The following is a 69,664-nucleotide window of genomic DNA, read 5'->3' on the forward strand; positions in this document are numbered from 1 at the left end:
CTGTGCCTCCTTCTGTATCCAACAAAGGATAGGCAGGTTACCTAGACCTCCTCTTACTGTTAATGTATTTATAGAAACTTTTCTTGTTATTCTTCACCACAGTGGCCATGTTTAGCTCTAGGTGGGCTTTTCCCGCTTTAATTTTCTCCCTGCACAGCTTCACTTGTTGTTTATAACCCTCATAATTTGCCTGTCCCCACTTCCATAGACCATAAACTCTCCTTTTGTTCCGAAGTTCCTGCCAAAGCTCTCTGTTCAGCCAGGCTGGTCTCCTCCCCTTGTCTTCCGTGACTTGGGTATAGTCAGTTCCTGCACCCTTAAAATTAATTCCTTAAAGTATGCCCAGCCTTCCTGGGCTCCCATGCCCTCCAGAACAGCCTCCCAAGGAACTCTCTTAACCACGGACTGGAAGAGACCAAAGTCAGCCCTCCAGAAGTCCAAGGTGGGAATTCTGCTGACTCCCCTCCTTACTTCACCAGAAATGGAGAACTCTAGCATTACATGATCACTTTGTCCAAGACAGCCTCCAACAATTACATCCCCCACAAGACCTTCTCTATTAACAAGCAGCAAGTCCAGGAGTGCACTTCCCCTCATTGGTTCCCTCACCTTTTGTGTCAGGAAGTTATCTCCCACACACTTCAGATATTTGAGAACAACAGAGGAGGCACAAAAAATCAAGAAGAAATGGCAAGTATGCTATCTCTGCTCTGCATTTTGATTTCCCTAACGTTTTTTTTCTGATCAAATGATGAAATTCTTGGAGCTTAACTGCCAAGCAGGAGTTACGGGAGACCTCCAAGAAAACTCACAGAATCTTTTTGCTGGACTCAGGTGAAAGGTCATTTCACTTCAAAGTGCGCACTGTTGCCAAGATCCATCATGATGTAAAGTCACAGCTACTGATCTAGCTGTGGCCTCCACAGAAGCATGGCAGAATAGTTTTTATCCAAATAAGTGTGCAGAAGTATTATAGAAGATGAGCATGTTGCTGCTGTAATCCTTGGAGACAGGCATCCTTGCCTCTTCCCGTAGTTTTTCTATTTCTCCTTCTTCCTTCAGGTCAGTATACTGGGGCTTTCAATGTCACTCTGCCCATTGACCTCATTCCACCCATGGCTACCCTCTTTGTTTACACTACCTTCCCTGAGGGACAAGTGGCAGCTGACACCTTCAGTCTGAAAGTCTCCAAGTGCTTCAAAAACCAAGTAAGTAGTGCACAAAACATAAAAAGGCAGGTAGGCTGAGAAGTATCTAATTAACGTCAAACTGGCAATAGAAGTCCAGCAGAATACCATAGCCACAGCCTCCCCTTTTCTTACTCTGTCAATGTCTTCAGTTCCTCTTTCTTCTGCTGTTTCAGGTGAAACTCGGCTTCTCAGAAGCAGTGGCTCTCCCAGGATCGGCTGTCCGCCTCCATTTGCAGGCTGCACCAGGCTCCCTATGTAGCATCCGTGCTGTAGACCAGAGCATCCTTCTCCTGAGGCCAGAAGCTGAGCTATCCAGGGATAGCGTGAGTCACCTTAGTGCTGAGCCTTGCTAATATTGGAGAGATGCCTTTTGAGTATCTGGCTGCAGGCCCTGGTTAATAAGGCACAGTGGATACATCAGTAAATATTTGAATGGAGACAGAGCATGGCTTAATGATTAAAAATGAGGGTCGGCATCAAACAGCAGTCAAAATTTCCAGTTTCTATAGAGGGATCTAATAGAATAACCCACTGTCATCCCCAAGTACAGCCCCAAGTGACATACTTGATAAACTTAGGGTGCTTTGACAACCAGACAGCAGAGATTTCCATGTCCTGAACAAATTTATTACAGTGAAGAAGAGTTACGTTAAAAAAGTGCCCAAAGTGTGATAGGCTTCATGTCTTTGTTACAGCTCACATGAACCAGGCAGTCCCTCCATCACAGACTGGACTGTAAGTGGTGCATTGGCAGTGAAATGGTCTTATTTCTCCTCTAGACTTGGGATTCATTGGATCTAAGCACCCTTGAATTGCCTCTTGACATTGATTTGGTGGATCCAGGATGTGCCTTCAGTCTGACAGGAAGCCATGTAATGACTTTTACAGGGAAGATGTCCTCACTGTATACACTCAGCTCACAAATACTACCTATGAGCTGGAAGTAGCCACAGCTATGCAGCTGTACCCCAGAAGGGTTTATGTTCACCTCTGGTGCTATGCATTTAAACTTGTGGAGGCTCACTATGAAGCTTAGAAATACTCGGGGCTGGGCTTTTGTGGCAGGCAGGAATCGAACTCTGCGTTTGCAGTCACAGAAAATATCTGGATAGAAATTAAAGCTTCCCACTTCTCACACTGACCTGCACTATTTTCATTCTCTGTCTACAGGTGTACAATAGGTTCAGCTACTCTCAGGAGCACCCCAGCACCCTCACAGACTATTATAGTGACTACTGCTCTGTCCACAAGAGCCTAGGAACCACCCTTCCACCAGGAACAATGTCACCATTCATGTACAACGGATACTCTTACGCAGTGTCCCAACCAGATGTTTACGAACTGCTGAAGGTAAATCTAATTTCCAGGACCTGAAATATCAGAGCTGAGCCCTTTTGTCCCATGTCAGCCCTAGGTAGCTTCACAGATTTTCTTTTCTGTAAATGCTGGCAAGTTCAGGTTCTGAATTCAGCAAGCTTCTAAACTAAAAGATCTCTGACACTCCATGCTCCCAGCTTGATTAACTCCCACTGATCAGGCAAATCCCTAGAACCCAGCTAATCATTTAACCTAAGCTCAATACCCTCAGACCTTATAAGGGTTGGAAGGAGAGAGGAGTATCAGCCTGAGTCAGAGAAAATTGGAGGTTGGATAAGCAAAACACATGAGAGAAAAGGGGGACTGGGGAAAGGAGGAAAAGAAGAGTAGAAAGGAATAGCAGGTGAAAGATGAGAATAAGCAGGTGAAAGAGGAGAACAAGTTTGAGTTAGGGTGGGAGCAAACTGTGGTGCCAACAAAATGACTTTGTTTGTGGGCATGTACATGACAGTGGTCAGCCCCACAGTCCTGACTGGAGAGGGGCTCTTTTGGTGCAAGGGCCCAGGACCAGGCTTTGAGAGCAGGGTGGTTCTGCATTCTCTCCCTATATAAATTCACAGGTCAGGCTGAGGTGCAACAACATAGGGTGGTGGATATGCTGGGAGGCAGGGGCAGAGACAGACTCTCAGGCACACCACTCCTTCCACTGAAATCTACCTTCTTTCCTTTCCCTTCTTTCCCCCAGAATGCAGGTCTAACGTTTTTAACCAGCCTTAAAATCAAGTCTCCAATTGAGTGCCACACCCAGACTGAATTCTACTACGAGTACATGTGTACATCTTTATCCTGTTTCTTTGGAAATCATGGGTAACATATAGGCTGCACAAGGGCAGCTGAACATGCAGTGTGCTGAGGAACTGGGGATGGCTTCCAGAGATGAGTGAGAGGCTGCACAGGAGATGTGCACCCCAGGAAGAAGGGATGGGTGCTGATGGATATGTGCGTCCAATGCACTGGAGGGGCAGAGGGGTGGCTGCATGGGAAGAGCTTACTTGGAAGCACCTCCTGGCAGGCAGGAAGATAATTCGGTCAAGGGAGGAAGTAAGGCAGCTGTGTCAGGAAGGAACATCTGTTTGTAAGACTAGCAAAAGTCTTGCTGGAAACCTGAGAATGAACCAAGATTGGTAGTGGGTAGTGTCTGGGATTTTCCGCAGGGGCTGAGGGCAAAAGCATGAGAAGGCAGAGTTCCTCAGGGGGGAGCTCATACATACTGGAATCCACTTGGTCTCCTGGGTTGTCTACTGGAAGATAATAGCAAAATAGGTTGAGGGCATCTTGGAGAGGACAAGGGGGATTGGAGTGGGAGTGGGAGGGATGGAGAATTGAGCTTTTTCCAGCTGAACTGTATCCTGATTTCACAGTTGCTCTGCCTTTGAATGAATGCTTGTATTCCCAATAGCTTATGATGAGCTGGCAGACTTGGACTACTTGAACCCGGAAGCTGCTGTTGAACGTGCTGAGTCAGAGCACGTTGATATGGGTAGCAAGGCAGAGCCAGTACGTACCTGGTTTCCAGAGACATTCATCTGGACTCTAGTTCCCATCAAGTGAGTAATCATGGGCTGTGGCCCCACATGGATCCAGACCTCCTATCAGTCAGAGCAGAGAGGGGATTGGCAGGAGCAGAGCCAGGGCGTTATTGCCTTCTGTGCCCACAGAAAAAAAAAAAAAAAGAAAAGGAAGTGTGAAGAAGTAGATAAGGACAATGGAGGAAGAAATTCTTCAGTACAAGGGCGGCAAGACTTTGGAATAAATTGCCCAGAGATGTTGCGGCTGGCCCCTCCCTGGAGGTGTTCAAGGCCAAGTTGGATGGAGCCTTGAGCAGCCTGATCTAGTTGAGAGGCGTCCCTGCCCATGACAAGGAGATTGGACTAGATAATCTCTAAGGTCCCTTCCAGCCTAGGCCATTCTGTGTGATTCTATGTGATTGGTTCGGTTCCTTGTTCTGCTTGAGATTTTCCAAATGATCCTGGGGAACTTAAAATCACAGGCTACTAGAGGATGGAAGGGGCCTCTTTAGGGTCTGTAGCTCAATGTCCTGCACAAGGCAGGTCCAGTTAGATAAGGTTGTAGTCCAGTTCTCTCTCTCTTCAAGAATGGAAATCCGCAAACTATCCAGGCATCGGTTCCAGCATTTGACCATTCTCATGGTGTTTCTTTTTCTTACTTCAAGTCAGAATTTTCCATGTTCCAACCTGTGTCTTTTACCTTTCATCCTACTATTATGCACCTCGGAAGAGACTTTTGCATTATCTCTACATGTTCCCAATAGGTAGCTTTAGAAAGCTGAAATATGTTCCCTTAGTCTTTACCTCTTGTTTGGAAAACCCTAGTTCTTTCTCTCGTTCCTTGCACATCAGATGTCCCAGCCCTCTGATCATCTTGGTAGTCCTCCCCTGCATGCATTCAAGTATGTCAGTATCTTATATTGGAAGGCAAAAAGTACTCCAGATGTGGTCCCACAATGGAGGAATACAGGGGAAAAATAGCTTTTCTCAACGCAGTGGCTGGAGCTTCTTAACACAGTCCAGAAGTAGACAGCTTTCACTCCTGTAAGAGGCACATGAGATGTCTCATGCTCAACTTGTTATCCAGCAGGATCTCCAGCCCTCTTTTCTGCAAAGTTGCTTACTAGCCAGTTACTGCCTAGCCGTACTGTGATATGGTATTATTCCATCCCAGATACAGAATTTGCCCACTCTTAAGCCCGTTTTTCCAGCTTATCAAGGTTCCTCTTAATAGCAACCTTTCCCTTCAGCATATCAGGGACCCCTCCCCAACAAGACATAGTCTGTAATATATAGCAAGATTAGTCTGATAATCTTGCTGAGGATGTCCTCTCTCCTATTATCCAGGTCATTAATAAAGCCATTAAGTATTATTGTCCCAGATATCAGCCACCAGTGTCACCATCCTTTGCCTCAAGAGATCCAGAAAATTTTCTGCTCACCTTACCCACTTGTCCAGTCCACACTAATGTGGCTACAAAGATGTTATGGGAGACTGTGTCAAAGACCTTGCTGAAGTTACATAGCATCCACTTTTCTCCCCTTATTTACATATCTCAGCTTCCTTAGTTCTCCCATGTGCCAATGTTCTCAAACTGTAAAATCTCTACCTCTCTATCTCATTTAGCTGGATTATGCCCATTTCAGTGCAGGGACCATCTTCCATTTTGCCTATGTAGATCCATAAGTGACACTAATAGTGATGACTGCTGAGCTTGGGTGGGAGTGTGGTGGAAGTGTCATCTGGTACTCCCTGACACAGGCTGGTGTATAACATGGACCCTTGCAAGCCCTGTATGCCCACAAAACCCAATAATTTGAGATGCAACACTGTCCAGAAGCAAATGTTGCTTGCATTTGCCTCTCAGTCCTTCCCCACACCTTCACACACACTTCCAGTTTGTAGTCCTTCTGCATTTGTCTTCCCTCAAGGAATCTTTACAGGGATGGGGACAACCCCTTCCACTCTGTTTTCTCCCCAGTGACTCAGGGACTGCTGAGCTAGCTGTCACAGTACCAGACAGTATCACAGACTGGAGAGCTATGACCTTCTGCACCTCAGAGAGCCATGGGCTGGGAATCTCAGAGACCACCGGCCTGCGGAGCTTCAAGCCCTTCTTTGTGGAACCCATAGTGCCCTACTCTGTCTTCCGGGGAGAGTCATTTCCCCTGAGAGTCAAAGTCTTCAGCTACCTGAAGCAGTGCATGGCGGTGAGTGGCTCTCTCCAGGACTGTTTTGGGGCAGGGGGGTGTGTGGTAACAGTACTTCACTGATAGAGACCCAAACAAGGCACTGCCTCCTCAGGCACTGGGCAAAAGACACCAAGGAAGTTCTTCACAAAGGTCCGTGCAGAGCCATCCCTTGTCTGGGTTATCCCTCCCCATAAGCTCAACCCTACAGGACTGCAATGTCCGTGGCCTGTTGGCATCTCACAGATATTGCAACAGGGCCATCATCAGACTCACCCTGGGCTTCTCATCTTGACTGACAGATCAAGGTGCTGAAAGGAAAAACACAGCAGCAGCTCTGTAACCCAAACTGCCTTTTGTTTCACCTCTAGCTCCAGCTTAGCCTAACGGACTCCAGGGATTTTGAATTTGTGCATGCAAATGTCAAGTTCACTGCTTGTCTGTGTCCTGATACAGCAAAAACATTTTTCTGGGATGTGAAGGCTACAAAATTAGGTAAGGGGACAAGGGAGGGGAAGGAGTAGGAGGCACTGGCAGAGCTGCTTGAGGAAACCGAGCTGGGCTGCAGAATGGCCTATTATGTGAAGCATGAGTGAGCAGCCTTAGGCTGAGCAAACTAAATTGTAGGCATGGATGTACCAACTGGCCTCTTGATGTTTTCTTCTTTAGGGAAGGTGAATTTCACTGTCACTGCTGAGGTGATGGAGCAGGAAGACATTTGCACTGAGAGTGCAGCTGTTGTGCCAGAGTCTGGAGGGAGAGACATGGTGGTTAAACACCTGCTGGTGAAGGTCAGAGTATGCTTCAGTGTCTTGGTGAAGTTGGAACTGGGTCAGGCTCAAAAGAGCCCTGTGGGTGGCTCTGGGAAGGGAGTCGGATGGACAGGTAGGCACATTTCTCAGAGAAACTTGCCAAGGAGTGATTCTAAGGGCAGGTTGGGTTGAGGCATGAACTGAGCACCTCCACTCAGTGGGACAGAGATGTCAGAACTGCCTGCTGGCAGGGCAGCGGGGACAAAGGCCATGGAGCAGCTTAGAAACCTGCTTCCCAGTGAAACTTCACTGTTGACACACATATCCCTGCTGCCCTTTGCATGGCCCATGAGGATGGAAGAGGTGCTTGCAGGAAGGTGAGTTGCTGCACAGCTGCTATCTCATTTTACTGATCCGCTCCCTAAGCTGACCAGCGTTTTTCCCACCAGGCAGAGGGACTGCTGGAGGAAAAGACCCACACCTCACTCCTGTGTCCTAAAGGTAGGTGCAGGTACCCTGGAGATAGGAACTGTCTTACCACTGGAGCTGAACATGCACACACGGCAAGGAGACCAAACAGAAGCAGTCTTGTGTGTGTGCAGCTCTAGGACTGTCTGGAGGTGCACAAGGAGAGGAAAGTCAGGGGTGTTGGAGCTTTTTGGGGAGGCAAAGACATTCAGCTCTAACCAGTACTACAAGCTCCTGGCAGCACGAAGCCACTGCCTAACCACAACACAGGGACTCAGTAGTGGGTACTCTGATCACTGTATCATCCTCTGTTTTGAATGTTGACTTCACCAGCTGATAAGGTGATCTCAGACTTGTTTACACTATCTCCTGGGCATGTCTGTGGGTCTGCCATCTCACTCCTGCCTGTTGTTTTTCTAATGCTTTTGCCATTTGCAGGAACTTCAGCTTCAGAGACAATCACTTTCATTATGCCAGACAACAGGGTCCTTGGGTCGGAGAGAGCCCACATCTCTTTCTTAGGTGAGATTTAGGGGCGTCTTCAAAAGTAAAATTTTTCTTCTGGTTCCACCATGTTTGCTTTAGCAAACAGAGTGACAAGAGGGAATGTGTACAGTGAAATGTGATACTGAGTCCTTATGTCTTCCAGAGAAGCATCCCATCTCTCTTACCCAAGTTATGCTGGGCCAGAGGGATGTATAATTTCATTTCCGCTAGTCAAAGGAAAGATAGACAAGTACTATACCACTCTTTCTATAGGGCTCTTTAGACATTAAAGTCACTCCAGTGAGAGCAGAGGTGAACTGAGACCACTCTTAGTGAGTTATCTGGAGAATCAGTGAGACCGGAAATATTTTACATGCAAGAATATGTAAAGCTCCCAAAGCCGTGGTCCTGTCCTACAGGTGACATTTTGGGGACAGCACTAGAGAACATAGATGAGCTCCTCCAGATGTCCAGTGGCTGTGGTGAGCAGAATATGGTTCATTTTGCCCCCAATGTCTTCATCACACGATACCTTGAAGAAACAGGACAACTGACTCCAGAAATCAAACAGAAGGCAATTGGCTATCTGGAAAGCGGTGAGTGGATTTCTGCTCCTGTTGGAACATTAAGCTGGTGACATAGGTCAGTAGGTTGTGTGGTGGGGATCTCATCAGAGGCTTGGTGCTGAGCAGGATTTGTGCAGCATCACTTGCCTGGCACCATGATAATTACAGCAGTAAAAATCAGGCTGCTGTGTCTCAGCTGAACAAGGGGTATACAACACCCCTCTGAAAGCCCTTTGCTGAATTCCTCAGAGACCACGCTCTCTATAATGATCATCAGGATTGGCAGGACAGGTTGTCAACTTTGAGAACATGGTAGACAGAGAGCATCTTCACTACCCGCAGCCTCTTCCCACAGGATATCAGCAGCAACTCCTGTACAAGCACAGAGATGGCTCATACAGTGCCTTTGGGGAAGGAAGTGACCCAGGGAACACCTGGTAAGCAGAGATATCCAGACATAGGTGAAGAAAAACAGTTTGACCCAATCAGGTGCAGTCTGGCTTGGATTTTGGTCTGGGGATACTGAGGGAGCCTGGAGATGTGAAGTTTTGAACTGATACTACTGCTGAGATTTTTGGAAGAGACCTGTGGCAATGAATTGACTTGAGGTACCTCTGTTTGATTTTTTTGTGCTTGGGCATCCCAACTGAGGCTGATTCTGAAAACTTGGTTGCAAAGACACATTCTTTCCAGGTTTTCCAGAGTGCTCTGTGCCCAAATAGAATTGGGAGAGGAGATGAGTGAGCTCATTAAATACACCTCTCCTGGTTTTAAATCACTTAAGTGCATCCTGTTGGAATTGGTAGAGCTCTGGGGTAGCACTGAAATGTCAGTGAATATTTTCTCTCTTGCTGCAAATGAATCTGAGCTCAAGCTTCAAGAGCATCTAACTCATTGCTTCCAATTCTCTACCTGCCCAGAAGCTCTGGCCTGCTGGTGTTTTTCCAGGGATGACACAGAGACCCTGTCTCCGATAGGAAATGGGGATCAGTGACTGGGTCAATTCAATTTTTCTTCTTCCTTTTTTTTTTGCATCTAGGCTTACTGCCCTTGTTCTCAAGACTTTCAGCCAAGCCCGGGACTTCATCCACATAGATGAGCAGAATATAAAGGATGCTACTGATGCCCTGATTAAAAGTCAGACTCCATCTGGCTGCTTCAAGAGTATGGGGAAGCTTTTCAACAATGGTCTGATGGTATGACATGTCCTGGCTGTTCATTAGGCACCTTGGAGCTCCTTCACTTTCTGGCTCTGATGTACCCAAGATCACCCTTGGGTGATGCTCAGGGTTGTGCTTAGACACAGAATCACAGAATCATAGAATGGTCTAGGCTGGAAGGGACTTAGAGATCATTTAATCCAACCTCCCTGTCATGGGCAGGGACACCACCTCTTGACTAGACCAGGCAACACATGGGGACTGAGTGGGAATTGAACCTGTGACCTCAGTGTTGTCGTTGTTGTCAGCACTGCACTCGACATAGTGGCACTTTTTAAAGTTATGTATGGCGGAGATTTGCATTTAATGATATGTGAATAGGAACTGAAGAGATGCTCTGATATAGCCCTATCTCAAAAGCTAACATTTGCCTCAAAAAAAAAAAAAGGTTTTAAAGCTCTGTGTTATTCCTTTGGTAAACTGTTATAGCTTTCTTTCCCATTATTGAGATGCCATTTTTTCCTTCAGAGTTTCTTCCTGTATAGAGAGAGTCAGAAATGGAGTCAATAGAGATTGATGACATCCACTTATCTGAGGTTCACCTTGCCAGGAACGTGCCCTATACACTCAGAAACACTGCACTTGTGCATGCTTCCAGAGAGTATCACCAAACTGGAGGCAGCAGCAGTTCAGTGGACAAGACCTCAGATAATTAATCCTCTAAGTGAAGAGAATGGTACCTTTTACTTCCCCTTGCAAAAGACATCTTTTATTTAATGCCCCCACCATAAGAGAGACATAGATCTGTTGGAGCGTGTTCAGAGGAGGGCCACAAGGATGATCCAGAGGCTGGAGCACCTCTGCTACGAGGACAGGCTGCGGGAGCTGGGATTGTTCAGTCTGGAAAAGAGAAGACTTTGGAGGGACCTAATAGCTGCCTTCCATTACGTGAAGAGAACCTACAGGAAGGCTGGGGAGGGACTTTTTACAGGAGTGTCCACTGATAGGACAAGGGGAAATGGATTTAAGTTGAAGGAGAATAGATTTAGATTGGACCTTAGGCAGAAATTCTTCAGTACGAGGGCGGCAAGACTTTGGAATAAATTGCCCAGAGATGTTGTGGCTGCCCCCTCCCTGGAGGTGTTCAAGGCCAAGTTGGATGGAGCCTTGAGTATCATGATCTAGTTGAGAGGCGTCCCTGCCCATGACAGGGAGGTTGGACTAGATGATCTCTAAGGTCCCTTCCAGCCTAGGCCATTCTATGATTCTATGATTCATACCCTTGCCATTGTCCTGGCCCTCAAGTGAGGTGCCACCTTGTTGTGGCAACATCACTTTCCAATGGCACTGAAACCTGTTACTGAAAATCTTTTGTAGGGGGTGGGAAAGGGGAGTGTGTTCAGAAAAGGGAGGTGATCAGCTTCCCAGAGGAGCTTGAGTTGGTGAGAAGTGCTCTCGTAAGCAGGAGCTGCAAGAGTAGCTACCAGCCCTGACACTTCCTTAGCAGAAGGTATAGGACTAGCAGTGTTGCTTGCGCTGGGTTTTGCTCAGGGAGCAGAAGGCACAGGAAAACTTCTCTCTCACCTTTCTCACGGCAGCTGTCCTCTTCTCTGTTCTGTGGTGGCTGCAGGGTGCAGTGGAGGAAGGGCTGGGGCTGAGCTCGGCGATCATCACAGCGCTCATACAGTCGGGGATGCCACGCTCTGTGAGTATCAGTAGCAGGGACGGGCTGTGTGTGCAGCCTCTCAGCAGACAGTGCACTGGCACTCTGCCTTTGTGCACACAGGGGTACGTTGCCAATTTCCTCCCCGTGTGTCCTGTCCCTTTTTCCACCCTCCTCTGCATGCATCAAAGCTGTGTTCCCTCCCTACACACCCTGTCAGCTTTCAATTGTATCCTAGGACCCAGTTGTGCGGAAAGCTCTGAAATGTATAAAGGACCTGGTCAATGCTGACACTGACACTTCCAATCTCTATGGCCTGGCACTAGCTGCAAATGCCTTTGCAGCAGCAGGTGATAAGGCCCTCAGGGAGAAAATCCTCAAGAGACTGGATAAGGCTGCCATAATATCAGGTACCAAAGACTGTGGGGTGGAAGGGCCATTGGCAGAATTGTGTGAAGATCCCAGGACTGAATGACCAAGGGAATGGAAGGCAGGAGTGGGGGGCACTAGCAGAGCTCTGTGGGGTGTTCAAGGTTTGGATAGCCTCTGTTTACCAAGCTGTCACAGGCTATATACATCTCCATGGATGACCTCACAGTCCTGGCCTTCCATTCATTCAAACTAGGAGAGCTTCATGGATGCTGTGAAGCTCCTTCACATGCTGTAGGCCTTGGCTTTTTACTGGGAAAAACAGGGTTTGGGGGGCAAATAGGGAGATACGCACCCATACCTTGTCCCAATGTACCTAGGCACAGGGCCTAAGTAGGACTCCAAGATACAGCTACACACTCCATAAGTGTTCCCACTCCACCTCTAGATGGCCAACTGTTCTGGAGTCAACAGTCTAAACAGGAAGAAGGCTCCCTATATTGGTCTCGGGCTCCATCTGTTGATGTGGAATTGACATCTAGTATCCTCATGGCTCACCTTTCAAAGTCAAGTTTGTCTTCAGATGAAATCAGGAAGGCATCCCAGATTGTGTCTTGGCTCATCAAGCAGCAAAACCCTTATGGAGGCTTTGCTTCAACCCAGGTAATCCCCTTGAGCCATCATCAGCATAGAACCTGCCGTCAGTTACAGTTTGTGAGAGCAATGGGTTCTAGCACAGCCCATATATATAAAAAAATAATAAGAAAAATATGTATGCATTTATAGCTCCTGGAAATTGGGAAACAGTGAATATTTATATTTCTCTGAGCTAATCCCATGCTAAAAGTCCAAGTTCAACACTTACTGTGCTGCAGCTGCACTGTGAGGGAGGGAAAGGCTAATGACTCAGCACAGGAAGCAGGGATCCTATTTTGCCCAAAGTGTGTCTCTTTCCTCAGGACACGGTGGTTGCTCTGGAAGCTCTAGCCCTGTATGCAACTAAGACCTTCAGCAAGGATGGCCCTGATCTTCAGGCTTCTCTCTCCTCTGAGGGTTTCTACCAAAACATCAGAGTAGACAAAACCAATCGCCTCCTGCTGCAGACAGTGGAGCTGCCAGTCATTCCCCGAGATTACACTGTCCGTGTGCAGGGCCATGGATGCCTCTTCCTGCAGGTAAGCTCCTTCTCCAGGGAGAAAAGGTCTGTCTGGGGAAAAGGACTGAAAGCCAGGGGACCTCTCACCTTGCTACTTAGTCAACGCTGAAAACAGACAGTGACTTGCAAGGATCTGGGCTTCAAGGCTAGTAGGAGTGTAGCTGGGATCCAACAGAAAGGGAACAGCAATTCCCCAAACGAAAACTGGTTCATCTCCAGCCAGTGAGAGCTGCATCTCTCCTCCAAGAAGTCCAGTGACCACCACCAGGAGCAGAGCACTAGCAGACCCTCCGCTTCTGCCACATAGTTCTCTCCTACACGAGTGCAAGACAGCGAACAGCAGCCAAACAATAGACAAGGATACTCTCCAGTAAAGAAAAAACAACTGCTATTCTCTGCCAACTATCTTCTTTCTGTCATGACAGGCTGTTCTCCGGTACCACATTCCTCCACTGAGGAGCGACATCACCTTTGCCATGTCTGTGCAGACAGAGTGCACCACACCACATGCCACCCAGTTCCCTGTCACCATCCATGCTCGGTAGGAGACACTCAGTTGCCCCTTGACTCCCCTGTGCTAAGAGACTTCTGGCACCACACTGGTCTCTTGATGGCCAGGATTCCCCTTCACTCATGAGGCCCAAGTGCTAAGATGTTCCTATTCACTTAACTATGCTCTCCTCAGCTGAGTGAAAGGTAAAAGGGACCAGAGCTACAGTCCTATTCTGTTCTAATGCCAGTCACCACAAGTCCTCCCAAGGTCTGTGGGTCTCATCCCATTCCAGGATTAAGTCTCAAAACACAAGTGATGTGAAGGTCCTGTGGGACAGGCTGCTAACTTCCTAAGTCTTTGCTTCTCTGCTCCTGGCTGGCTGTCACATCACTCTCCTCTGTTGTATCCCTACATCACTTGGGACAGAACTACCAAGAGAGCAGGGGGAGGTTGTGATATTCCCTGCCATACCTACAGAAGGTAACTCCAGAAGCCTTCCAAGGAATTTATTTTCCTTGGCTCAGCACAACTGAAAGAGGGATCGGGGGAAGCATAAAGATTTATTACAGTACAGGAACAGCTATGCTTACAGGAGAAACACTGGAAGGAAAGGCAGATCTCTCCACCTAAATACCAAAGCTGGGCTGGAGTATCTGGAGATTATGGCTCAGAAAGTAACATTAGTGCTGTCCCCTGCATTCCTTCTGCAGCTACACAGGGAATCGTGTGTCCACCAACATGGTCCTGATCCAAGTGGAGCTGCCGTCTGGATATAGCCCCGTGGCAGGTTCATTGGAAGAGGTGAGACTGCAAGTGTGTGTCCAGCTGGGATGGGAACAGTGATGGACGTCCATCATGCAGGATTGTATGCAGAACTGTGACCATTCCTGTGGGAAGAGAAACACAGTTCTTTGCTTCCCAAGAAATCTTTTTACCCAAAGTCTCTTCAAAGCCACACCTTTCCTTCCCCTACCCCAAGATCTTCCTTAGCCATGGGAATTTGCCCATGCTCTCACAAAGACAAATATCCCTGAATATTTCTGCTTTCTGACAGAGTCTTTCTTACATTTTTCACCTATTTGCAGCTAAAGAAAATGCCTTTAGTGAAGAAAGTTGAAAGTGAAGCTGACCGAGTAATTCTCTACCTGGAGGAAGTGAGTGGAATTTAGGCTATTATCATCATTTAAAGGGCTGTGGACTGGCAGATAGCTTTTAGCTTACTCTTGTATCTTGGTTCAAGTATTCAGAGCTGTTGTTCCCACATATCAGTCACATTTGCTGACCCATAGATGTGTGTTGTGTCAGCCTGCAGTAATTCAGTGTAGTGCCTGTATACAGGACTGCTTAACTTGAGTGAAATGAGGCTAATTCTCTTGTTAGCACTGTTCAGAGACTGTTGAAAGTCTATACAGTGTCTGATCAGGACTAAGAGTAGTAGTAGGATCCATCTAGTAAAGTCAAACATGCCTGAATTCTTAGAAAGCCTGAATGCAGCCTGGATGCAGTAGGGAGCATCCAGGATTGTTCACGGAGTTTGCCAAGACCACTCAATATTAAACCAGATGGTTGTGTGAGCAGAAGTGCTCTCTACACAGCCTCATTTATCAGCAGATTAGCAACAACTCCAACCTTTTTCTAGCTACATGCATACCTAAGCAGCCCCAAAACCAAGACCTGGCACGAATTTAAAAACTTTAGAATTTCCAAGGAACGCTTCTACATTTCTCTGGTTCTTCAGCGCCAGCTGTCAATAAGCTGAGCTAAGCTAGCCTCATATAGTAAGCAGGTTATGTCATGTGAACTCATTAGACTTGCAGAGATGCTGCTTTTGTTACATCTACAGCACAGAGAAGAAAGGCAGCACAGAGAAAGATTTCAGCTCAGGCTGACAGGTAGCACAAGGTGGAACACAGGTCATGTAATTACCACCATCCAGCAGATGTTCACCCACACCTTACTTTGATCTGCTTGATGATGAAGGTTGCGTGAGACTGGAGCATAAGAGATGATGTCACAGGACTGTGTATAAGGATGAGGCAAGATGTATCAAGGAGCTCAGAGCAGAGCTGGATGGGAACACGGGGTTGGTTGGGAACACTAGTGCTACATTTAGATACCTAATGAACATTGACTTTGTGAATTTGGTGTCTCTCATAAGCTGAGTTATATTTGGTGATGAAAAATGGAAGATGGCCACAGCATGTAAAGTAAAAGATAATTCTGAGATGGACTGAAAAGCAGAAAACATCTGTCATAGCGGTGAGGTCTCCATGGAGCCTCAGTGAGAGTAGGTGGAAGGGATTGTCTTACAGGACTTTGGTTCTAGCTCTAATCCTTCCATCTCCCGGTCTTAGCTGACTAGACAGCCTCACACCTACACTTTGCTGGTGCAGCAGGACATGCAAGTGAAGGATCGTAAGCCAGCCAATATCAAGATCTATGATTACTACATGCCAGGTGAGCTCAGATGCTGTACTGACAAAATCACCCAAATGTACCACTGGAAAGATATTTTCGGAAACTATTAGATCTAACATGATACCATCCCTGACATGTTTATCTAACTACCCCTTAGAAGCTCCCTAGTGATGGACTTATCCTCTTGAGTATCAAAATGGTAGATATTTTTTTCTCTGGACCCAGAACTTGCAAGCTTGAAGTTGGCTTGTAGATCCATTTAGGGTCTACCTCTCCTAACAAGAGGGGATCAAGGAGTTCTGCTTTTGCACACTCATTTTGTGGGAAGAAGAAAAAGCAGTGGGAACATAGTGAGGGGATGACTTGGAAGAGGGAGGGCCCCCTTAGAAGAATGACACTGAGAACAACTTGTTGTCTGTTCTCTGGGATTTTTAGTGGATGGAAATGCTGGAAATGTGTCAGGGATTGCTACTGCTTCAGAAACTGAGGAATCCATAACTGTAGCAGAGCTGTTTGGGACTTATGGCTTCCAAAGACCATAAGCCCCATGACTTGGGTGAATGCAGATTAGCTGCACACACCAGTGGCTTCCCGTGTTATAGCAGAGGGGAGTCATGGCCTGTAAACTGAGGGAACACCCCTCCTAGGAGCAGAGGCACAATGCTGGGTTGTTTTAGTGATATTTTGGCATGTGTATCTTAACAGCACTTTTTTTCTCATCTTCTAGAAGAAACTACAGTGATGAGCTACAGTGCCCCATGCGAGTGAGGTGAGAGCCCAACATCTCTACTATCATCGCAGGCATGGTCCTGAAGAGTATAGCCCTGGGTCAAGAAGCTTGCCAGACTGCAGGTTCAGGGTAGGAAGTGGTTAGCAATGCTAAGTAAGGGTGAGTTCCTATATCCCAGTGGTTAAACTGAGGGAGAGGGAGAACTGAAGTGGAAGGTTTGAGGTGCCTGGCTCATGACAGAGTTGGAGCTATATTACAGAAAATAAGTGCTGTCTGTCTCGAGTCCTGCCACCAGTCCTGGCATTTTGCATTAGATATACTTTCCTCAAGTCAACTAAATTCCTTTTCCTGGCACTTCCTCTGCAGCCTTCTAGCCCTGTGCACACAACACGTGCTGTGTTCACCTTTGCTGCAGGGCCTGAGTCCTTTTCGGTGCCAAGAATTTCACAGTCTCAGACTGGCTTCTGATTCATGCTAGGGAACTGGCACCTGCCCATCCTCTTTCCAGGCTGGGCAAAGGCAAAGCTTGAATTTGACCCATGCCTGCTCCTGGTCTAAACTTTGCTTGCATCTACATGCTTGCTTGCCCAAGGCCCATGAGATGGAGAAAAACACCTGCTTCATAAATCACCCGTGGGAGACACACAGCCCTGCACTGGGATGCCCGCCACAAGTGCCACACTTGCTTAGTGGAGATTCTGCCATAGGCTTTGTATGAGTAGAGTCAGAGAGAGCCCTGTCCTTGATGGCTTGGCAGTTCTGAGTGGTCACAAGGTGCAATAAAAACCCCTGAGTTCCCAGTGGTTAAATACTTTTGTCCTTTGTTGTCTTCACAGGAACAGGGACAGATGCATTCTTTGCCATCACCCCTGCCAACAGCCACCACATGGAGATAAGAAGCAAAGAGAAAATACGTGAAACTTCCTGTTGAGCAGTTAGTTTCTGAAAGGCTCAGACTGTGCCTAGCATCTTATTAAAAGTCAGGAGACTAGAACTGTCTGAATGAGCGATCATTCAGGTTTACTATTTTTCTCCCAAAAACCTGCATTCAAGAGTACCTGGGAAAAATAACTTCTTTACCTCTGCTCTGTGTGTCCATTTACATGCACACTTGCAAAACTCTACCACTCCAGTAGCAGATTTGCTCAGGAGGAGGTAGAACATGCACCAAGGCAGAACTGGTACCTGGGAGGTGACCGTCACACAAGCTGGAGATGAAGGCAAGTGAGGGCTGGGATGTGTTCAACAGTTCCTTTGGCCAACAGCTGCATTTAGAGACCTTTATCTATAGCAATTGGCAATGCTGTAGTGCTGAGGGGGGAGGGGGTGGTGGAGGGCTAGAGTCTCAATGCACTGCATTACTATCTGGAAACTGCTTCAGAGAAGAGCTGATGGCACAGGAGCTTGTGGGAAGGGCAGAGGAGATAGGGCTGTCACAGCACATTCAGTTGCATCTCCTGCTCGGAAGCTGCCTGAGTCCCACCAGAGGAAGTCTTAGGAGAAACCGTAGGGAGCACGAGGAGAGAGCAATAGAGGAATTAGGAGGTTTGTATATTGGCAATGGAAAAATGGTATCTTCACAGGCTAAGCCTGTTCACCAACAACTGGCACAATAGTGGCAAGGTCAGGGGTCATGCTTACTTTAATTCTTCTTCCCACGTGTGTATCAGACATGTGACACCCCCTTGCCCCAACCCAGGCCCTCATGGTGCAGGCACAACTGCTGGACTGTTGTGATCCCTCAGTCTCTCTTCTCAAGCGCACGACCACAGGAGTTCAACTTTAACATGGGCTGCGTCCCAGCTGGGGCACTTCCTTCCATTCAGAGCCCAGTCTGAAACATTGGGCAAACACAGGAGTCATGGTGTGGCAGTTCCTCTCCTTTCATTTACCACAAATCTGGGAGCTGCTTCACCCCTTTTTGAGGAACCATGTGTGATTGTGGGGACAGAAGGTAAGACAAACAAGAAGGACATAATCCAGTCCCTCCATGGCTATCAGCAGGCTGTGGAAGGTGGCTTGTCTTGGCTAGTAGTGGCAGTGGCTTTCTAGGCAGGTCCCTAGGCAGCATCCTCTCTGTGGGATGGTGTCAGAATGCAGCACATACCAGGTCAAGATTCTGTCTTGTCCTTCCAGAAGGAACTTCTTCAAACCTGTCCCGGCCTCAGGCTACTACTTCTAAGCCATTCACCTTCTGGCAGCTGGCTTTGTCACCCCACAAGATAAAATATTACATCTTCTCAGATTCAAATTGCTTCTTTGGTTTCCTGAAGCCCCCCTTCCTAAACTGCAATGAATGTTGTGGGAAGTGGGAGGAATGGAGCCATGTCCGGGCCTGAGGGCCCTTGTTAGCACAGGCTGCTGTAGCTCTGCCTTCTCCCTCCACCTCATGCTCAGTCCTTCCTTCCTCATTCTCATTTTGAGAGACGTTGTCACTGTCTCTGCCTTCCACCAGAGTCTTCCAGTTGCCTTCCTGGCTGCAAAAGAACCCCTACCTAGCTCCACGCACCTAGCCACAGGTAACTGCCACTTCTTTCCAGCTGTATATATGGTCCTTGATGATTACCATGATCCTTCCTGTCTTTAATTGCTTGAACTCCCTCTCTCCCACCCAAGACACATCATTTCCTGATGCCACTGTTTGTGTCACTCAGGGACTCGTTGCCTACCTCATCTACAGACAGCACTGTAGTCAGCCAAGGCTCTCTCCTCTGAAAAAAAGAAATGAGGAAGTCGATTATACACACATGCATGCATGTAGAAGAGAGTGCACAACACGTTTTCCCAGCCAGAGAACTAGGAACCCAGAGTAGGAGGGAACTTGTAACTCACCTGGCTGGTAGTAATCATAGACTTTGATGCTGGCTGGTTTCACATTCTTCATCTGAATTACTTGTTCCAGTTGCAGAATGAAAGTCTGAGATTCATCGTTGAGCTTGTGGAGATGGAAAGAAATTAGCAAGGAAGGAGAGAAAGAAGTCATTGCATCTTCATTTTGCCTAGTTTTAATGTTTTCCTGGACTAGATCTCTCTAATTCATCAGAGATTCTGGATTTTAGAAATGGAATATGTGTGACAAATAGCAAATGCTAACCCGATGACAATGAAAATGGGCAAGCTTCCCCGGCCTTCAGTTCTGCCAGTGCTCTTTCACCATACCTAGACTAGCCTTGGGCTTCTCACAATGTTCCTTGTCCTATGGCCTCTTGCTCTTGCTGTGCCAAACCAAATGCTTTTGTTCCCACTTACCTTCTCCAGGTAAATGTAGACCACATCAGCTTTCGTTTCTATTTTCTTAATTATGGTTCTGCTCTCCAGCTAGGATAGGAAATAATAACACACGGAAATTTGTGAGCACTTTTCTTGGGGCTTCCTGACCTGAGGGACCCACCGTTGTATTGAAAGAGCTTCATGATCTGTGAACTTCAGGATTCTGTGTGGAACTGTGTGTTTCTCATGCCTAAGGCTTTAGTGGTGATATCTTTGGTAGTGCCTCCTGCACATTTCTTGTGAGCATCTCGGGGATGAGCTGTGCTGTCCCTTATCAGTTAGAGGAATCTCCCACTCTGGGGACAAAAGGCTCTGTGGATAGTTTTGATGTGTTGGTCAGCAAACAGGTGCAGGGGTCAGTAAAGATTCTTGTTATGTCACTTACTGCTAGACTGCTCTTAAAGACCTGCCTTAGGACTGTTCAACAAATTTATATTTCAGTTTTATGCATTAATTGGGAAAAAATAATCTTTCTGGCTATAACCAGAGCCTTCCTAAGAAATCTTGTCTTAGAATTTCTGGCAAACAAATGTTGGTGTTTAGCACACCCAGGAGCACATTTTAGTCCTGGCCCAAGGCACAATAGTGTCAGTGGGAAAAGCTGAACGACCTCTGATCTCCCATAGCCAACCCTTGTGGGCCCTGTGTGGAAATTACAAGTTTTAGTTCAATTACAATAGCGAAGGGCCCCTGCTAATTTAGTTAACTCACAGCCTGAAATGAATAATTCCCAACAGGAGCAAGCAGGTGGGACCCATTCACTACAGCCACTTTTTCTATTTATTCCAAAGTTCTTACCAACATCCTGGATCTGGGAGCCAAGACGAACCCAGACAGCAGGGAGACCTCCAGGATCACCATATTGGATGTAACCCTGCTCCCGATGTAGCTAAAGAAGAAACAGTCAACGGGTCTGACTCTGTGAGAATAGTGCCCTCCCAGCAACACTTCCATCTGCGGGACTCTGAGCCAGGTAGCCCATGTGGGACTTGGGACATGGTAACCACTGTTCCCTCTTGCAGGAGACAGAGAGACCTTCTTTCCACACCCTTTCCGCCTACCAAATTCACCCTCTGTCCTGTCTGCCCCAAGTGCTGGGTCCATCCATTGCAGCCCTGAGGCTTTTGCAGCTGCTGTCCCCAAGCACAAGCAAGACTTGCTGGAGGAAGAAACAACCCTTGGGGTCACCTGGCAAGGATGTGGATGGTGAGGACACGTGCACTGGCCTGGCTACAGTTGGTCAGCTCTGTGTTGACACGCAGGGTGAATGTTACAGCAGCCCGTGGGGGAGGCTCGTGGTACCTCAGCACTGTCTGCAGGGCAAAGGCCAGGAGGGGAAGACATCTTGTGAAGGGAGAAGAGAAAGATTCCATCTCTCCTCTCTGCCACGCTTGTCCTACCACCTCACCTGGGTGAAGATGCAGCTGCTGCCCCGGACCTGCACCAGGAACTGCCCCGGGACCTCTGTCAGTGCTGTCTGCTGCATCAGCAGCCTCTTCTGGTGGTTGACTTGGAAAGTCTTCTCAAAGCCCCTCTGTGACTTCACCCTCACAATTGCCTGGCCTGATGTGCTGAACGTCCTTGCTGCATATTTTGCTAAGGCTTGCAAGGCAACAACTGTGTCCTAGAGAAGGAAAGACAGTCACCCCTCTGAATGCATCATCTCTACTGAAGCCGACTTGGAGCAGGAAGGCCTCAAGAGGACTCGCCCTGCCAACCTGGGGTGCAGGTGAAGAGCACATCAATCCACAGGGAGCTATGTGTTACCTGAGTGGAGGCAAAGCCCCCATAGGGATTCTGCTGCTGAGTCAGCCATGCCACAATACCAGCTGCAGTTGTCATGTCACCTGCGTGCACCCGTGGCTTGGAGAGGCACGCGAGGAGGACGGAGGCTGTCAACTCTATGTCCACCGACTGAGTACCAGGCCAGAAGTCTGTGGAAGCTGGAGAGCTTGGCTTGGGGCTCCAGTGGATTTGTCCTCCTACAGAAGAAAAAGGAACATGCAGTCCCCAGTCCTGGAGAGGACATAATTGGGGGTTCACAGAAAGCAAAACCCAAAGTGCTTTTAGAACTCCTTCACTTCATTCCCTGTACTCAGGTTAGGATTACTCTCTTCAGTTTATTCTCCAGGGCTTCATCTGGTTTAAGATCATACATTCTTACCTCCTCCCTCAAAAGCATCTTGAAATCCTCCAGGATGAGGAAACCCTTTCTAATAAGTCACCCTCACAGCCTGTGAAATAACTTACTGTGTTTTCCGTCACATGGTGCAGCTACTGCACTGATAAAAGGAATGCATACAAATACATACGTGATTTTTAACCACTCTAGCTGGGCATACATTACTCCAGATCCCAGCAGATGAACGAGAAGTATTACCCCAATCAGCTGTCAGCACCTGATTTGATGGCCTGTTCCTCCAGTTTGTACAGCAGCTCTTGGGTTGTCTCATAGTCCCCAGCCAGGGCAAAGGCATAGGCCAACACAGCTTCTGTGTAGATGTTGGTGATGTTGTGAACCGCCTGCTGCAGGCAGCGGAGGGTAGTCTGCATCAGCTTGTCCTGTATTGGGAGAAGAGACACACACCAAACTCTGACAGGGCCAAAACTGCGGGCAGGAGAACTCATTCCAGGGAGCCCAACTGTGTCTTCTTGATGTAGCTTCAGGGAAATCCACTAAATCACTTAAGAGAGAAAACAGGCAGTGCAGCCCCAGCGTGCACTGGGAGCCACGGCCACCAAGCACTGTTGCACCATATCGGTTTTACAGCACTGTCTCTTGGGGAATGACTTCACAGTTTAGCCAAACATTGGCTCCTTCCTAGCAGGTCCCTACCTGTTCCTGGACTGGAGAAAGCCAGCATTACGAGCTGACACATCCCCATGGCAGTGCCCAGGTGTGGAAGTGTACAGGAGCAGGAGGGAGTGGGATCCTGCTCACCTTCAGTGGCTGACCCAGCTCCAGCAGTGCTGCAGCAACATATGCCCCCAGGGAGATTTCATCATCCACGCTGCCCTGTGAAGGGAATGCACCTTTCACTCTTTACGTGGTGTTTGGAGGGTGCAGGCAGTGACTCCACAGAAGGAAAAGCATTCCATTTGGATTCACCACCCCATAACCTGCTCTCTTTAAGGCTGGTTGCACGGGCTGCAGGAGTGACTTTCCAGGATCCTTTGGGATCCCACAATCTTTGGCTGTCACAACATCTGTTCAGCCATTCCCCAGCCATGCTGACTTGGCTTGGCCCTCATTTACCTTTAGGGAGGAATGAAAGTGACTCCCTTTGGTGGCAAAGCAGCCACTGTGGAGCTGGTTTTGCTCTAGCCAGTGTAGAGCATCCTGGACATTCTTGCCGTCTACGTAGATATATTTTCTGGCTTGGCTGAAACTCTTGACTACAAAAGCTGTCAGCCTGGGAAGAAAATGAGTTGTGAGAAAAAGAGAAACACAAAAAAGGCACAGAGAAAGTCAAAGGCCTCCTGGTGTTTGTTTCTGAAGTTCACACTGACATAGTGGAGTGCCAAAAAGAGTAATTTTCATAAAGTAAAATGAGCTAAAAGTGGAAGTGGTCCACAGGACCCAAGTGGCTCCTGTCCCTCAGCGTGGCTCCACAAATGCACTGCTCATGTACTACTGTTTCACCCAGCCATTTCACAGATGAAAGCCTCTTCTGCTTTTACCCATTGCACTTTATCTCCCCTCAAGTACCTAGAGATAATCTTGAATTCCCCATTTCTTTCTCAGTTTCTCCCAGCCCAGAAACCATGGGATCAAGCTGAGCCAATGCAGCTGTTTCAAATCCTTCCAAGCAATGACCTTACTGGGGAGATGTTAGGGTTTTTTACTGCTCTTCCCTGCAGTCAGTACATGCCCCTTTTAGCTGCTGGGACACCACCAGCAGTATCTGGTGTTGTTTGTTGGACAACAGCCGGGCCATAGAGACAAAATGGAACCTCCTACCCTCTGGGACCAATCTTTGTTGTTCCACTTTCCCAGAAAATCTGCTGCCCTGCCTCAATGCTTTCTCAAGTGGCTCAAATCCATCAGTCTCCCTGCCAGAGAGCTCCTGGGGTCTCCATCCGAAAGAAGGAACACACGTGCATCCCATCAGCTTGCCCAGGCACATTAGCAGCTCTGGATCAGACAGGAAAAGTCAGGAGTGACAGATATTTGCAATACTTGCCAAGTGTTCCCTTCACCATCCTGCTGCCCAAAGACACTGTAGGACCCATCTCTGTGCCTATAAAAAAGCTGCATCTGGTATGCTGGGGAGATGGGAACAGTGATTAATACAGCATAGTAACACAAAGAGGCCAACATTGACGGAACGACTGCAAGAGCAAGAGCTATTGGTAGGTTGGATACAAAGGAAGGCAGAGGAGCAAGGTGGGTCTGTTGCACTTGCCTTTGCGCAGGAATCCTGTTGCCTTCTCCCTGATCTCAGGAGTCAGCTGCCTTGTCTCCTCCAGGTATTGCAGCACATAGACAATGGGGGAAAACAGTACCATGTTCTGCTCCCCACAGCCATGGGGCATCTGCACCAGACGGTCCAGGTTCTGCAGTGCCATCCCCATGAGGTCACCTATGGAAGGGATAAGACACAAGGCAAGTGTAAGTATGATTTGAGGTGCTTCTCAGCCAGGCAGTGGGTAATTACACTTTATCTCAGCACAGCAGGAGCACACTAGAGAGAAGAGGGAAGTGTGTAAACAACTAAGTGCACGGTGAAGAGTAGTGACTGTTTTGCTTCTTCGCAGTCTGACGTTGTGATAAAGGGTGACCACACTACGGATTCCCTGCGAAACTTTCCCTTATCAGCTTTTGCAGTCTCAAGGGTTCCAACTACAACAAGCACAATTTGTAAAAGTCTACGAGTAGAGCTGCAGTTGCTCAGTGTGTGTCATTCAGACAGACAAATGCAAAAGTACTTGAGGAAAGCCTGAGATGTTTCTCATCTTTAGCCAGACCTGTTCCACTGGGCCATATGTCAAGCATCAAAATGTCAGTAAGCCATCAGGGACGCTAGTCAGATGGCGTGAAGGGGTCCATATGTCCTCCAACCAGCCAGAAAAGCGCTGTATCTGATTTTCTCCTTTGAGGCTCTCTTGCATAACATCCACCGCTACTTATGCCAGGCCTGGTTTCATGTCAGTTCATGTGGGCAAATACGCCCAGTGCGAAGAAGTGCATTGAATGGTAGGTATCCCTTGTCCCAGTAGCCTCTCCAAAGTGTTCTTTTGCAACATAGCAATTCTGAGAAAGATTTGTTTTTATCCAGGAGCTCCTCTTAATAGGGAGACAAGATGGTTATGAGCTTTGCTGATTCTATCTACACAGAACTAGCCAGAGCCCCAAAGTCCCAGCAAAAATAATGGCCTAGAGTCTCTGATCCAAAGTTTTAGCTAAAAAACTAAGCATTATTGTCCTCTGCAGATTACCTTTCCAATGAAAGCCTAAGTGCTAATCCAAAAAACTGAAAGCCTGATGTTAGCAAACCTTGCACTTTCTCTTTTGAGCAGTTTCATGTCAAATGGATGCCCTAACATCATCACTGTTAGTCTTTGCTCATCTGTAACAGCAGCCAAGGAGCCCACAATAGACATCCCTTACCTGAGATGGAAATGGAAGCCCTGGCAGATCCCTTTACTGCATTGTCAGGGAGGTGAAGGGACACAGGTTCTTCAGCCATGTTTCCTAATAACAACAGGGTAAAGGTGTAGCATGAAAAATCAAGCCAAGTGCAAGACTTCCACAGAAAAATGCAATGCCCTGCTCTCACAGACTGCTTGTTACAGTCTGTCCCAGTCATCACACGAAGCTCCATTGCCTGGAGACTTTTCAGATCAGGAGACGTGAGAGCTGCTGAGGCCAGGCTGAGGGCTTACCAAGCTTCGCAACTCAATTCACTACACTTTACAAGCTTCACAAGAATCACAGTTGGTCATCACTTGGCAAGGAGATATTGTGGAGAGAACTGCAATGCTGCAGGGTCAGGATGGGAGGGCTGGAGCAGCTCTCACTAATGACTATCAAGCCCCCAAAATGCCATGAGGCTGCAGTGTGGTAAAGAGACGAGAAAGTAGGATTTTGCCATTTATACTCAGTGGCAAATTCAGTAGGACAGCACAAGTGGAAGTAATATTTCTTATTCTTTCTTGTCTAATAATTGGGAACTGAAATTTCCTATGTGGAAAATAATTTGAAAACATTCTTCCATCAGATCCTCTACATTTTAGTCCTACTCTCAGGATTAGTTATTTTAGGTTGCAGAAGCCACATACCTCCTCTCGGGCATAGAAGGGAGCTGTAAGACTTCTCCACTAACACACCTTCAGGCTGCCAGGGCAGGAACATGAACATGGGACAGAAGAAACAAGAATACACACAAAATTCCCAAGCAGCAGCAAAATTTCAGAGTAAGTTCAGATTTTAACTCAGTGGTTAGTCCCCACGCTGTCAAGAACTCCATCCTCACTTTTGGCAGGTCTGCACCAAAGCTGCCTGCTTCACTGAGCAAGACAGGGCTCTCTGGTCAGTGAGCACATACAAAAGATCATGTACAATGGGTGACTGAGTGGGAAAAGGTACAGGGAGAAACACAGACATGCAGTATGAATGCAGCTCAAGAAAGAGTACCACAAAAAAAGGAATAGGTGTGGCTAGCTCCTGGGAGTAACTAATAAAACTGAGCCACAGCCACACGCTAATGCTGGCCAAAAAATGAGGAGAGAAAACCACTTAGCCCAGTTTAGTCTCCCTTCCCCCAGGGGCAGGGACACTCAGAGAGAAAAGCAAGCCTGTGCTCATACTGACCCGGACCAGCAAGTGTTTGACCAGTGTGTGCCTCCTTCTCATGGTAGCTGGCAAGGACTTCCTACCCCCACACCGTGACGTGCTGTCCAGCACCTCTGTCCTCACTGTGATATTCAGAGTCCCTAGTGAATAAATTGAACAGAGCCTGTTTCTTATACTTGTGGCCCAATGGAGTCAACTTGCTCTAACTGATAGTGGTCTGAGATGTTTCAGGTGGCTGGTCTTCATAGCCTCAGTGGTTTGGCTGGTAAAGATGAACCAGACACCCTAACTATGAGGGGACTAGGTAATGTCTTCTCTGTACTACGTGTGACTGTAACAACAGAAGGTCCAGCAGCCCCTTGGACCTCGGTGTCACCTTCTCATTGCATATAAAGCACAGCACCAACAATACAAGGTTCCCCCACCCACATTCATGCAGCCCTTTCCTCTCCAACTGGTCCCACAGTCTTCTCCTCAAGAGTTCTCCATGCCACCCATGCAGTTCCTGCCCTCTCTCATGAGTCTGTCTAAGAAGAGAGAAGAAAAGCAGACACGATGGATCACATGGTTGAACCACTAAGAAAAATCTTCATGATTCAGAGGAGGTAAGGCTCTGACAGCTTCTCTGGCCCTCCCACTCTCTCTTCAGTTTCAAGGCTCCCCATCACCACTCTCGTTTTTGCTGCTATACCCAGCTGGACTGCTGTCACATTCCAGATGAAGGTCTTGGACTCCTCTGTGCACACACACTCCCTGTCCCTGCAGGTCCGGCATGGCTCCACCTGGAAGTCTGAGGATTTAGCCAGGGCCACATGGATCTGAGGGAAAGACAGATGCAGGAAAGTGACTGGGCAACTCTCAGGAGAGATGACTTGACACAAGGCATAGAGGACATGGTAGGTCTGTCTCACACAGTGTTACATGCGTCATGGGCACACACCTGTATGCACTGCTGCAGATAGTTGAAAACAGTAGCTTTCAGCACAATAGTCTCTCCTCGGATGACAGAATATGGCAGCGTCACATCCACAAAGAAGGGCTGGACCGTTCTGAAGCTTGTGGTGGGGGCAAGGCCAAATCCCCTCCCAGTCAAACAGAACGTCTTGACTTTCCACTCTGCAGCAGCAGCAGGTGCTGTGACCAGGACACTCCTGGTGCCATTGGAGCTGGAGGAAGAGAGCACTTGCATGAAGAAATTAATCCCATTCCACTGCAACAGGGAGGACTCATAGCTCTATTCTGAGGGAGGTTATGCAGATCCTCATGCTCAGGTCAACCTCTGCTATGTTACCAGTGACTTCTGCTCACACCAAGGCAGCTCTCAGCACTTTGTTCCCCAAAGACATAAACCACGTTTAATTGTCACCAGTAATGGCTTTATACCCTTCTCCTGAGCAATGTACTGCCTAAACATTCCCGCTCTGTACACTCAGTCAACATCATGATGTCAGTCAACAGCATGATGCTATGGAAAGCAGCAGCAGCATATCCTCCTGAGTGCTGATACATCACAGAATCATAGAATCCTAAAGGTTGGAAAGGACCTTTAAGATCATCAAGCCCAATCTACAGCCCTACACCACTCTAACACTAAACCGTCTCCTGAAGTGCCACATCCAACCTTTTTTTCAATATGTCCAGGGATGGTGACTCCACCACCTCCTTTGGAAACCCATTCCAGTGCTTCACCACCCGTTCAGTGAAATTTTTCCTAATATGTCATCTAAACTTCCCCTGGCACAACTTGAACCCGTTCCCTCTTGTTCTATCGCTATTCACTAGGGAGAAGGGGCCAACATCAGTCTTAATATAAGCACTGGGAGTACAGATTTAGCTGGTGCACCCACCAAAATGAGAAGTTAGTAGAGTGTGTGAAGAGATGATACTTGGTGGTTTGGTCTCGAACTGTAGTACTCTTCTCTAAACCTGTGTAGAGTTCAGTTCTGCACCTCAAGTCTACTAGTCCTTTAGTCTGATGCACTACAAGTGCAGGGAAGGGCCACAGAATTCACATGCAGACCTCTCTTTACACCTATGGCTGGACATGTGCACAAATGCAAGTCAGCCAAGACTCAATAACAAAGGGATCATCCTTCTGTCCTTTTGTAAAGTCTGCCATCACTTACCCAACAGAAAATAGATTCCAGATCCATGTTTCAGGGAAATAGTGGTGAAGTCTTCCATGGGTTGTAAATTGGGGTTGTTCCTTAGTGATTCTTTGGTCTTCTGTAGAGTGTCCGCCTGAAAGAAAAAATAAGGAGTCCCACCAGAGTGGGAGAGGTGAGCCCTGCCTTGAGGCAAGAGGCAAAACAAGCAGGAGGAGAGACATGGGAAGAATCTGGCAGAGGAAGACACAAGGGAGTGGACTGCTTTGGTAGGCGAGGGAAAATAGGAAGGGATAGGAGAGTGGTAATAAGAGAACCAGTTTGCAGGGAGCTGCCTGCAAGTTTTCCAAGACTTGGTTACATGGAGTCCCTTGCTGAACTGACCCAGAGTTGGTGTTAGAGAGACTAGGGACCTTCAGAGAGCCATTTTAACCAATAGTTCTGTAATTCTATGAATAACAATACTGTTTGCTTGTCTGCAGAAAACTCACGGTCCTCTGCAAGCAATAGTTTAAATATCAGCAGGTGTGTGAGACAGCTTAGTATGATTATCTAATGCAAACTGAGACACAGAGGAAGGAAGTGACTGTCCCTGAAACCACAGGTGGGGACAGCAGCCAGGTCTCAGCACTGCCTGTGGGGCCATCACTGGGAAATAGGTACTGGCCCACATTTGGGTTTGTCTGTGTCAGGAAAGGGAATGCCACCCTTTAATGTCAAGGAACATCCAGATAGTGACATTCTTCAGAGTCCTTTTTATAGGGACTGGGTCATTCCTGCCAAGGCTGGTGGACTAGGCAGCTAGGCTGTGGCAGCAGCACCCATTACTCCTCAGAGAGTCAATGTCCACCACCAGCAAACCCCAGAGATCAGAGTGCTCTTCCATTTCACGCCCCAGGAAGGCTGAAAATGCAGCTCACCCACAGCCGGCTTCCTATTCATCCGATGAAAGCATTGAGATGGCTTCTTGATTACAAGGTTTGAGAAGATTTTCAGCCCCATATTCTGTTAGGAAAAGATGGAAGGCAGGGGAGACAGAACAGTGTCTGTGAGTGAGAAAGAGCAGCCACCGCTCTAAACCATCAGGGCCAGGACAGCCCAGTGCCTGATTGGCGTGGAGCAGCACTGGCCCAAGCAGGCATAGTGCTGAAGGAGGCATGGCACAGCCTCCCCGATCCTGTCTTTCTCATGAGGTCACTAAACCACTACCTCTCTTCTAGTGGACACTGGGGTGTCTTGCTCCTCTTAACGCATTTCCAGTGGCAAAGCCACAGAGGAAAAGTGTCAGCATCCTGCCTTGTTTCCTCACGCACACTGGAAGGAATAGCTGGATGAAATCTGCCCTCTGAAGTCATACAGAGATGTGGTGGGGAGCACTTCCCCCACATTCAGCCCCTGGGGCTGTGACATGGGCCTGTCCACAAACCTGAGAGATGTCCCTCTGCTGTGAAAGAGCCCCCTTAGGATGTGTCTCTATTGCTAAATGAAAGAAGACATGGGCTGGTCCCCAGGACCAAGGCTAAATGGCACTGCCTGTCTTGTATCCATGCTGCTTAAGGCTAGTCCTTTCTAGAGAACATCTGACTTAAAGAGATATCAAGAGATTTGCATGGAAACAGTCCACAACAGTGCCAGAGAGGAAGTTAACAATTAAGCGATGTCAACAATCTGTGGTCTAATGCTTGGGATCACTCCTTGTCTCTCTCTTCTCTAATACTGCAGACAAACTACACAGTCAAGCACCTTATTCCCAAGCCCAAAAAGCTGGGTTTTGCCTGTCCAGGATCTCATCATCTTGCTTTCTGCATCTAGGGAGGAGAATACAGGTGTTCATACTCATAATAGGATTATCTATCTCTTGCGACAGCACAGCCAGGTCAGGACAGACAGCAGGGGCTGTCTGCAGAAGGCAAGGCCTTCTCAGACTGCTTGGGGAAGAAGATATCTGAGATGCTCCTAATGTCCACAGCTCTGGGAAAAGTCACAAGGTGATTACCTGGAAGAGTTTAAAGATGTCAGGTTGAAACGAATGCTGTGGCTTCCCACGTAGCAGAGACAATGTGGACTGGGGCTGAACACAATTATCTGAATGCTCTTCTACTTGGGCAGGGTATCCATGTCGGTAGGCAGCAGGGAATAAACCATAGACCTAGGGAAACTCATAGGCAGGAAAGAACTGGGCAAGGAGCAGACATCTCCAGATGCTTCACCTCTCCCTCCCCTAGCATACATAGCTGGTCCCTCGGCAGACTCCACTTTCTCCTCCACACAAAGACCTCATTCGTTAGTCTCCAGCTCCCCTTGCCACAGCCCCTGCCTGCCTGACCCAGCTCATCCATCACCCCTATTTTTTTTCCTGGTTGTGCAGACACTCACCATTTGACTTGTCAGCTCACCCTCTGGTCTCACAAAGAACATGTTTTCATCCACTGCTTGTACTGCACACAAAGAGCCAGGGGCTGCCTGTAGTTGGAGCTGCACTGTTGACCCTGGATGGGCTTCTTTAGCTGAGAATCCAACCTTGACCTTGAGCAACATAGCAGGAAAGGGAACATGAAAAAGAGAGAAAGAAGGGCAAGGAGGTGGACAGACAATTGGCACAGACAGAAGGAGGAAAACTAGCTGGAGTCTTCCCTGCTCAGCCACTGCTATGGATAAAAATCACCTCCAAAGTTTTCGTGGTCCCTGGGCACTGTGCTGCACGTATACCCTTCCTCTCATCTCCCCATTTCTCTCTTCGAAGGATCTGAGGGTCTCCTTCCCTCAGGCCTGCTGAATCCTGTTTGTCAGCTCTTCCCCAGCCACAGGAGTGAGTCTTACCTGGTTGTCAAAGCAAGGGGCAACATCAAAACGGATACTATCAGCTGTTACTCCTCCATTGGGGAAGACGGCATACACCACTAATGAAGGTGATGGGCTGAAGTCAGCAGTGAAGGTCAAAGGGATGGAGAAGGAGCCCTTCAACACTAAGGAAGGAAAGGCAACATGTTTTCATCACATCCCCACCAAGACCTCCTTCTGCTTTTCTTTTTTCGGCTTTATAAACCACTATCAAACTAATTCCTCCTGCTGCTCTGTCTGCCGTCTCTCTCCGTTCTCTGACCCCATATGCTCCATCTTCCCACAGTTCCTCCCAGTCCTTCCCATCATTGGCTGGATGGTAGTACTTGAAGAGTTGTGGTCAACAGCTCGATGTTTGAGTGGAGACAACTGACAAGTGGTGCTCCCCAGGGGTCAGTATTGGGATGGGTGCTGTTTACCATCTTTGCCAGTGACATGGACAGTGGGATCAAGCATGCCCTCAGCAAGTTTGCCAACAGCATCAAGCTGTGGGGTGCGCTAGACATGCTGGAGGGAAGGGATGTCATCCAGAAGGATGTTGATAGACTGAAGAGGTGGGCCCATGCAAACTTCATGAGGTTCAGCAAGGCCAAGTGCCAGGTCCTGCACCTGGGTCAGGGCAATCTCAAGCACAAATACAGGCTGGCAACGAGTGGATGGAAAGCAGCCCTGTGGACAAGGACTTGGGGGTGTTGGTTGGAAGAAAAATTTAATATGAACCAGCAATGTGCACTAGCAGCCCAGAAAGCCAATCACATCCTGGGCTACATCAGGAGATGTGTGGCCAGCAGGTCAAGGGAGGTGATTCTGTCCCTCTGCTCTGCTCTTGTGAAACCCCACCTGGAGCACAGCACTCAGCTCTGGGGCCCTCAACCCAAGAAAGATGTGGACCTGCTTGAGAGTGTCCAGAGGAGGGCCACAAAGATGATCAGGGTGTTGGAGCACCTTCTCTATGAGGACAGGCTGAGACAGGTGGAGCTGTTCAGCCTGGGGAAGAGAAGGCTCCAGGGAGACCTTACAGCAGCCTTTCAGTACTTAAAGGGGACCTACAGGGAAGATGAGGAAGTACCCTTTATCAGGGAATGCAGTGATGAGTGGTAAGGTTTCAAACTGAAAGAGGGTAGATTTAGATTAGATATTAGGAAGAAATTATTTTCTGTGAGGGTGGTGAGACACTGGAACTGGTTGTCCAGAGAAGTTGTGGATGCTTCCACCCTGGAATTGTTCAAGGCCAGACTGGATGGTGCCTTGAGCAATCTGGTCTAGTGGGGGATGTCTCTGTCCATGGCAGGGGGTTTGGAACAAGGTGATCTTTCAAACAAAACCATTCTCTGAGTCTATTATTGTTTCCCTTGTTCTGTCTTTCCAGCCTCTTCCAGCTGACAAAATTGCTTCTTCAGCCTTCCTCTCTCCTGTTCACTGACTGCCCAGGACCTATCAATTCAGAGAATTTGGGAGAAACTCTGGCAACTCTCACTGCCCAACCCAGAAACCCACCAGGAGCAACTATGACCCACTGTCTGGCTGTCACAGACTTACTGTTCAGCTTCCCGATCTGGACAGTCCTCTGGCCCCTGACAACAATTCCAGCCTTCCCACTGACCTGTGGGAGGAGGGACATGGGATAAGCTGTTTGCTATCAGTGTGCAGTCACAGTCACTCACATACCTTTTGCTCTCTTAAGAAACCTCAGAAATCAACTATGGGTCCAATTAAACCCCCACACCAGCAGATTTGCAGACATCACAGGGTGGAAGGAGAAGATTTAACATGTGAGATTCTGGTCTGGTCTATCGAGTTAGGAGAATGAATGGGTAGTGGGTTCACTAGAGATAAGTGAGAGAGTGCTAGGGTATTTCTCTTTTAGTAGGCAGGTCTGTAGACCAGACCAAAAGCAGTTTCCACTGAGCAGCTGTTTGGTAACCAGACTGAAAAAGTGACTCCTCCATCCAGTTTTAAGGGGAAAAGAGTTTGACAGCAGACTGCACCAGACACTTCCCACTGCAGCCTTGGCAGAAGCTAAGGGAGGTGATGGATTGCAGAGGCAGAAGCCTCCTCCCATCCGTGGAGAAGTGTGAGACCCTGATACCACGATCACACTGTGGCCAGACTGAGCTCTGCTGGGCGTAGTGTTCCCTCAGTCCTTGAAGAACAAGTTTTTACTGTCATCTCTCACACCTTCAACGTTTCCTCGGGATCTGGTGCCATAAGGGCAGCCTTGCCCCGCAAGGTTCTCTACTACCCTTACTCACATAATAGGCAAAACCTATGCGGCTGGTGTCTTCTCCCAGGTCATCCCGACTCAGCATGAAGGTCACCTGGACATTCTGCCTCAGCCCACAAGACAGTGTTGCTGTGAGTGGGTGTATGTCCAGGAAGCTCTTGGTTGTGACGTAGAATGGCTGCAGGTGATGGTAAGCATTTGTGTAACTGATGTCAGTTTTCCGAGGCGTGTGCGTGAGATCCTCCAGCGTGAACCTTCCCTGAGAGGGGACCAGAGACACACAGAAATCAAGAGTTGAATGCTTCAGTGCTTTGACAGCATGTCTTCAGCATGGTTTGGGAAAGGTGACTGTTTGGTGCCTTCCTGCTGGCTCTGCACAGCTGTGCAGGGAGCCCAGGCCGGAGCTGGCAGGGGCACTGCAGGGCAGGAGTGGGGAGCACTGGCAGAGCTCAAGGATTCTCACTTTTCTGTATGCAGAGGTGGGATTTACCTCCAAAGAGACTGTTGAGCTGTTCCAGGCAGTTGTGTCCAGGTTGAACGATGCTATTCCACTGTCATCTGTGATGTATGTTTTGATAAACCGACGCCTCATGAACTTTATCACAAGATAAACTTTTCTGTTTCTCAGAACATTTCCATAGGGATCCTGAAGCTTAATCTGGTGATAATAGAATGAGGCAGAAAAGCCAAAGTCAGATATTTCTTCCAGTGTCATACCCAAAACTTTCCTCCCTCAGACACAGAGCCTCCTCTCTAGCTGGCCTTAACTTGAATCTGGCTCCAAGAAGATCTTTAAAATGTCCTCATCTCTAAAGTTAAGCTGAGAATGATTAAAATCCATCCACTCCAAAAGGTATGTGTGGCTAGAGCATGAGGACCTCATCTACTAGCCAACAGCTGAGGCATCCCTGCATCCCAGCTGAGACATCACTCATCACTCTCAGCAGAAGCTGGAGGTGTAAAGACATCAGTGAATCTGAAATGCAGAAACTGGAGCTGCACTGTTAAGTAATGTGACACACTGTACAGTAAAGTGCTCTATCTGGGAACAGAAAATGATTTGAGTCAGCATAATTTACTAGACACTAAATTCCTTGCCAAATGATGGGGAGAGAAGAAGCAAGTGAAAAAATCACCTTTCCCCTGTACGGTACTCCAGGGATGTAATACGAATTTGGTGTCTCAAACACTGCCCTTGCAGCTGTCCTGGAGATGAGGATTTGGCTGGAGGTGTTGATCTGTACCCCTGTTGGAACATAGAGTGCAAGTGAGGCAGGGTCAGTATCGGAGGTGACTACTGCACCCTAGTTTAATCTCACTTTGTTATTCCCAGCCTCTCTAAGTGGAGCGTCCCTCCTAGGGACACCTTCAAGCACCCTTCGAGGTTTGGAGGCTATTCCTGTGGCAGACCCTTCTTTAGTTAAGATGTCGCCAAGTCTTTTTGAGGCCTGGCAGACCACAGTCCCAGCCACACCTCACCCACCTGCTGCTGGCAGAGTAGCACTCTGTGGGCATTGCGAGTTCCTCGGGCAGGCTCACTCTCCATGTCCCATAACAGTCTCAGCACCAGGAGGAGAAGCGGGGGACATGTGCCCTCTCTGACCCTAGAATAGCCCCTCTTGCTCTTGCACCTTCTCTAAGCTGAGCCCCTGGGTACCTGTGCCCATCTCCAGGAGGGAGGCTTCTGCATAGAGCTTGACCTCTTCCTCGCTGGGAGCCAGGTTGAAGACTGACGTGCTTACAGAAGGAGTGAAGCACCCCTTGCTCATGGTCTGCAATAGGAAATGGTAGTTATGATATGGGGCTGGGGAGAAGGGAAGGGGTCAGAATTACAAGGTATTAGTCATTCTGTTGTAACTGTTGACTACAACAAGTTATAATGCAGACTTAGAGAGAGAGAGAGATGGTTCACATTTGAAACTGTGTTTTCTATTTTATATGCATGAATATGTGTAATTCATATTGTAAACATATAAACCAAAACACGTATCACAGTTACATCAAAGTTACTGTGTTGGATCACAGAGCAAATATATGAGTATTTCACTACATCTAGCTAACTGCAGAATCGAATGAAAATTCAAAATAACAAAACATTTCCAGAGCTAGAAGATTATGACTACCATAACGAGTCATAATGATAAATCATAAAGCATGAGAAGTTTTCAACGACACATGCGCAAGGGAAGAGTTCAGCTATGAAGTACTTCATTATGAATGGAAAGATGTAATAAGGAAAATATAAAAATATACGATATATAAATTTATAAAGAGAGAAGATAAAATATTAAAGCCCCTGCGGGATTTAGCTATGGAGTTAACCATGTCTCTACCATGTGTTAGTGTCCTTGTGCAGCTTCAGGATAGGTTTGCCTTATCATGGTAATTTTACACCTGAGAAAGTTTTGTTAATTGTTGTTTCTTACACTGCATCAATTTCTGGCAAGTTATGCTTCTTTCCAGAAAAGAACAGAACTCTCAATCTTTCTGTGAAATTCCTCTGTCCTAGTCCCTATCACTAATAAGCAAAGTTACAAAGAACTTCTAGGGGTAAAAGCTTCTTAGTTGGTCTGGGCAACAATAATTGCATTAATTGAATAAAAACAAGTACTTATTAGTCTACATCTACATTATATAGCAATTCACTCTGTTCATTCAGCCCTTGATGCTTAGTCCTTTGTGGTGCTCCTTCACTACTCAAGCATCTTCCAGGATTTTACTCACCGGACCCCTGTATTCCCTACAGACGTCCTTGCTGGCCTTTTGGGGATGCCTCCTTGCTCTCTGGCACAATGTCACCTGCATGGTCCCTTGCACTGCTTTGCCATAGCTGTACCTGCAGGGAGGACACCAGAGAAGCTGCGGAGCAGAGGCACTGGCTGTTTTGCCAAGCACATTGCCCCACGCGGGTGGCCTTTCTGATGAAGGTCTCAGTGCAGCTGGCAAGCAGGCAGACATAAATGAAAATACAGGACTTTATGCACTTGGGAAGTGCAATAGCACAATCCTACATCCAACAGAGGGGAGAAACAAAGCACAGAGAGGAAAGGACCCACCCTCTCAGAAGCTCTCCCACATCTGGGTGCTTGCTCTCTGGGAACTGCAGGCAGACACAGAGAGCTGATCAGAGCTGATGTGTCCATGCAGCACAGAGCAGCCACCAGTGGTGATATATTAGCTCAGGAGTGAAAGCAATGACTGTGTCTGACCCTTCTTGAACCACTTCTCTCCAATGAATTCAAGAGATAGGAGACATTTAGGGTCTCAACAAGTCTTGTGAGGAACAGCTGAGGGAACTGGGGTTGTTCACCCTGGAGACAAGGAGGCTAAGGGGAGACCTCATCGTTCTCTACAAGTTTATGAACAGAGGCTGTAGTGAGATGGGGGTCTGCCTCTTCTCCCAGGTAACAAGCAATAGGATAAGAGGAAATGCGCTCAAGTTGCACCAGAGGAGGTTTAGGCTGGTTATTAGGAAAAATTTCTTCTGTGAAAGGGTTCTTAAGAACGGAACAGGCTGCCCAGGCAAGTGGTTGAGTCACCATGTCTGGAGCTGTTCAAAAGACACGTAGACATGGTTCTTACGGACATGGTTTAGTGGTGGACCTGGCATTACTAGGTTAATGGTTGGACTTAACACTCTTAAAGGTCTTTTCCAACATAGATGATTCTATGATTCTATACAGAAGCAGAGACACAGTTTTGACGAGCTCTTTCCTTTCCCCTGAACCTTCTTACCTGCCACATACACGCAGTGGGAAAGTTTTTTCGGAAGCATAAATCTGAGTTGGTCCCTCGAAGAAAACATTAAACTTTCGCAACACTGGAACAAAACCCACAGAGTTATTTGATCAAAGGCAACAGACTACCTAGAAATGGGATCAAAAAGGGAAGAGTGTGTTCATGTAAGGCTGGAGTCCCATGAAGGAACATGTTCATGAGGTAAAAGCAAAGACTAACGAAAAACAGGGTAACCAAACAAAGAATCCCCAGTTTTCCCCCCCATACAAACTGTCTCGCATAGGTCTTTAATGTACTCTCACTCTGTGCCAGCCAAGTTGCTAGCAGATACCTTCTCCAGGAATCTCCAGCACAATCTCCCTTGTTTTCATTTCCAGTATTGCCCACCTATACTCCATAGGTTTGTGTTTAATCCAAGCTCTCAGGGCAGTAAATCTTCATTTACACTGTTTGGCTATATATTGTTATACAGATAGACGCAAGTAACTTTTTCCATCCCATTCTTTGTTCTCCATACTCCATCTTACCACGCTCCTCCACCGTAAAGGTACTGGACACTTTTGGGTTCACCACATTGATGGTGTATGTCCCCAGAGAGAGTTCAGCAGCTAACTGGAAAGAGAATTCTGCAATGCCCTGTTTCGGCCTCACATCCAGCCACTGGCCAATGCGATTCTGGTTTGGGTCCTGCAGTCCAAGGAAGGGAAAGAAGAGGCAGTCAACAACCCCTGCTATTCTCTATGCAGAGCTCTGAGGTGTTTCAGAGATTTTAGGGGCTTTCACAGGTTCCTGCTGGTTTTACCCCGGATGGTGCTGGAGATCATCTAGTCCAATTTCCCCCTCACCACCCTGCTAAAGTGGGATTGCCTAGAGCACGTTACACAGGAAGGCGTCCAGGCGGGTTTTGAAAGTCTCCGGAGATGGAGACTCCACAGCTTCCCTGGGCAGCCTGTGCCAGTGCTTTGTCACAGATCCCCAGAAAGGTAACTTGACTCAGTAAGAGAGCAGCCTAGGTATTATCCATACTGAAGTACCTTTCCTCATAACACCTGAGGAGTCTGAAACACCCACCTGGAGTTCCACCATGGGGTACTGCAAAGAAAATGGACAGCAATGTCAGAAACAGGCATGACACAGTCTTACCCAACTAGACCTAAACATTACAATACAAAGAGCTTTACCCTACCAAAACCAGGAGAATGGCTTTGAAACAGTAAGGAAAATATATAACATAAAAATCTGGATTTGCTTTTTGATCCTCTAAGATGTGCTTTGATGCACTCTACAACTGTGAAAGCTAGAGTTTGCTATAAAGCGGAGACACAAATCATAGAATCATAGAATGGCCTAAGCTGGAAGGGACGTTAGAGATCATTTTAATCCAGCCTCCCTGCTGCCAGGGACGCCACCTGTCAACTAGATCAGGCAACACATGGGGACTGAACGGGAATCAAACCCACGACCTTAGCGTTGTTAGCGCTACGCTCAACTGACTGAGCTAACCGGCCCCCTAAATATCCTCGTATCAATTCCAAATACTAAAAGGCATCAGTTTACTAACATAAATCCTAAGAATTAGAAAAACTGCATCACCTATAGGAAGAATAAATCCCACATTTTACTGTAAAATCCTTGGTCTAGGAGGTAAGGTTTGGAGATATGAATTACTGCTGACTGCAGCTAACTAACAGAAAAGGACAAAGACGGATGTACTTTAGCCCCTCCAGGCCTATTAAGTCTCTGTTTGTTCTTTTATCACTGCAGCTATCAGTCAGGAGGCCGTAGTGGTGAAGGACATGCGATTTGGGAGGACGAAGCATAAGAAAGCAGGAGCATGGTCTTGGGAGAATGGTCTGTAAACAGAAGGCCACATGTAATTCACATTATTCATCATTCTAAGCTTGCAAGCAAGCGACCATAAAAAATACGCAGGTTAACTATCCTCATAACTTGAACTTGATATCAATGCTAAATCAAAACATGCTGGTGATTATCTCCAAATCATCTAATTTGCAAACTAATTTACAAACCTTTAATGCTGCACATCACTCAAGTCTCATAATATCTTTGTTAAAATACTACCTCTTCTAAATTTTCATCACAGCATTATTAACAGTTATAATGCTAATTTACTTATACTCATAAGGAGACATCAAACATTTATAGTCGAGTATCTTCATGAACCAATTGCAGGCATGGAAGCAAATGTACTGTTTACTCCATTGTCTAACTAGCATAAGAGATATGACTTCTCTGTTGGGAGGAGAAAGGAGTGCATGATCCTTGGCCCACATCACTAGCCCCAAAAAAAAGAGGAAGTCAGAAATAAAGAAGCGAAAAGGATCTCTCCCTTTAGTTCAGTATAGAGGGATTTGATCCAACTCTCTGCTCACACGTGCCTTTCAGCTTTTACCTGTCATGGTGAGAATTTATTTTGTCTCTCCTTAAATTGCTTGAGGACAGAGGGATGTGAAACGGCTATAGCTGCTGGCTGTAGGTATAATTCCTTGCTGTAGAAAGATGCTAGTCTTGCAGTTTCCTCCCTGGCACACATACAAATCCCTGGCAACTTCTCACTCTCTTGACATGGGGAGCATGTACTGCTGCCAGCAGCAAGTCAGTATGACTTGGTTATACTGTTTCCTCTCTTTTCTTTTTATATAATTACTTCATGTGTATCCTTTTCCATATCAATTATTTTTTTCTTAACATTCTGCAGATGTGTCACAGCTTGCTTCAGACCCTCCTGCCACCCTTAGGTGCGAGAGATTCCATAAAGCGCTGAGCTTTCCGGAGCTTTGGGTCTGGCTGAGTCTGTACACAATTTGTCTGGTAATGATGCCCATGGCCAACAGCCCACAGATGCGCCCAGAAGCCCTGACTGTGGGGGTTTTTTGAGAGGGGGCAGTGGCAAGTGCACGCAGCTCCCAGGCTGCTAGTAAGGGCTGCTGGTACACTGCCCAAATACCAGCAGCAGCACCCAGCAGCAGCCGTCTTGTGAGAGCACAGCCGTCAGCAAATGGGCACTCCTGTTCCAGTTTAGATTAGCAGAGCGTTGGTGTTGGCCACGCTGGATGCTACAGACAGTGGGACTGTCTCAGCCTCCATGACATGGGGCTGGCAATGGAGGCAGAACTGACAGAGGGAGCCCAGAGACCTCCTGGCCTCCACCTAGACGGGCTTTACCTTGCTGTTAACGGGAACAAAATCTTCAGTCAACGTCACAATCCGGAATTTCACTGAAGGGAGAAAATGGAGAAGAGCACATTATAGAGACAGTGCGTTTGAGAATGGACCTGCCCAGCACTTGCCTCACCCCAAAATCACAGCTCTGCACCCAGCCCTACTGGTAGACCTGCAGCCCCCCTTGCTCCTTGCTCAGCCCTGCTCACCACCTCTTACTCCCAAACACTTATCAGCAGCACAGTGGCTAGTCTCCCAACTTTGTCTTGCCCACGGGCTACACCCAGAGCTACCCTTACGCTTCCTCATCTGCAGTGTGAGCAGACCAGTCCTACTTGGCCCTGGCCGAGAAGACCACATTCAGATCTGCTCCCTTTTCTGAGCCAGCTCTGCTCCTAGAGTGTGTGATATTGACTCTTCCAGTTCCCTTCCACTCCTAATATGTGGTACATGGATACTCACTCACGGAGACCTCACAGAACAAAGCACTCGACACACCACTCATGGGAGATTCGGAACAAAGTCCAGGCAGCTCAAGGCAGGGGAAGTGTTGGGGTGCTCCATGCAGTGCTCACCTGTCTGTCCTGGCTTATAGACAGATTTATCCGTCTGGATGAAGGTGCCTGTGCCAGCCCTGCGGATCAGGACTTGCTTCTCTTCATTTGCACTGAAGTAGTGGCCGTTGGAGATGCTTAGGTGGACAGTGCTCACCTCCTGGTTGCCTGCAGGTTGAGGGACCTAGGACACAAAAGAGGAGCCACCAGGTTAGCAGGCAGTAGGATAGGACAAGCTAGCATCAGAGCAGTGCTCTTCTCATTCCTGTTGCACTGTGAGGCCAGCCTTTTCTCCATCTTACTCTTAAAGCCAGCACAGGATGACTGAGGGCTGTGTCTACAGAAGGACAGAAGACAATGCCTTTGCACTTGGGATGGATCTTAGATAAGGAAAAGGGAGCCCGTTCTGGCGCAGAAATTGTGTCTGTCCCTTCACAGGGCCATTGTTAGAGCCTGCATGGAGCCAGATGTAGAACACTTAAGGGAAGAAAAGGCCTGTGTTGATGAGAAATCTGTTTCCTAGAGTCTGAAATCCACTCCTATTCATCAGTGCAAACCAAGAAAATAAGGCTCCTGGGTTTGGCAGATCACGAAGATTTCTTGTGAGCTTGCGTGCACACCCTCACGTGCATGTTTTTCAGACCTTAAATAGCTGTCTGAGATGAAAGGTCTGGCTCTTCCTGCGCTCTTCCTGCCTCACAATTCATAAACAACCCCCTGTGATAGTGCTTCCTTCTCAGAGGAGAGAATGAGCTGCACAGCTACCAGCTGGGTGCTTCTAAGCACCTTTGTTTTCCTCAGTCTTTGGTGCCTGGCCAGGCAGCCTTGCCTCAGAGTGGACACAGGTTCCACTAGGAACAGTATCAGGCAGACAAAGGCAGCAAGCAAAGACACCAGGTTCCTATTAAACCCCCACTCTGACTTTGCATTCACTCCTTTCAGTGCCCTCTCTCCTCCCATCATCCTCATTCTCTATTTCTCTGGTGAGAGAAGTCGTGAGGCAAAAAGCATGCTGGTGCTGCCAGCTAAAGGTCCCTGCTAAGAACGGTCCTGACCTGAAATTTGGAGCACTCAAAGATCCAGTTGTTCCGGACGACCTTGCGGTAGAGGCTTAGATTGCCAGATGGATGGACAAGAGTTAAGGCCACACGAATAGGCTTCTCCAGCCCACGGATGTCCAGGCACACCCTCTGGAAAGAGGGGTAGGGCAGTGCAGCTGGAACAATGATCAAGTACCTCCTGCAGTGGGGAAACAAGATTTCACATCCCAGGAATAGTTTCACCTGCTCTTGGTAATAATACCCTTTGGTCTGAGGAAGCAGAAGGGTTTACCATCTGCTCTGCTCTAACAATGAGAGTGTGAACCTCTCCCAGAGGTGGTGGAAGACATATACTTAATTTCATATAAATACAAGATAAATGCTTTCAGATGGCTTCAGGTCACACTGGTGTGTACGTACGCAGTTTTGGAGGACGTTATCACAGTGCAGAGAAACATGCACAGTAGAGACAATCTCTGCGGCTGCAAAGGGAACCATTCTTAGGTGTTCCCAGTACATATGGATAACACAACAGTCCAGTCCCTCAATAGGAAAAGATCCATCCTTCTTACTTTGAGATGGCTCCTCAACTACCTTGACAGCACACTGGTTCCTGCTTAATAACCCCCAGCCCTGAAGCTCTTTTCATTTGCCCTTCACTTTATTCTACACCTTTTCCTTCAGTCTGACTCAGACTGAAGTCCCTCACCCTTCTTGTTCCCACCACCAGTCCTCATCTAGTTCTTCTATTGCAGCGATATCCATGGGAGAGGTTCCCACCTTCAGGAGGATCTTGTACTCATAACAAGGCTTGTGGCATGCTGCATGCCACCCCATGTCTATCCCTTCTAGATGACTCGCAGGGTCCCGCTCTCTCTCCCTGCTATCTTGACACCTCCCTCAACATCACAGCTATCAATCATTAGATTTTTAAATGGCACTTACGGTTGTGCTGCTATCCCCAGGGTGTAGAGCAGGCAGCTCAGGAGGAGGGGAGTCCACATTTTCATGGGAGACCCCTCAGAAAGGTGGATTCCTCTGGAGGGCCAGTCAGAAGAGAAGGTAGGGTGCAGCTTCTCTCCTTCTAGGATCTCCAGGCCACCTGCTGTTTTTGCTGTTTCTCTCAGGAAGCAGACAAGAAGTCCCAAAGTTTGCTTCCTTCAGCCTCATTCCTGCGTTTATAGCGCTGCTAGCACAGGGTTGTACCATTCAGGATATTCCCCAGCCAATCCAAGTCTTTTTGGACTCCAGCCTCTCTGTTTTCCTACTCCCAGGATGGACGAGCATTGCTTGGACAAATTCACTATTTATTTTGCTAAGCAACAGCCCATTTCCTGTTCACTGAGTTGACCCTGCTCCCTGTGCCAGTCACAGCCCCAGTCCCATTGTTTGTCTCTGGCTGGATGGTACCACGACCCCCCAGTATGTGCACTCAGCTGGAGCTCACGGTGCACTCCTGTGGTCACACCGTCCCCAAGCTTTCTGAGCCTGTAGTTCTGGAGGCAGGTCTTAGTCTTCAGCTGGAGACCAGGCTTTGTACAAAATGAGCATATACACATAGTGCTCTGCTCCTTCACGAAGTGCTGCCTTACCAAGGAAGAGAATAGGCAGAGCTGGAGTTATCACCTTACTCTGCCCTACAGGTATTTCAGTTTGAAGAGGAAAACTAACAGCTGTAGTTCACTCCAGTTGTATCACACAGTCGTCTATGCTCCAGTTCATGTATGCTCACTGGTGAAAATTAGGGTTGAATATTATTCAGGCAGGTCAGAAACTGTATGGCTAGAGTCCTACAGGGTTTTCTCTAGCTACCAAGAGGCTGTGGCTCTAGCCCTAGGTAATAGGAACACACGCTATCTAGTTCAGTATAATCCAACGATCATAATGAACTTTTCCCTGAGTATCTTGCCATAATTGAAAAGAGAATCTAGTTCTTTAAACTATTTATTCTTAAAATAAGAAAGTCCTTCTATTTTAATATAAAGGCCATTTCATGTCGAAATGCATGACTGGTTTGTCCTCCAGTACTAAATTGAATTCTTAAGTATGTAGAGTCTAGTATTATTTTCCTTTTCTTTAGGAAAGACTGATTCATAACAAGGAAACCAGGCTCTGGGGCTTTTTTTTTTTTATGCACAGTGCCCCCTTGCACTGCTCCAACACACACACAGAGCCACCATGGGCAGATACAAATCCTCTCTCTGCTTTTTCTCTCCACCCTAGTCTTTGTTCAGCTCAGAGCTCCTGGTTCCAATGGCTGAGAAAAAGGAGTAAGAGCACCTGGATAAACAAGTGAACAGGAACTGGAGCAACAATGTGAATCACTCTCCAACACCAGGCTGCCCTTCATTTCTTTCCACGGGTCTCAAGAAGTACGGGCAGTGCCTTCTGAACAATCCCAGCTGACATTTGTTTTTTCACAATAGATCCACAGCAGTTCCAGGGGACAGCCAGCTCCCTTGTAACAGCACAGGGGCTCGCAGTCACAAAGGTATTGAGAGCCCTGGCCCCTACTGACTCCAGCAGCTGTTTTGTGAGACTGGACACACAAACACCTCTGAAGTTCTGGATTTAGCACTGACTGGAAACCTACATCCTAAGCAATCAACCCAGTCCAACTCCTACACAACGAAGCAGAATTAAACAAACATTGGAGCAGCAAAACCAAAGTCACAGACTTGGTATGCAGGTTTCATCTGGCTCAGCCCCATCTTTGTCTCCCATTACTGGCATGGTGATCACCTACTGGTGGCCAAGAGGGACTTGGGAAGCAAGCACCTCTTAGCAGGGCTCTGCAGCCACCAGAACTTGTGGCAGGGCACATGGCACCCGGCTGCTGTGCCTTCCTCAACCCACAGACCCGCCGGTCACTTGGCCCACAAGCAGTTGAGGCTGGATTTGTGTCCTCAGTTCTCAAGCAGGGAAGCTGATCAGAAGCTAGATGGAAGCACGTGCACCACCAAGGGTCCAGGCTGGATCACCACAACCCCTCAGTTTTATGAAGGATAAACAGATGAGTTTCATGTTTGAGACCTCCCACTCTAAGCAGAGCAGGGGAAGTTAAGCCATAGAGAAATCAATGCTTTTTGTACAGAAGTGTTTTTTTCCATCTTTACATTCTCCCTGAAGACAGACAGCTCTCTCCAAATGCTCTCTAGTAGCCAGACACGACAGGTACTACAGTTTAAGTCTGAAAAAGAACATTTTGAAGGACCCAGAAGAGATGTCAAGAAAGCAGGCATAGAAATTGCAATGGATGTTGAGTCAAAAAATGTCACTATGTGCGATTTTTACAAAGCGTGCATGTACACACATGTACACCATTAGGGTTTTTTGTGTTGAGAACTCCTCCTGCAATAGCCTCATGAATGAGCTACCCGCCTCCTGAGGTCAGTAAGGAGTAGATAGAATATGTGTGTGCATGACCACTACCGCAGTTGCTTTCCCAATAAATCTCTATTCCAGAGACTTTTATCAGACCTGTTGCCTGTGCTTTGCTAAGATCTCGTGGATTAACTGTTGCAAAACAGATGACAGGAAGATGGTGGCATTGGCAGTGATTAGTGGGATCTCTCCCTCTCTGCAAGAGTCCAAGCTCCAATCAACAGTGCTTTCTAGGTACCAACAGCAGTTGCAGGCCTGACTAGCTCCAGTTGTGCTTTTTGACACCAGCAAGGTAAGACATGCTAGAGATAAAGGCAAGGGGGAGAGGAGGCATTTGTACAGAAAGCAGCAGTATCTGCAAAGCTGTTTTATAAAAGTTTCAGAGACTAGTATTCTGGCAAAAATCCTGTTCTGCAGAGTTGGGCTCTGGGTTGCTCATGGTCTGCTGAGGAAATTGAACAAAGAGAAGGAAAAAGCACCTGTTTAAACAAAGGTGCTGAAGGAGGAAGAAAGTGATATGTGGAATTAGGCCAACCTCAGCACAGCCACTTCTGGCGCTGGTAACGCCCAACTGCTGTGCTGAGTTTCTGCATTCATTCCGGTTCTCTTAACCTGCACGTGAAGCACGGAGCAGGCTTTCAGCAGCCTGCTTTGCTGGCAGATCTTCTCAGTGCTTTATGGAGGGTGTTCGTTCTTAACAAAAAGAACTTGCAATGCTTGTGTCCTTGCCTCACAGAGAGGGCTTGCTGAGACTTCAGAGTTACTCTGGAACTTCAAAGTTGAAATTCAAACAGTCTTCCCAAATCCCTACCTTTAAACCACCACAAATCCCAGACTTGCTGCAGGGTCTGATCTGGAGAACTTTCAGGGCTGTAACTATATCCAGACCCTCAGCAGCCACCTTCAGACCTTCCACTCCTGTGCCTGACTTTGCACTTAGCCATCACACTCTCACAGCCAGCTCTAGCGAGGTTCTGTGGAGACCTGCCTGTCTATGCAGGGACATGGCACTGCCAAGCTTGAAGGTCCCAAGTTAAATATGAGGGTCAATTTTAAAAAGCAGCGATAGCTGTTGAATTTTCACATATGCTTTGGTGGTTGAATTGCCCTTTGCATCTCCTCATCACGTGACAAAGAGCTGTTTGCTCTCCAGTAGCTCATTGCGGGGGGAAGGTTCAAGCCTGGGGTACCATGCCTGTCTGATAACTCATGATGAAATTGTCCCCTGCAAGATCCAGCGTCACAGGAGGCGCAGAAACTAAAATTACTCCGCTCCCTTTTTCTGTGCTAGGAGGACAGAAGCGAATCTGTGAGATACACATCAGGGTAGATTGACTTTACATCCATGTAAAGCGTAGAATTAGCCAAGACCTTATTGCTCAGCTACATCTCTGTACAGCAGATGATGCTCAGTGGAATCAGTCTCCACACAGGGCTAGGAGTCCTCACCCCATACTGACGGCTGTCTGACACTGCTGGAGGGGAATCCAGCACTAAAAGAAATGAATGCCAGGTATGCAGTTCAGATACACTCTCTCGGCTCTTTCCTCCAAAGATAACAGTGTCCAATCACACACCACAGTACCCAGGTTTGTGATTCATATTTTATTTTCATTCTTTTTACAAGCAAGACAATTCCTGGATTAAAACTAATGAAGATTAATCAGAATTAATCAAACATCCCAAAGAATTCACCAGGATATGGCTGTCAGGATGAGTGGCATGGCTTGTGCTGAAGTTATTTCTGAAATTCAACTTGAGATGTGTCCAAGCACCAAAACCCCAAGTCTACTGAGATGCGACTTCCCAGGTGACGCATGTCCCATCATACCAGAAGCGATAATGCAGCAGCCCTGCAGTCCTAGTGCATCTCGCACAAGTGGAGTCCCTGTGGGCTGAAACAGTGGACAAGTAAAAGAGTAGACCAAGTCACAGAATCAGAGAATTGCCTGGACTGGAAAAGACCTTTAAGATCATCGAGTCCAATCATTAATCTAACACTGACAAGTCCCTGCAGAAATTCGAGCAGAAGAGGGAGTAACCCAGATTGCAAATAATATGACCCAAATTATTAATTCTGGGATGCTAACAGCATGGGAGACCAGGCTCTCACTAAAGACTCTGTTAAGAGGCATAAAATCATAGAAGTGTTTAGGATGGAAATCAAGTCCAACTGTTAACCTAGCAATGCCAGGCCCACCACTAAACCATGCCCCTAGGCACCACATCTACATGTCTTTTAAATACCTCTGAAGGAAAGTGTTCCTCTGGTTTGTTCTAGTGCCTTTGCTTCATCTCAGCCCCTCCCCAGAAAGAAGAACTCTTCGTACCCAGAGTAAGCTGAAACTAGTACCATGAATTCTGCTTCTGGAACAGTGCAAGGCATCAGTGAGCACTGTCACTCAAGCTGGCAGGCAGATCCATGCAGGGAGTCCCAGAAAATGCACAGGCCTAGGCCTTCCCAGCACGGACACAAGCTAATCACTTCATGTCCTGCCCACAGAGCAATCCAACAAAGACTACATTACAAAATCCAGAAAACAGAGGGCAGAGACTAAAGTCCCTGGAGGCCTAGGGAGTTTCAGGTAGAGCCCTAGATAAAGGGAACATGATGAGATACACCGGGCTTCTGTGGGACAGAAAGAGCTGGGTAGGTTACAGAGGAAACATCAGAGGGCTTCTAGGTCTGTACTGGGACTGAGGAAGGGGGCTTACACCTACCTCAGATGCAGAAGACATTATAATCAGCCATGGCCTGCTCCTCTGCAACAGGATAGGAGATAGCTAAGTTATTCTTGCACAGAGCCAAGTGCAAACACCCGGACAGCCCTAGAACCCCACACTTCCACACTAACCTGGATGGTAGTAGTCATAGACCCTGACATGGCCTGGCTTCAGGTTGGTCACCCCAATCTCGCGTTCCAGGTGCAGGACATATGTCTCAGGGTTATGGCTCAGCTGAGGAAGAAGAGCAAATGACAGTTCACTCATAAGGTGAGTGAAATTTCCTCACTGAAATTTGATCCTAGTGATAGCCAATAACAAACTCTGTGGAGTCAAAAGCAGGACTGCAAGATGCATCTTGAATATCTTGCTCTCTTGAATATCTAGCTCAGTCCTGGATTTTCCACACAACTCTGCCACTGCCCTTCACTCCTGCAGCTTCTCTAGTAGCACACGCCTACCTTGTCCAAATAGATGGCAACACCTCCTTGTGTTTTCTCAGTTCTTCTCACAGAATGCCAGTGCTGCAGCTAGAACAGCAGAGAAGAGGAAGCAATTTAGCTGGGTCTTCTGAAAAGCAAATGTGAGACATCCCAACAAGGTTTATCTAAGCTTGAGCGGGCAGGTTCTCATTCACTCACTTCCAAAGTTGTTTTGGGCTCCTACCCAAGCTCTAATCAACAGTGCTTTCTAGGTACCAACAGCAGTTGCAGGCCTGACTAGCTCCAGTTGTGCTTTTTGACACCAGCAAGGTAAGACATGCTAGAGATAAAGGCAAGGGGGAGAGGAGGCATTTGTAAAGAAAGCTGTGATATTTGGCTGATCTCCCTGCAGGGCCACTCAGCTCCTGCAAAACACAGGGACAGAAACCTAGGCAACTTAGCTGTCAAGGATATGTTGTGCGAATTGGGCCAGAAGGCTTACCATCTTCAAGGCATAAAGAGAGAGCCAACAGTATGTGTTCATGTTCATTGTTTGGCAGAGGGCAAGGGATGGTAAGACTGCCTAAGAGATTGGCAACACCTTCCTATGCAACCTCCCCCTCTCCTTGGACAAGGATGGTCTGACTGACACCACATCACCATCCTGATTGCAGGCTTCTTACAGACATCCCAGATTCTGGAGCCAGGATGAATCCAGACAGCAGGGACACCTCCACAATCACCATGTTGGAAACGGATCGCTCTCCAGTGTACCTGGGGGAAAAGATCATAAAGAGAGTCTCTTCCAGCTCCCTCTTCCCTCCCTCCACCACCATATCCTGTGTGCAGGACCCTGAGCTAGGCAGCCCAGCTAGGATCAGGGACAAGGCAGGCACTTCTCCCTCTCACAAGGGGCAGATGATGGCTGCACTGCTCTGAGCATCCCCAGCTTGAAGTTACTACATGCACTCCTCTCTCTAGCAAGAACCAAAGCCCTAAAAAATATTCCCTTGTCTCCAGAGACACTTGTATCTTTCCTTCTCCATCTTTCATCTGGACCTGCTGCTGAAAATGCCTGATGCCTCCATTGCAGCCAAGAAGCACCCCTCAGCTCTCCAGCCATGCCTGGCTTTCCTTCCTGAGTGGGGCAGTATCTTTAGTCACCTGACATTGACATAGACAGCAACAGAATGTGCATCATCCTTGGTACAATTGACTGGCTTAGTTTTCACTTGCAAGGCAAAGGATGTGGAGACCTGTGGGGAGGGTGTGTTGTACCTCAGCACCATCTGCACGGAGAGACAAAAGGAATAAGACATGGATAGTTAATTCAATGTCAGCTGTTATACCTTTTTCTCACTGACTACTCTAATCCTTAAGGTATGGACCTCAGATAGTGACTGGATAAACAATACGCAGTGAGCACACTCATCCCAGAATAAAGGTCATTCATCAAAATAAAGGTCACTCAGACTGGAAACCTTCTATAATCCTTTCAGCTGGGGCTCCTTCTCCTCACCATTCCCCTTGAGACTGTGGAAGTCAGGCATACAGCAGTGGGACAAGTACACAACATTTCTGTCCTCCAATACTCTGAGAGCCATGGAAGCATCATTGTCCTCACATTTGGATGTGTTCTGTCTCTGATTTTCCCTAGCACACTGGTTTATTGCACTGGCAACAGGCGGGATTAAAGCACAGTTAATGCACATTTCCTTGCACGGAGCTGCAATGAAGAATTTTGGATTTGACAAGATGACGAGCAGAGAGTTGTCACAGCATGGCTGGTGGAAACCTACCCGGGTAAAGACACAACAGCTGCCATTGGCATGCACCAGGAACTTGCCCGGGACTTCTGTCAGCGTTGTCTCCTGCACCAGCAGTCGGTTCCGGTAGGATACTTGGAAATTCCACCAGAAGCCTCTCTGGGAGCTCACCCTTACTTCTGCAACTCCTTCTGTGCTGTATGTCAGTGCTGCATACTTAGCCAAGGCCTGCAAGGCGACTACTGTGTCCTGAAAAGGAAGAAACAATTACATTTGCAGCTCAGAGACCCAAAGACACCTGAATCCACAGTCCTGAGGGACTCCGTATACAAGGGCTCCTCTCCTCAAAGCATTCGTACTTGTGTACAGTTTGCATACATTGTGCAGAGGTTCTTTCTCAAGCAACATCCCCATCTCCAGCCATGAGTTACCTGTGTTGAGGCAAACCCTCCATAGGCATTCTGCTGCCTGGTGAGCCAGGCCACAATGCCAGAGGCTGTGGTAAGATCAGACCCTGTGATATTTGGCTTGCAGAGCAGGGCCAGGAGGACATAGGCTGTCAACTCCACATCCAAAGACTGTGGCTGTGACCAGGAGCTGGTGCTGGGGCTGGGCTTGGATGAGGTCTGGCTCCAGTGGATCTGCCCACCTGGGAAAGGAAAGAAGTAGATGACACTGAGGGATGTCAGGAAAGAAGCTGCTCAGCTCCTTGGCTGGTTTGCTAGTCGGAGTATTGCTACACAAAAACCTGCCTCTATAGTGGTAAGATGGTTTTGTAAGCGATGATCTGCCATAAGAGCTAGGGCATGGTTAGAGGTGAGGAATGCCTAATGCTTAGAGTACTTGAGAGATCCCAGAGCTAGTAGCAAGGTTAGAGACTTTGGACTAGCTTAGCATATAGACATCTTTTTTTTCATATTGTGGCCCATAAAGACTTGCTGTTGTAGAAAGCAAGAAACCTAGGAGGCACAGTGGCTTGTACCTGCACAGACCTCTTGGCTGGGTTACCATGTCACTGAGTGAACTGCAATTTCATGTATTTCGCAATACCAAACACTCCTTATTACGCATCAAGGTGATCTACAAAAACTAATATGCCAGTAATCTGCATACACATTACCTCTCAGACATCCAACTTCTGCATTCTGCTGTTTGTCAGGTCCACTAAATACCCAAAGTCAGCTAGCTACTCACTAGCCATTCTTGGGGGTCAGGGACTACTAAGGAGTGGGGCAGCTTGCCTGCTTCCTTCCCCCACTGGCACCTTGCAGTCCTGTATAACAAAGCTGCTTCTCTCAGAGTTCACCCTCCACTTCAGGGACCAGAAAAGGGGGAGAGATTTGAAGGAAATCAGGAAGACTGCCCATCCAAAAACTCTCTTTGGTGAAGGACCTAGAGAGTAAGGCTACGGTCCTTGCAGGTTGCATGTAACCAAGGGCTCAGAAAAGCCACTCACCCCTTCTCTGATGTTCACCTGGCACTGAGGTTCCCATACCTGCTCTGATTGCCTTTTGATCAAGCATATCAAGTAGCTCTTGTGTGCGTCGATAGTCCTTAGCCAGGGCGAAGGTGTAGGCCAGGAGGGCCTGGGTGTAAGTGCTGGCAGCTTTGGGAAGGGAAGGAGCGATGCAGCCCAGAGCCTTGTGCACCACTGTACTCTACAGAGAAGATTTACACAGATGTTGGTCACAAACACACACAAGGCAGGCAAACCCTGAGACACAAGCAGAAGGATGCATTAGCACATGCTGGCACAGAAGGCACCCCATACATTCACCCAGGTGTCTCTGCTTGAGCCCACGCTCCTTGTATCAGCGCAACACCAGTAAGCAGTGTCTCCAGCCCTCAGTGCAAGGTGCTCGACAGACCCCTCCTGAGCTGGTCATAGGTTTCAGCAGTGCTCTCTCAATGAAATGAACACCTTTCCTGCTGGAATAACACCGCCACAACTTACTTTCCAGCCCTAATACAACAGGAGCAAAACCACACAACTGCAAATGCTTACATACAGGTTGCTACAGAAGATTATTGTGTTCAAGTCACCCCTATGGGGCTTTGTAAGGTCATGGGGATTTCCAGCTTCCCCTGGAACATCAGTGCTGCTGTTGGCAGGAGGCAGCAAACCCGCCGTCTCAGCAACATGGTATCCCAGCATTCAGTTATGCTATTCCAAACATGAGCCAAAGGCTCGCAATGGTTGTCAGTCCCATGTGTGTGCATCTACAGCACTTTGTGTTTTCCCCTCTTCCAGTAGCCTCTTGGTTAAGTACACTGAGGATCACACGAGGGCTGCATTTAAGATTTATTCCGACATGTGCCATGCTCCTCATCTCTTTCAAGGAAAGAGAAAAGGTAATGCCTGTGTCATCTTTGTGTTCTCTAGACAGAGGAGTAATATTGCTGGATGCAGCCACCAATTCTCAGAAATGCTTATAGGACCTACTCATAGAGTACCAAAAGGTCCCAGGATTCAACTGCTGCTTTTTGGTTGCTGTCTCTTGCCAAAGCCCAGCCAGCAGAAGCACTAAGCCAAGCTTCCATCATTTCAGTAAATCCTACTTTTCTGTTTGCTGCTCTTAAATGTAGTAACTGCAAGAACCATAGTAACCTTTCCATTCTGTAACTGAACAGAGCTAGTAGGGATTACAGTAAGTTCGTGAAATTGTTCAGAGGCTCCTTTATTATTATTTTTTCCTTCTTAAATCTCTCAACCTCACTGACAGTTAAAATGGAGGTAACAGCACTAGTGTTTGTACAACTACCAAACTGCAAGTGAAGACACTGTGAAGTGCTAGCTGTTGTCATACATCTTTAATACCTTGTCTAGGAACAGCCTGACAAGTATTATAGCCCATCTGGCTCTGGTGTCTTCTGGTGAAACTGAGGGTGCTACTCCACTGGAAGTGTTTTCACACTGACTGTGCTCTTCCTAGTGTTGACAATAGCTGTCCTAAGTGCACACTGCACAGAAGCATTCGCCCTCTGTGGGAGCAGTCATGTGCCACCAAGGAAACTCTACAGCACGCCAATTTTTTTCTCCAGTCACCATAAAACAATCCGGTTTGTTCCAAGACATTCATTTCCAACACAGGGTGGGGGTAGAGGGCTGTTTGTCTCTGCCTAGATTTCTTTGTCATGCAAACAATGGTTTAATATGAGTTAGTTCAGGAGGGTGTAAAATATCGCCAAACTTTTCCCTGCATTTTAACCCCTAATGACTTTCATGAGCCTTTTAGGTATGCTTGTAGGGGAAAGCAGGATCTGTTTTGAACATCTGGAGTGCATTAGCCCTTGCAGGACATCCGTGAACTCTTTCTCAGAATTTTGGCCTCCACTGAGTGCATATTCTTTGTAAAAGCATTTATAACCCACTCAAGGACATTCTTTTACTAGGTGCCATGGCAAGCTTCGTGTTTCCCATGTCATCTACCTACAGACCTACCCAAATTCCTTCAATGGGGCTAGAACAAATCCTTGAGACTTATACTTTTACCTATTCATTGTTACTTTTGAGCATCTTTCACCATCATGACCATTTTATTTAAAAACAATGGGTTATACATGTATGTCCAGTTGAATAACTGTCTGGTTACTTTCACATCAACAAATCTGCTGCTGCAACAAGGCATTCCTTACTCCATGGAGAATCTTCTGAGCTAACAATACTGTCTCTAACTTCTTCTTGTTCGAAGCAGGGCTAGCTATGAGATCAGACCAGGGTTTCATCCACTCACGTCTTGAAAACCTCCAATGATGGAGTTAACTAAACCTCTCTAGGCAACCTGTTCCAATGCTTAATTGTCCTTATCATGAAAAAGGTGACCTGAAGGACATCTGTTGCCAGAAAGAAGGTTAATTTCCATCTGTCTCACTTTTTTTATCTAAGCCCATTGCTTTCAGTTGCAATGGAAAGCACTGGTTTTTCATTTACTTTTCTTATTACCAGAGAACTTTGCTTCTCCACATCTATAGCAATTGCATTTCTCCATCAAGCTGATCAGATTTTTTTACTTGCCCATACCACTCAGTCTAGCAATCAGTTATGATCCTTAACTTCTAAGAATGCCCTCTTTTTATTACTTAGGTGTGCAATTCCAACTGTCCTAGAGCACTCCTTTCCCAGGCTTGCACTATTTTTAAAGCTAAAACATATTAAAAATGTCACTATGTCTATTTACTTGACTGTAGGAGGAACTACACCCACGTCTCCTCCCTAACAACTATTAGCTTTTGGCTGTGTAAGGGTAGGAAAGGCATGGGGGCATGAGGCAGGAATGAGCAGCCAAAGCCTGGTAACTGGATGTAGTAGCTAGTCATGAACTCCAGTGGCTCCCAGTAGCCTAAGCTCACCTTCACCCGTGCTGCGATGTCCTCCTCAAGGGATAGGTGAGGCTTTTTCCTGAGAAGTGATAAGTTCTCCTTCCCTTACCCTATTGCTTTGTCCACATCCTCTCCAAGATGCTCTGTTGTCTGCCTTAGTTACACCACTAAGCTCTTCAGGATTCAGATCATAAGGCAAGGGCATGGCAAAGAATTCCAGTATTTACCTCTGGTGTCTCTCCTGCCTCCAAATATGCAGCAGTGATGTAGGCAGCCAAGGGGACTTCCCCATCCACACCTCCCTACAAATAGCATGAACATCCAAGAAGCTGAGAGTTAATACACAAAGACTTGAAGCTTTCCAGCAAAGGTCCCACCTATCTCTGGCTTGCTCACATAAGACAGCAGAACAACACAGGAAAGTGAACTAAACAATTACCAGTTCACTTGGCAAGAACTGCTTTGAGTTGTCCTTCAATGTGCTCTGGCTCCTACCTTCATAGCTGTGTGGAAAAGTTGTCCCACATTTCTGAAGCAACCATTGGGAAGCTGGTGGAACTCCAGCCAGGTGAGAGCAGCTTGGATGGTTCTGTTGTCCAGAAAAATATATGGCTTGGCTTGGACAAAGCATTTAACCACAAATGCAGTCAGCCTGGTTGGGGAGAAAACAGAAGAAAAAGGCATGAGAGAGGGAAGAGAGAAGCAAAAAGAGATGGAATGAATGAGAGAGAGAGAAGAAAAAGTGGAAAGAAAGAATCTAAGGAGAAGTTGAGGAAAAAGGAAAAAAGTAAAAATTTGAAACTGGTGCTATTCCTAATTTGCTGGTCCAAGGATAGTTCATCCCAAGCACAGTTGCATACCCCTGGGTTGCCCTAGCCCATAAAACATCTGGAATACTTTGGGTCCAATAGGACAGAAAGGATTCAATGCTGGAAGCAGAAAGTTGCCCACCTCCAGGCTGTCAGACAGCAGGTAAACAGCAAGGAAAGAGCCCAAAGGGCTTACCAAGTGTTACCATACTCATCCTTGGTACCGAATTCACTGTAGGAACCATCAGGGTGCTGATACTGCAGCTGTATCTGGTACCCTGAGAAGCAGGAGAGAACATTAGTGCTCAGAATGGTATTTACGGTGAAATCACTGTGAAGAGAATGGGGTGGTTGAGTGCTCTGGGTGGAAGGGGAGTAGGCACTTGGAACTATTGGTAGGTCGGACACAGAGGAAGGCAGAGGAGCAAGGTGGGTCTGTTGCACTTGCCTTTGCGCAGGAATCCTGTTGCCTTCTCCCTGATCTCAGGAGTCAGCTGCCTTGTCTCCTCCAGGTATTGCAGCACATAGACAATGGGGGAAAACAGTACCATGTTCTGCTCCCCACAGCCATGGGGCATCTGCACCAGATGGTCCAGGTTCTGCAGTACCATCCCCATGAGGTCACCTGGAACACAGCATAAGCACCCTGATCGCCTCTGGGGCAAGAGGCTTGGGGTTTCACCTCCTCCCACCTGTCTCCTGTTCCCAGCAGTGCACCAGGTGGGTGCACCTCTGTCTAGCTTGCTTATCAGTTCCACTGTGCCCTCCCATCCTGGCAGGGGAAGCCCGTAAACAGAATATTCTCTCCCTTGCCAAGTGTTTTGGGTTATTGGAAATCAGGAAATGCAGCCACGTGCATGGGAAGAACAAGGCAGTGGAGCCTTGGAAACCTCAGAGGGGGTGGGTGAGGATTCTGATTCTGGGCTTTCCTAGGGCTAAACTCAGAGATACAGCACTTGAAAAGGTACCACCATGGCTGAATTTCTTACCAGTGACTGAGACAGTAGCTCTGACTGAACCCTCAACCACGTTTACAGGCAACATCAGGGACACAGACTCCTCAGCTGGATTCCCTGACACCAGTGGGGTAAGGCGTGTGTGGAGGACAAAAAGGAAGATATTCAGATTAAAACAGCCTTCAAAATCCCCAGAAACTGTTCAAGACTCTTCTGTGCTAAGATCCCATTTTCATGTCACAGAGTTTGAAGATAACCTCAGAAACCCTGTCCCATTCCACCCTCAATTTCCTCCATCCACCTCATGGTGACTGCACTATCCTAGCAAGCTTCCTTCTAAAGAGGTTAAGAGGATTTTCTCCTGTAAACTCTCTGTGGTCAAAGCCACCTGCTTTTCTCTACAGAAGTTACTCCATCTCATTTCAGATTTCAGTTACAGGCATGTCTTCTCAATGCGCTTCATGCTCTCAAAATCTGTTAACGGTCCTGTCATACACCATAAAATTCAAGATAGGAATAGCAATCCTGAGTCATGTCCTCCAGCCTCACCATGTTCAGCAGTCTGGTTTTATTACCACAGTGGAAAAAGACCTCAAGCTGTCACATTAGTGTCAGGGATGTTGATGCTGAAAGATTGGACCTCCTGACATCCTTAGCCAGGGGAAGCACTAGCTGGCACCACAATTAGAGTACGCTTCTGTAGCTTGGTCGTGTTGACAGAGAGAATATTTCAACAAGTGGAAAGACCCAGGAGGTGGTTAGGCAGGAAGAGGGGGAAGAGCAGGGTGAAAGAAAACAATGTCTCTACCTTCTTCAGGACACAGGATGGAGCTGTGAGCCTTTTCTACTAACACTCCCTCTGGCTGTTGGAGCACATAAATGTAGCATTATAATGAACACATGAGAGAAACAGGATTACAGGTTGATTAGAAATAATATGGACAAAATCCTGGTTCAGACTGAAAAGTCAGCTGCAGTAATATCATTATCACATAAAAAATGTATATTATTGTAAATAACTTTTGTTTCTCATATGAAAACAGCACACTTTTCAGAATGTCATAACTTCTGAATGTCTGTGAAACTGATGCTGTAAAATTCAGCAGAGAGCTTAAGAGCAAGGACATGAAAGAGTATATATATTTAAAGTTTTCCATGATACCAAGTGGATGATACCCCTCTAACTCCCACATCCATCAGCCGTCATGGTTTGGCCCAGCTCAGCTCCTGAGATTCTAATTACACACCTTGAATAGCAAGGGGTAACTCCCAAAATTAACCCCCACAAAATCTTGGAATTGCACAAAGTCCACTTTTAGGTCTATATAACAGAACAGCTTGTCTGACCCGGACTAGAAGGGGTTTGATGATTATGTCTTTCTGTCCTTGGTTTGGGACAAACGGTATCTCGTCACCACAGAGCTCTTCAGTGGCCACAGCCTCTGTGCTGAGGGTGATGTTCTTGAGCCCTGAAAATAACATATTTAGGTGCATAAAACATCTTCTGAGAGAGTACTTTGCACTAATACAACAGAAGTCACCTACTGACGATAAAAAATTGGATCAGAGCCCAGTATGTTTCTGTACACCCTAGCACAGACTTGTTAGTAATCATGACCTTAGGATAAATGCAAGCGAGTACTCTCTGGTTAAAAGGGCAAGCATCTCCTCACTCCATGTCAGCTCTTACAAAACAGCCCCACCTTTGTCCTATCCCTTCCCATTTCCACCGCTCCACCTCCCTGTTTCTCACCCAGTTGCTCAGCTGTGACACTCCACTGAAAGGTCTTAGCTTCACCAGCACATAAGCAGCTGCTGTAGACACAGCCTTTGCATGGCTTCAGCTGGAAGTGTGCTAACTCCTCCAGGGTCATTTGGATCTGAAAGGGGCAGCACGGATGGCAGATGGCAACAAGATAAACATCATAGGCCATAGAGTTCAGTCATCTCCTTCCCACTGACACCATGCTTTTCCTGCAAAGCCTATCAGGGCTCACTTACCTTCATGCATCGCTGAAGGTAGTTGAAGACTGTGGCCTTCAAGATGAAGGTCTCACCCTGGATCACAGAAGATGGCAGCACGAGCTCCACAAAAAAGGGCTTGAAAACAAGCAGACTGGAGGTTGGCGCAAGTCCAAAGCCATTACGTCCTGTGCAGAACATCCCCGCTTTCCATTCTGTGATCGTGTCAGGCACAGTGATAGTGACATTCTTGTTCCCACTGGCACTGAGGAGAAGCAGACAGCAACAGAAGCATGTAACAGAATCTTGATGTACGCAGCACCAGGTGACCCAGTCCGTGCCCTTCTCTCCAGTGCACCCCATGCCTAACCTCAGCCTAATCCCTAACTTCTTCTGAACTTGTAACCCTTGTAGGGTTAAAAGTAGGTCCTTGCAGAAGTAGTGAGCCCTGCCTCAGATGCTTACATCAACAAAACATTTCTGACACACATTACATGGCTGCAAGATGCCATCAGTGATGTTCACAGACAGCGCTTGCCCTTTCCACATCTAAAAATGGCTTACAGGTGTCAGCAGTTTTGTTCTTCTTGGCCTACGAATGGAGAACCAGACACCAGAAGAGCAATAGCACTCATTCAGCCTCAGAACTTAGCAGAAGAGACAGATCCTGCCATTCACCTTTCTGTGAGACACTGACAGCTTAAACTCCAACATGCAGACAGGGCAGAGACCTGCCTTGTGCCCACATCATAACCGTGCCCGCGTCATAACCGTGCCCACGTCATAACTTCTGAGCAGCAGACTGTTTTGTGGCTGCTACCACAGCAGACGTAAAAACTGCCCTAGCTAAAGCTAATGGTATTTGACTCCAGTAACTGGAGACCTTCATTTTTGCCAAACACATACAGGAAGACAACACAGAAGACAGCATAGAGATATTTGGTTGCTCCAATCAGGCTCGTGGACAAATCATATAGGAGATATCTGCTGCTGGGGGTGAAGAGATGGATGTAGCTGGAAGGACAGCAGAGGTGAGAGAAGGCAGATGTGGGGGCATCTGGCCAGAGCAGACTCCACTCCCCAGAAACCAGACAATAAATTCTTGAAATCAGAGGTGAAAAATCTCCAAAAGCTCCCTCACCAGCCCTTTATGTACTCACTAAACCTTTCTCACAAGACACAACTCCCAGTCTTGTGAAGGACTTCTGTGGAGATCAGCTTTCCCTGCATCCCAGGATGCATCCTCTGAGTGCAGTTTGGGACATGTCAGCCCACAGCACTACCACAAGCAGACCATAGGCAGTAGACCAAGCTGTTCTGCTGTGCTGCACTCACTTTCCTATCTTACCATGCCAGGCACCTCCCACGGATGGACAATGCTTCTCTATGATCATTTAATGGAGGAAAGTGCATTTGATGCAAATATCAGCTCAAATGAGAAATAACCAGACAGGTATGAGTCCCATGACATATACCCTTAGGCATCTTCCTCAGCAGCTTATGGTCTAAATTCGGTGGTATCTGCTGCCATTCCCAGTCACACTAAGCCACCCAGACTAGACCTCCACTGTTTAGTTTACTCACCCCACAGAATACAAATCCCATAACCAGGCCTCAGGAAAATGCTTGTGTACTTTCTCATCAACTGAAGAAACAGTTGAACGTATACTTGTCAGATGCTCTCCTGCAAATAACAAAGACCCAGTCACCACAGGGTCCTCAGGCCCTGGTTTAGAGCAGACGAGCTCCAGCCCAGCTCAGGCTGCAGGTCATCCAGTCATCTCTTTGGAAACACAGCACTGGAACAGAAGGAGTTATCCCAATCTTCAAAATATCTTGCTTCATTTCAAGCAATAGAGGTGCTTTGGGCCTTACTTGCATTTGTAGGCATCATGGGAAGGGCAACCATTCCTTCACCTCAGAGATAAGACCTGGGATCCAGACAGCTCACTAATCTTTCAGAGCCAGAAGCTGTGAGCCCCAGGCAGCCTCACACTAGCACAGTAGGTTTAGGGCAATTATGGAAAGTACGGCCTCTTAGCTCAAACCCAGGACTGTTTTCACCTGAAAGACTAAGCATCTCATTTAAGAAGAAATAGTTGGTAAGTACTTACTGTTATATGTTTTATGGGGCTGGGCAAACATTAACATGGACCTCAAAGTAAATATTCTTCTTTCCTGCAGCACAGTTGTCGATGGAGTGGTTGGACACACTCTGGGTTTCCTGATATTGGTGTTGGACATAATTTTCAACCCCATTTCCTGTAGGAAAAAGAAAGAACTGATGCACCAGAAGCTTGTCCTCTCCTCTCTGCCCTCTACCTTGTGCCTTCTTGTCCTCTCATGCAGTGAGGACTTGGCTGTCCTCTGGCTTGGCAAAGTATTCTCTTGCTTTATTTTAAGAGGGAATTATTCAGATTCTCAGCAATGGGCAAACAAGTCCAGAGTAAGCCAAATTTATTCTTCTTCAAGCACATGACCATTTAGGTATTATGCCTTCTCAGCCTGCAGTGTGCAATTGCTCATGCTATGAAGATTAAACAAACTATGTGAAATCCAATTAAAGTAACTGATAATCCTTGGCATCCTGAATCACACAACCAAACTGCAGTAACCACACAACAGTTTCTTCTCAGTCAACATTTTAAGTCACTTATTCAAATAATGTGTGAGTTACAAGGGTCTAAACTGGACCTATTCCCTCTACTGTCTGTAACAGCACCCCTAGGATATGGGTAAAGTCAGGGGGCCACACTTCCCTTGGTTCCCACCAAATCAACCATTTTTACCCTGAATGCCGTAAATACATCAGTCTCATCAGGATTTGGAAACCCACAAGAATGATTATCTTCAGACACTTGTCGAGGATACCCAGATCTATAAACAGATGGGAACAGCCCATAGATCTGAGAAAGCAAGCAGAAAAAGAAAATCACCACAAATAAAACCTCGCATTCCTTTCCTGTCATACATCCATTCGAATTGCTCCTGGCTACCATGCAAGACTGCATGCCAGAAAGCTCAGGCTCACTCTCACTTTTCCCTGGCTCTCCTCTAATACAGCCCTCACAACCAAATATGAGACAGAAAAACAGAAGTCGATTTACCACTAGTGCACGGAGTGATGTTCAACATTTCTTAATAATGCATGACCCCTAATCCTCAGTGGTGTAACACTGAGAGCGTTGTCAATCCCTCTGGGCAGTGCTTTGAGTTCTTTGGGAGGTAGTCTGCACAGATGCAACAGTCTGTCTCTCTCTCTCCTTTCTTCATGTCAGTACAAGGAAGAAGTTGGAGCAGACTCACTTACCAAGGAGCTGCTGAGGTCTTTTCTTGGCTTCAGCGAGAGGACACTCCGATCCACAGCCCAGACAGCACACGTGGATCCAGGAGCTGCCATGAGGTGAAGACCAACCTCTGAATGAGGAAGAGTCTCTGACGTTGAGAAGTTCAGCTCCACCTGGATGAGAAGAACGCAGGCAATACTCGAGTGACTTTTGTGCTGCTGGCCACCCTAACCACTTCCTAAGCAGGGAAAAGACCTACATGAAGAGAGTTTCCAAGGATCTCAGAAGGCATTAAAAAAAAAAAAAAAATCAGGTTGAGGTTCTAACACGAAAGATGGCAGAGGGGGAACCTTCAGTGTGTGCAGTACAGGAGACATTCCTGTGTCAAAACATCCAGCACGATCACACACCTCATATAGCTGTCTTTCTGCTCTTTTTGGAGCCCCAGATCAAAATTAAGCTTAGTCCTTATCTCCAAGCTCTTTCTGGGGTTGGTGTCAGTTTCCTGAAGCACTTCTTGTTCTTGCTTGAATGTGACTGCCCATGGCAGGGCTACAACGCCAGTCCTCAGAAGTTCAATCTTTGGAGTGCAAGACACAGCCAAGAAAGTAGATTCTCATGGATTTCACAATGGCCATGAGTGCTCAGCCCTTTCTGGATGGTCAGTAAAATCCACTGCTTCCATCAGCCACTTTCAGCTGTCTTCCCAACATCACACTAACAAGTCCAAGTGTCTGCTGTAGCAGCAGAACAGCCCTGAGCTCTCCTGGGAACCACACTAATAACCCATGCTGGCCTGTGATCCTACTGGGTTGCAGTTGCTGTACAAGCCTATGGAGAGATGCAGTAATTCTCTGCCTTTCTCAAACAACGCAGCAGCTCCCACAATGTTCAGCAGTACTTTCTCCATATACCACAGCACACTTCATTTCTCAGTCTCTTCTTTTATTGCAGCAAACACAAACACTCTCACACATTTAATCATGGCCTCAGACACAAACCCCACCTTGTTTCTGAAACACGTGGAGACACTGAAGACAGTAGAATCAGCGATGATTTTTCCATTAGGGAAGATAACATAAACAACAAGTCTTGGAGCTGGGGCATAGATCAAGCTGAAGGTAAGAGGGATGGTGAAGAAGCCTTTCAGCACTAGATGGAGGAGACAGGGAAGAAGAGAAAGGAGATTTGATAGTGAAAATAGACTCCGGTCAGCTTTCACCATTCTGTACGTGCCTGTTTACTGACTTTTCTCATCTTTCAGGACCAAAGAGATTTCTGGAGACCACTGAAACAATCAGTACATCTCTGGATCTGGCATTCAAGACCAGAAAAATACTTTTCCTGGTTCTGTTCATCGACGCAAGGCAATGAAACTGCTCTTTGGAGTTTAGCTCCACAAAGAGTGAGAGTCTCAGCTATCTTTCAAAACCTCCCATCGCCGCACATCTCTCATCACATCACCAACAAAGAGGCGACCTTTATCCCAAAGCACCTATAATTTAGTTGTGTTTTTTTAAAGAGCTGGAGGAATCAACACTCACCAAAATGATAGGCTGTGGCATCCTAACTACTCAGATTATTTGTGGAGGCAATTGCAAATTAAAACAGGAGAGTTTTGACAGAGGGTAAAGCTACAGTTTCATGCCAGTTGCAGGGTCAGCAAAAGGAGATTTCAAAAATGAAGACGATGGTGGATGAGCCTACAGACTAGACAATGCTGAGTATTGTTCTCTTGGTACCGAGCAGAAGGGTAAAGGAAACACGGAAGGTGGAAAGGCACGCATCTCTGATGCAACAGAAATGTTTTGAGCCAGATCTAAACTGCAAAAAAGGCTTATGGCAGATATCCAGATAAGATGGGATGCCACAGCTCACTGAGTGCTTGCTAGACATGGGACAGAGCAGTGCACTTACTTCTCGGTGGCCCAACCCAAATAGTCTTCTGACCTGCATTGACTATCCCTCTTTTTCCTGTGACCTAGGGAAGAATACAGAAAGGGAAGGGAATGCCAGTCACATAGTATTTGAGATCACTATGCAGATCAACATAACCCTGAAACTGGAGATTAAATAATCATAGAATCACAGAATCACAGAATGGCCTAGGCTGGAAGGGACCTTAGAGATCATCTAGTCCAACCTCCCCGTCATGGCTAGACCAGGCAACACATGGGGACCGAGCAGGAATAATGGAGGGGGAAGCGATATGAGCTTTACTTGCTTTCAGGTAGCAAGGAAAGCCCAGTAGTTCAAGAGACTTGAGGGAGGACAGGTAAGGCCAATACCTGCCCTGCACTTGTGCAGTGCCCAAAAGAAAGGTGCTGCCTGTTTTGCTGTTACTGCAGCCCCGGGATCAAAACTAGGATCTAGCCCATATGATGGCTGTATGAGCTACCTCATCCTGGGCTGTGCCAAATCTACCAAATATCAGGCTTAAACCTGTAGAAGATGCTAATCTTGTGCCTTGAGTCATCACCCACTAGAGTCATCACTTCCCTAGAAACTCACAAAGTAGGAGAAAATGACACGCTTGGGCCCATGTTCCAGGTCTTCCTGGTATATTCTGAAGTCCACCTCAATGGCCTGCTTTTTACCACAGGGTATTGTTTCTGGCACACGGACAATAGAAAGAAAACTCCTGCTGGTGCTGTAGAATGGCTGTATGAAATGAGAGGCCGGCTGGTAACTTAAATCAACTGTCCCAGGCTCTCTATCCAAATCTTGATGCAGGACACTGGCCTGGTGAGAAAACAAAACCAAAACCCACCAGTTAATTTCTCTAGTTAAGCAGGTCAGCTCCAAATCACCCTAGTGGTGCCTTGATAAGAAACCCAGATCAGGTCTGAACAACATCATAGCAGAGGTCTCTGTGTGGAGTTCATGAGGAAAGGAACTGGGATTCAGAGAATAAGCTGTCAGAGAGAGCCAAGACCCAGAACATGCTGAGATGTTTCATGCTTGAATTACTGTCCTTCAAGAAGGAATGAGGGAACGTCTATGGTGCAGTAAATAGCTCCATGCATGCATATCCCTGACAAGAAGGACCCATCCTCACTTACCTCCAGGGTGGTCAAAGTGCTGTTCCAAGCAGTCGTGTTCAGGCTAAATAAAGCTGTACCAGAGTCCCCAGTGACGAACTTCTGCTTAAATTGCTGCTCACTGCAGCTTACTGTGAGGAGAACTTTTTTGTTCTTCAATGCTTTGCCTCGGTAGTCGATGACTTTAATCTGAGAACATCATGGTAAGCAAGAGACGTGCAGAAGAGTCTAATCAGTGGACAGAATCTCCTGCTTCTCCAAGACAGAAGCAGCAAGGTCACCCTTTTGGTCACTAACAACATTACCAATACTGCTACTGGTCACCTCCTATTATCACTTGCACTACCATATTCATTCATCCCCATGATCTCTGCCCCTTCCCAGCAGAATTCCTACCAGCTGCTGAAATTACAAATGTTTGGGTTTGCACCCCACATATGGATCCCCATAGCTGCTGCTACTCAAACCTCGTTTGGCAAATGGCAGTCTTGAATGTTGTTCTCACTTTTGACAGTTCAAGAGTTTTTCTCTCAAGAGACATTCAAACCCTCCCAAGCCCCTGGCTGGAGGTAAGGTCAGAAAAGATGCTGGGTAATAGTCACTGTGAAGGTATTGCTCATGCTCCCCCCTCCAAAGAACCGTAACTGGGAATTACCTTCCCCTTGTACATCTCTCCAGTGTGATAGTAAGATTTCACACCATCAAACAAGGCCAGCCCACCAATCTTGGAGATGAGTAATTTATGGGAAGTATTGATATGTATCCCTGAATGATAGGAATGAGACAGTAACATGAGGAAGGGAACAACAAAGCCAAGCGCCCCTCAAGAATTTCCCTGCAGTGACACACTGGTTCAGCCGCACACATACTTCATATTGGGCAGATGATCTTGCCCAAGATTCTCCCTCTGTCTTGCTCCTACTCACTTCTAGCCCTTAGAGAGGTCCCTAAGCTTCACCACCTGAGACCACAGGCACTCAGAGTGAGTGTGTCATATTGTCAGGAACTGGTGGCACTGTCTGTATCTGTGCCCTTAGATGGCAGGACCTGACAGGCTCAGAAAGCTCAGAGTCCTTACTAACCAAGACCACTGGAGTCTTTCAGGCAAGATTAGTGCATCTCCACATGCCTCTTCCCAGCCACCAAAGACATTTCCAGAGTTACCTGTGCTATCCTCCACCAGCAAGGCCTCTGCAACTATGTTGTCCTGATAGTATCGCAAGTCTCGACTGAAGGAGGACAGGCTCACATTCGTGAAGAAGCAGCCTGCCTCATCTGTCTGAAAATACAGAGAGAGGAAACAAGGTCCAGGTATGGGACTTACCTTAGAAATTACCCAAATGGAATAGAACCAGCAGCACATAACCTCTGTTCTCAGGAACCTTGTCTATTGATATAGGCATTCCAGGATGTGGAGCAGGTGTCCCTTTCTCCAGGCTGAACAATCCCCATTCCCTCAGCTGCTCTTCCTAAGGCTTGTTCTGCAGACCCCTCACCAGCTTCGTTGCCCTTCTCTGGACATGGCCCAGCACCTCAGCGTCTTTCTTGTGATGAGCCCAAAACTGAACAGAGAATTCAAGGTACGACCTCACCAGTGCTGAGTACAGGGGGACAATCATTTCCCTGGTCCTGCTGGCCACACCGTTCCTGATACAGGCCAGGATGCTGTTGGCCTTCTTGGCCACGTGGGCACACTGCTGGCTCATGTTCAGCCGGCTGTCCATCAGCACTCCCAGGTCTTTTTCCAACAAAAAGCTTTCCAGCCACTCTTCCCCAAGCCCGTAACATTGTCTGGGGTTGTTGTGGCCCAAGTGCAGGAGCTGCCACTTGGCCTTGTTGAACTTTGTAGAGTTGTCCTCGGCACATCGAACCAGCCTGTTCAGATTCCTCTGTAGAGTCTCCCTACCCTCAAGTAGATCAACAATCCCACCCAGCTTTGTGTCATCTGCAAACTTACTGAGGGTGCACTCCATCCTCTTGTGCAGATCATTGATAAAGATATTAAAGAGAATTTATCAACAGGCACCGTTGCTAAAAGGCAGCACCAGCAGACCACTGGCCAAGCAGTCAAAACCACAGGGTAACATCACTATTGTTTCAGCTAAAGCCTCCAGCAGCCTTGCCTTACCCTAGGGCTGAGCAGAGATGTCTCTGAATACAGCTCAGCTCCTGCTAAGCATCTCACCTGGTTGGTGAATTTCTGGCAGAGATCAGGTTTTGAAGCACTGGGCAAGAATGGAGCTATCTTCTGACAAAGGCTCACCTGAATCGTTCCCTGGACGCCTTTGCCATAACTATATCTGTTTAGGGGAGCAGGGAAAAGAAGAGATAAGTCACACATAGTGAGATAACACAAGGCTTGCTTTGCATCACCCCAGGGACCATCTACTTTTGGATATTCACAGTATAGCACAAGAGTGGCAGCCACACAGCAGGCCCAGGAGTCCTGACCCAGTAAGCAGGGTCAAGCTAGGGCACTGCAGTGATCGGAGATCAAGAGCTCTGTGATATAATTAGTGCCAAACTAATCTATTTTGGGAAACCAGAGTTTTATAGGTGCTGACTCAGCACAGAGCCCTGCACTTTGCGTCAGCATCACCTGCAATAAGGCCAGGATTTGCTGAAGATAAGCATGATGCAGAAGCAAAAGCACTGGTGATTAAGAAAGTGCCTTTCATTAAGAAAGCACCTTTATATGAGGCTGTTAATCCTACTGTGGTCCTGGGGCAATTCCTTTTTGCCTTTCTCTAGTTTCCCCTAGAGCATAACCAGCAAAAGTTTCCCTTTGTTTCCCATGAGTTCTGCAGGGAGATGAACACCAAACAAATGGCTGCTTGCCAAAGGGTAAGTTTTTACCCCAGGTTTTGGTGGAGTGTTTTTAGAAAAGGGGCATTAGAATACCAGAAGGATAGTTACAGGAAGTGTTTGTGTTTCATCAGGGTGTACGCAACTGCCTTGGAAGATCATGGCCTTCTGTACCTGAATTTCCCCTGAGATCCTCATGGTCACCTAGCCATTTTGTGCTCATCAGGCCAGAAATTGATACAGGGCCATTCTTCCAAGCAGAATCCTCACCTGCCACATACCTGGAGCGGGAAGGTTTTATCTAGTGCATAAACCTGATTTGGTTTCTCAAAGATCACTTCAAATTTTGGCAGCACTGCAATGAAAAAACAGAGAACTGTAGGAAACACTGGCCAGCGATAATCTTTCCAGAGAATCAACATTAAGATAGACTATGGGGGAATAAGAGCCAGGAAATAGAGAAAGAAAGTGGTGAGAAGGGGAAATGGAAGATTTCCATTGTTTCTTTAACAAATTTGAGTGTAATCCCTAGCTGATGACTCTTTCAACCCTAACATGTCCTTATCCCTGCACTTCTGATAGCTATGTGCACTGCAAGACGACAAGTCTCTCAACACACTTCATTAGGGGATGAAAGAGAAGTGGGACAGCACTGGACTTCACAGTCTCTGGAAATGCCCATCCTAAAAGAAGTTGTTTTGTCTGATATAGAGATTTACAGGAGTCAGTGGTGTCAAAGCTCTGGGGCCATGCACAACATTCCTCTCACACACTGACTCAAGGTCCCAAAGTGCTCTCTCTCCTGAACCTCAGCTTCTATGATAGATGCTATTACTTTCCCCATTTGCTCCCAGGATGGTTATCATAGAATAAACACACATCTTCCTGGATATCAAGAGTGCAAAGTCCTCTCTGCAGCTCAGACATACCCCCCACATGCTCATACCATGCTCCTCAACGGAGAAGGTGCCATACGCTTTTGCACTGGTTACATTGATGACGTATGTCCCCAGCAGAGGCTCATCACTTAGCTGGAAAGATAGATCTGCAATGCCGTCTTGAGGGACCACATTTGGCCACTGCTCTATCCGGTTGTTCTTAGGATCCTATACCCACAAGAGAAGAAGAAAACGTTGTTCCAGCATCTCACTGATCAACACCCCACAGAAACTGAGCTTTGGGTTTTCAGTACTGCAGACTACCAGGTTCTATAGCTATGGGATGAGGTTTGGTATAAGGTAGTTAAGAAATTTTGAAGACAATATAATGCTCAGATTCTACTCCCAACATCTAAGTCTCCTTCTACACTTCTCTAGATTCTGATATGAAGGAAAGATCTTTCACAGATCTAATCTTTTTCATAAAGGTCTAAGCTGATCTGTCTATGCTCTTGAAAGTCTAGAACTCAGATTTCCACTAAAGTAACTAGGAGCATAACCTCATGTGCATATAACAGAAGCTGCAGGGAATATTCAAGAGATACAAGAAATACTGAAGTTCTACCATCCCACTTTAAGGTCCGTAAATTCTATCACACGACATGAACAGAAATATGAACATAGTGAAATGGCTGCCATCAACATTGCTGTAACAATTAATGTCAGCATCACTCACCTGAAGAAACAGGGAAATCTAGGGGGGAAAAAAGCAAAAACATTAGAAGACAGAAACACATGACAGCAAGACACACAAAGTGCTTCAGATGCAAAGCCTTCTCTGAAGGATGTGCAACTAGTGACTTAGAAATTTAGAGCATTGACAACAATATAAAGTAAAACAAATGTCACCAAAAAGGTGAAATACCAAGTGGGTCCATTACAGTAAGGTCTGGAGAAACGGAAAGGAAAAGCCAATCTGGAGGTCAACCAACATTTGCTAATGACTTCCTGGCAGAGCCCTCCATCAGGAAAA

The 69,664-nt window shown here is 47.1% G+C and overlaps 3 protein-coding genes across 3 annotated transcripts in view; 1 reads left to right on the plus strand and 2 right to left on the minus strand.

Moving 5' to 3' along the window:
- Positions 1-1,062: 1,062 nt before the first annotated feature.
- Positions 1,063-17,457, plus strand: LOC104280706 (alpha-2-macroglobulin-like protein 1; the record flags this gene model as incomplete). The annotated part of the gene is made up of 21 exons (XM_009878443.1): positions 1,063-1,208; positions 1,364-1,513; positions 2,361-2,540; positions 3,253-3,340; positions 3,967-4,114; positions 6,058-6,286; positions 6,637-6,760; positions 6,935-7,056; positions 7,467-7,518; positions 7,924-8,007; positions 8,391-8,567; positions 8,893-8,974; positions 9,577-9,733; positions 11,599-11,770; positions 12,178-12,392; positions 12,689-12,904; positions 13,311-13,426; positions 14,089-14,179; positions 14,464-14,532; positions 15,733-15,835; positions 17,363-17,457. Coding segments are annotated over 21 exons (2,816 nt in total), but the record flags the coding sequence as incomplete, so codon positions are not given.
- A 1,739-nt stretch (positions 17,458-19,196) lies between these two features.
- Positions 19,197-43,287, minus strand: LOC104280707 (alpha-2-macroglobulin-like protein 1). Its single transcript, XM_009878444.1, has 35 exons — positions 43,223-43,287; positions 42,293-42,476; positions 41,259-41,421; positions 40,687-40,739; positions 38,572-38,592; positions 38,028-38,187; positions 37,498-37,582; positions 36,487-36,598; positions 35,420-35,534; positions 34,899-35,008; positions 34,253-34,420; positions 33,791-34,021; positions 33,078-33,141; positions 31,518-31,663; positions 31,074-31,223; positions 30,694-30,846; positions 29,618-29,702; positions 28,719-28,833; positions 27,533-27,758; positions 27,284-27,410; positions 26,611-26,732; positions 26,079-26,133; positions 25,408-25,491; positions 24,203-24,379; positions 23,981-24,062; positions 23,053-23,209; positions 22,738-22,812; positions 22,196-22,358; positions 21,564-21,778; positions 21,205-21,420; positions 20,985-21,109; positions 20,595-20,685; positions 19,776-19,844; positions 19,359-19,461; positions 19,197-19,237 (listed from the first exon to the last, which is right to left on the minus strand). The coding sequence occupies exons 1-35, from the start codon at positions 43,285-43,287 to the stop codon at positions 19,197-19,199; spliced, it is 4,308 nt and encodes a 1,435-aa protein (XP_009876746.1).
- A 5,096-nt stretch (positions 43,288-48,383) lies between these two features.
- LOC104280705 (alpha-2-macroglobulin-like protein 1) overlaps positions 48,384-69,664 on the minus strand; it is a 24,273-nt gene continuing 2,992 nt past the window's right edge. Inside the window, exons 5-32 of the mRNA XM_009878442.1 lie at positions 69,368-69,385; positions 68,700-68,859; positions 68,024-68,108; positions 67,134-67,248; positions 66,113-66,227; positions 65,604-65,713; positions 64,970-65,137; positions 64,419-64,649; positions 63,825-63,888; positions 62,914-63,059; positions 61,931-62,080; positions 61,410-61,526; positions 60,711-60,882; positions 60,205-60,298; positions 58,660-58,885; positions 58,412-58,538; positions 58,006-58,127; positions 57,467-57,521; positions 56,692-56,775; positions 56,147-56,327; positions 55,121-55,191; positions 51,005-51,222; positions 50,607-50,822; positions 49,972-50,096; positions 49,491-49,581; positions 48,847-48,915; positions 48,517-48,619; positions 48,384-48,424 (exon numbers count right to left, since the gene is read on the minus strand). Coding sequence (XP_009876744.1) covers positions 48,384-48,424; positions 48,517-48,619; positions 48,847-48,915; positions 49,491-49,581; positions 49,972-50,096; positions 50,607-50,822; positions 51,005-51,222; positions 55,121-55,191; positions 56,147-56,327; positions 56,692-56,775; positions 57,467-57,521; positions 58,006-58,127; positions 58,412-58,538; positions 58,660-58,885; positions 60,205-60,298; positions 60,711-60,882; positions 61,410-61,526; positions 61,931-62,080; positions 62,914-63,059; positions 63,825-63,888; positions 64,419-64,649; positions 64,970-65,137; positions 65,604-65,713; positions 66,113-66,227; positions 67,134-67,248; positions 68,024-68,108; positions 68,700-68,859; positions 69,368-69,385 — 3,474 coding nt within the window. The remainder of the gene's footprint in view (positions 48,425-48,516; positions 48,620-48,846; positions 48,916-49,490; positions 49,582-49,971; positions 50,097-50,606; positions 50,823-51,004; positions 51,223-55,120; positions 55,192-56,146; positions 56,328-56,691; positions 56,776-57,466; positions 57,522-58,005; positions 58,128-58,411; positions 58,539-58,659; positions 58,886-60,204; positions 60,299-60,710; positions 60,883-61,409; positions 61,527-61,930; positions 62,081-62,913; positions 63,060-63,824; positions 63,889-64,418; positions 64,650-64,969; positions 65,138-65,603; positions 65,714-66,112; positions 66,228-67,133; positions 67,249-68,023; positions 68,109-68,699; positions 68,860-69,367; positions 69,386-69,664) is intronic.

Source organism: Apaloderma vittatum, unplaced genomic scaffold (assembly GCF_000703405.1).
Source record: "Apaloderma vittatum isolate BGI_N311 unplaced genomic scaffold, ASM70340v1 scaffold8991, whole genome shotgun sequence".
Classification (NCBI taxonomy): Eukaryota; Metazoa; Chordata; class Aves; order Trogoniformes; family Trogonidae; genus Apaloderma; species Apaloderma vittatum.

Coding starts and splice junctions, on each gene's coding strand:
- LOC104280707 (XM_009878444.1), bottom strand. CDS start 43,287: ATGAAAATGTGGACTCCCCTCCTCCTGAGCTGCCTGCTCTACACCCTG. Junction 31,664..33,077: donor CCAGATCGGGAAGCTGAACA/GTAAGTCTGTGA, acceptor TTCCTTCCTTAG/TGTTGAAGGGCTCCTTCTCC. Junction 25,492..26,078: donor CCTTCTATGCCCGAGAGGAG/GTATGTGGCTTC, acceptor TGTTGTTATTAG/GAAACATGGCTGAAGAACCT.